General features: G+C 41.6%; 1 protein-coding gene across 3 annotated transcripts; it reads right to left on the bottom strand.

The window, feature by feature from the left end:
* Positions 1-28,771: 28,771 nt before the first annotated feature.
* LOC112624660 (zinc finger protein 595) lies at positions 28,772-64,927 on the bottom strand. Of its 3 annotated transcripts, XM_025385495.1 has the most exons (4): positions 64,721-64,927; positions 59,038-59,164; positions 58,457-58,552; positions 28,772-31,259 (listed from the first exon to the last, which is right to left on the bottom strand). In XM_025385495.1, exons 1-4 carry the CDS (start codon positions 64,721-64,723, stop codon positions 29,539-29,541), a joined length of 1,947 nt encoding a protein of 648 aa, XP_025241280.1. In that variant the 5' UTR covers positions 64,724-64,927; the 3' UTR covers positions 28,772-29,538. The 3 variants fall into 3 exon arrangements, with proteins under 3 accessions (XP_025241280.1, XP_025241281.1, XP_025241282.1); XM_025385496.1 differs by lacking the exon at positions 58,457-58,552 and having other exon boundaries at positions 28,777-31,259; XM_025385497.1 differs by lacking the exons at positions 58,457-58,552; positions 59,038-59,164 and having other exon boundaries at positions 28,777-31,259.
* Positions 64,928-72,089: the final 7,162 nt, after the last annotated feature.

Raw genomic sequence — 72,089 nt, 5'->3', positions numbered from 1 at the left:
ATATGCACAGCTTTGGCCTGTGCAAATAAGGCAAGAAAGATTCAAGGTTTGGGAAGCAGAATCTGTCTCTTGATGGGAACCACTATAAAATAGTGGTTTTAAAGTAAAAAAGACAAATATTTTAAAATTTCTTCTTGTATAAGACACAGTTTTGCTCTTGTCACCCAGGTTGGAGAGCAATGGCATGACCTGAGCTCGCTGCAACCTCTGCTTTCCAGGTTCAAACTATTCTCCTCCTTCAGCCTCCGGAGTAGCTGGGATTATAGGCACATACCACCATGCCTGGCTAATTTTTTCTATTTTTAGTAGAGACGTGTTTCCCCATGTTGGCCAGGCTGGTCTCGAACTTCTGACCTCAGGTGATCCACCCACCTTCGCCTCCCAAAGTGCTGGGATTACAGGTGTGAGCCACTGTGCCTGGCCAAAAAAAAATGTGTCACTTATGCAGTCAATTTTATTATGCCTTTTCTAGCAGATGAGGCTTATATAACTGCCCCAAAGCCACTAAGAAGTTGGCTGGGACTCAAGATCAATTTTGCCTGAAAGCAAGAAACAATGGTACCAACCATGTGCCATAAAACTTATCATACTTCCACAAAAAATATATATAAAGCATCTTGGTTTAAAAATCTATAAACTTATACAGTTGGAAGCTAAAAAATAAACAGTTGGAAGACTTAATGCATATTCTATCTTTTATATAATATGGTAAATGTTAATTTCCACAAAGCAAATGGCTATAACAAAATCCAAGCACCCTTTTCCTCTGAGTCATGGCTTCTGGAAGATGAGGCTGTGCATAAAGATGGGGCTGCATACCTCTCCTGAGTCCCAAAACAGATCCATCAACACAGCCACTTTCAGCTCCCCAGGGGGTACCCCAAGAATCACATTCTGCTGCTATTACACTGCCACAACTGAGGAGCCCACTGCATAGCCAGCCCCAGGACTACGGCAGAGTCAGTGAGCCCTGAGGGACATGAAAAACACAACGTGTGTGATAAGATATTAACAAATTAGACTTTACCAAAAAATTTAAAAACTTTAAATTTTCAAAATACAAGCCATAGACTGGGAGGAAATACTCGCAAATCATGTATTTGATAAGAGACATGTTTCCAGAGTGTATAAGAAAAAAACTGATTTTAAAAACTGACAAAAGATTTGAACAGGCCTCACCAAGGTGTTACAGGAAAGGGGTCCTGATATGGACCCCAAAAGAAGGTTCTTGGTTGTCCAGCAAGAATATGGGGCGAGTCCATAGAGTAAAGTGAGAGCAAAAAAAAAAGAAAAGTAAAGGAATGAAGACTGGCTGTACCACAGGCGGAGATGTGACATGAGTTGTTCTACTGACTATACTTATTTCTTGATTGTATGCTCAACGGAAGGCGGATTATTTGTGAGTTTACCTGAATGAGGAAGGTTCCTCCCCCTTTTAGATTATATAGAGTAACTTGGCATTTGCAAACTGTCATGGTGCTGCTGGGAGTGTCTTTTAGCATGCTAATGTATTATAATTAGCATATAATGAGCAGTGAGGATGACCAGAGGCCACTTTCATCACCATCTTGTTTTTGGTGGGTTTTGGCCAACTTCTTTACTGCATGGTGTCTTATCAGAAAGGTCTTCATGACCTGTATCTTGTGCTGACCTCCTGTCTGATCCTGTGAGTAAGAATGCCTCACTTCCTGGAAATGCAGCTCAGTAGGTTTCAGCCTCAATCTACCTAGCCCCATTCAAGATGGAGTTGCTGTTGTTCAAATGTCTTTGACACAAGAAGATATACAAATGACAAATGCGCACATAAAAAGATGCCCAACATAAACAGTAGTCTGTATTTGGAAGTAACAAAAATAAGGAAAATGCAAACTAAAACAAAAATGAGAAATTACTATCCACTTATTAAAATGGCTAAAATGAAGACGGCTAACCATACCAAGTTTATATTATCATGTGGAAAAACTGGAACACTCACGCTGTTGGTGGGAATGTAAAATGGTAAAACTACTTTGAGAAAAAAATTGGGAACTTCCTCAACAGGTAACCTACCATATAATCTAGCCATTCCACTACCAAATATTTACCCAAGAGAAAGGGAGAAGAGAAAGCATATGTCCACACAAAGATTGCTTACAAACGTTTCATTTTCTTTGTAATAACCCCAAACTGGAACCAGTGAAAATGTCCACCATCAGCTGAATGAATAAGCAAACTGTGACATATCCACACAATGGAATATGACTCAGCAGTGAAACAGAATGTGCTATTGATACATGCTTCAACACGGATGAATCTCAAAATAATTATGCTGAGTGAAAGAAGCCAAAGAGAGAGTGTTATGATTCCATTTATATAAAACTCTAGAAACAAACTGACCTGACATGACAGAAAAAAGATCATTGCTTGCCTAACGATGTGAGGGGAAGAGGCAGGGAGGGTTGAGGAAGATATTACCAAGGAAGACAGGAAATTTGGGGGTGGGATGGGCATATTCATTGTTATTATTGCGGTAATGGCTTTAGGGGTGCACATGTATTTTGGAACTTATTAAACTTCATGCTTTATTTTTTTGATACAGGGTCTTGTTTTGTCACCCAGGCTGGAGTGGAGTGTCGGGATCATACCTCACCACAGCTTCGAACTCCAGGGCTTAAGCAATATCCTGCCTTAGCTGCCTGAAAATCAAGTGAAGTGCAGCACTGCTCTCCAGGCTGTATGACAGAATGATACCCTCTCTCAAAAACAGAAGAGAGAAAGAAAAAAAGAAAGAAAGAGAAAGATAAAAAGAAAGAAGAAAGAAAACAGTGATACAATCTTTTGCTTTGTTTTGTATCTTTAATTGTATTGAAGATGACATCTTTTTTTTTTTTTTTTTTTTTTTGCCAGGTTTCAAGTAGAATGGCTAGATGGACCAAGTAATATGCACATTTGTAAGGCTATTAAGTCAGTGGGTCTCCAGGAAGCTTGCAACAAGACCCACACCTTCCAGCCACCTTTGTTACCCATTTTCTTTTTTTTGAGGGGGGTGGAGATGGAGTCTCACTCTGCCACCCAGGCTGGAGTGCAGTGGCATGATCTCGGCTCACTGCAACCTCCGCCTCCTGGGTTCAAGTGATTCTCTTGCCTCAGCCTCCCAAGTAGCTGGGACTACAGGCTTGTGTCACTACACCCAGCTAATTTTTTGTATTTTAGTAGAGACAGGATTTCACATGTTGTCCATACTGGTCTCAAGCTCCTGAGCTCAGGCAATCCACCCGCCTTGGCCTCCCAAAGTGCTAGGATTACAGGCATGAGTCACCGTGTCCGGTCTTGTAACCCATTTTCTTACCAGCACACTTCTTTATCAGAAAAGGATAAGTAGGATTTCCATCTCTCATCTTTGCCTGTGATTTCCCCGTTCCTGAGTTTCTGTGGCAATGCAGACAATCAAAGGGTCCCCCCTAAGCTCTGTCAGGGAGGCTGTGAGGATTGGATATAATGGATATCAATGGCTCATGGCAGGTCCAGGGCAGCAGCTAGTGTAGCTGCCCCCCTACTTCCTGCCCACAGTGAACCCTACAGTTTAGTTGAGATTAGGAAGTCCTCACTAGGCTGCTTGGACCCAGGCCGTATGGCCCATGGGTGAGTCAGATAAGTCCCTGTCTTCCAGGAGCTGGCAGTCTGTTGGGGAAGAAAAGTAGGTAAATGGAGAATCTGAACTTGTAAAAAGAGCTGAGAAAGGGGGTGTAAGGGAGGAGACCACCCTTCATATTGTCTTTTGCCCAATTTCTGCCCCAAAGAAAGAAGCAAAAACTAAAAGGCAGAAATGGAATCCACAGGCAGACAGCCCAGCACTGCACCTGGGCCTGTAGTTAAAAATCCATCCCTGGCCTAACTGCTTGTGTTATCTATAGATTTCAGACATTGTATGGAAAAGCATTGTGAAAATCCTTGTCCTGTTCTGTTCTATTCTGATTACTGGTGCATGCAGCCCCCAGTCATGTACCCCCTGCTTGCTCAATCCATCGTGACCCTGAAACTAGGCCTCATAAAACTTAAAAAGTAACACCAGGTGGCCCTGGATAGGGTCCCACCCTGCCTCGATAAGGTCCCACCCTGCCTCGATAAAGTCCCACCCTGATAAGGTCCCACCCTGCCGATTCCAGGAAACAACCTCATGAGGTCCCACCCTGCCAATTCCGGGGGGTCCCACCCTGCCTCGAAGTTCCCGGAATCAACAACTCCAGGAAAGAACCTCATAAGGTCCTGCTCTAACCAATTAGAACAAGACACCTTGCTCAAGCCCCAATCATTTTGCGCCTTAAGCTTTGTTTGAATTTCGCGCCATAAGCTGTGTTTGAACTTGTGTTTGCCTATATAAACAGCCTGTAACAAGCAGTCGGGGTCCCAGGGCCAACTTAGAGCTTGGGACCCTAGCGCGCTAGTAATAAATAACTCTCTGCTGTGAATCTCGTGTCGGTGATCCTTCGCGGCGACCCCTGCCCAGGAAGGAATCGACAGTTCGGTTCCAACAACCCTCTCCTGTGGACCCCCTTAGAGTTGTGAGCCCTTAAAAGGGACAGGAATTGCTCACTTGGGAAGCTCGGGTTTTTGAGACGTGAGTCTTTCCAACACTCCTGGCCAAATAAAACCCTTCCTTCTTTAACTCGGTGTCTGAGGGGTTTTGTCTGCGGCTCATCCTGCTACAGGTGCAGGTGGGGAGGGGGGGTAGGCAGGACTCTGGAGTTGTGACCCTGACCAGCAGAATCCAGGGTACCAGTTCAAAGCACTTCCAGGTGCTGCATTCTTTTACCAGATCTGAATTCTCATCCCTCTTAAGGGTGGCTCTGAGCATCCATCCTCAGGCCCTTGCTACAGGACCCTGCGTGGTGCTCACAGAATACTGAGGCTGCCACACCTGTGGGAGGGTGGCAGCAGGAAACAGAAGCTTTCTGAAACCTGATGCCAGTAAGAGGAACAGGAGGGGCAGAGGGAGCCAAGAAACTGCCCAGGCCAGCCCTGGATGTGGAGGAGGCTCCACTGTGAGCCACAGCAGGATCCCAAACTTTCTGGGTACAGGGATAAGAGATAGTGTCAGAGGGACTGGGAGATGGAGCAATGGCCTCTGTTGAAGAGTGAGCCCTCCTCACCAGAGGCCGTGAGGCTCCTCCCTTGGGGTTCCAGGCTGGATTCTACCTTCTCTCTTTAGTCCTCTATTCTAAACCCATCAGAAGTGCTTTGCTGCTACAAAATAAACTCCAGACTGGAACGTGGCATCAAGGGCTCTCACCAGCCTAACTCCAAATTGGCTTTCCAACCATCTCCCCCTCCTGCCCTACACTTTTAACCTTCCTGTTCTTTGCTCACACAAGTCCATCCACCTGACACACCTTCCCCTAAATATTTTCCCCATTTCCCAATCTCCAGGCCCACCTCTGCCTCCCAGAAGCCTTTCATCCTGAGACCTCCTGGGACTGGAGATTTACCAAAGTGTTGTGCATTTTCCCAATCGTAGGATTGTTTACATCCCCCCAGGTACCCGCACATGCCCCACACACAGTGGCACTGCATGTCATGGGGCAATGTTTCACTCCCCCATTGCCTTTGTTCTGTTCCCTCCGAACCCCCCACATTTGAGACAGTTAATTTAAAAACTTTATTTTGCCAAGGTTGTGGATGCATGTCTGTAACACAGCCTTAGGAGGTCCTAACATGTGCCTAAGGTGGTCAGAGCACAGCTGGGTTTCATACATTTTGGGGGGCATAAGACATCAATCAACATATGTAAGATGAACATTAGATCGGTCCAGAAAAGTGGGACAAATCCAGGCAAAAATGAGACAGCTGGAAGTGGGAGGGGGTTTCCAGGTCATAGGTAGGTGAGAGACAATCCATTGCCTTCTTTTGAGTTTCTGATTAGCTTTTTTAAAGGAGGAAATAAGACATGCATTTATCTCAGTGAGCAGAGGGATGACTTTGAATTGAATGGAAGGCAGGTTTGCCCTAAGCAGTTGCCAGCTTGAATTTTCCCTTTAGCCTAGTGACTTTGGGGCCCAAGATATTTTCCTTGAATGGGCCAGGTCCTCTGCCACTGCGTCTTCCTCAAAGATGCTCTGCAACAGGTGGTGGTGTCCTCATTTGATGGGTGAGAAAACTGCCTTGGAGATGTGAAAATCCAGGGAACAAAGCCAACGTCACTGTGGGTCCTCCCACCTAGGCCTGCATCACTGTCACAGTAGCCCTGGCACACAGCGTGAGGGGCCAGAATCGGTCTCCCTGCTTCTGCCCAAGGGCCCTGGAGTCTATTCTCAGCTCAGATACTGGGCCAAATTGAGTTGTTGGAAACCAGTATCACAGCCCTCTGGGACTCTGAATAGTGACAACCTTCACACTGGTCTGTGGAGAAAGGGGCCTTGAGGTTTGATCTGGGCCTTCCCTTCCTTTCTAACTTTCTCACCTCTTCCACTCCCTCCCCTGTGCCCTCTGCTCTGGCCAGTGTCACTGGGGCCCCTGCACTGCCTTCCCTCTCTTAATCTCTTCCCTGGGCTAACTCTTCACCTCCAGGATCTTTTGTAACCCTCTCCCTCTCCCATCACCAAACTGCAGATCGATCCCCTTTTGTGCCTCCTCCCTTCCTCTCTTTCTCTCCTGTCATTGCTTCTCCCTCCTGTCCCAGTATTAACCCAGGGTGATCTAGGGGTCTGGAGGTGTAGGCTTGAAGGGATCCTGAAATGGCCACACACAGATTTATTAGACCCTCTGCAATTCCTAAAGGGTTAATAATGTAACCTCCTATCCCCAAGGTGAGGAATTTCCCCCTGGAAAGGTGACTTAATGAGTAGCAGGTGTGACCAAGAGGCACCACTGTATCAGGCAGGCACTGAAGGGGCAGGAAGCACAGAAACACCTCTCTCTCTGTCTGTCTCTCACTCATCCACTGATCTATGTCCTAACTGAAAGCCCACAGCAGGGACGATGACTTGCTCAAGGTCACCAGCACCTTAGAGAACACTGAGCCACAGAGGGAGACAGTCTCCTGACCAGTGTGAGCCACTGTCTGCTTCCAAGTGGCAGTGGCCTCACTGAATGGGGCTCCTTGTTCCCCAGGGTGCCTAACCAAGGCAGGGTGCCTAACCAAGGAGCCACATGAGTGCCAGCTCTGCCACTCTGTAGCCTCCAGTAGGCTCCATTTTGCTTCCTGGTCTTTTTCCTCTTGGGTCCAACTGTCCAGTTTCCTCACCCGCTGTTCAGACCCCATCTTGTACCGGCCACTAGAGGCTCGGCTGTCAGGGACCCTCACAACTCAGGCCTCTTCTGTGCTTTCCTTGGCCCCCCCTGGGCTTCTGTTAGCCTCTGAGTGGGCTGGTGAACCATTCCCATGGAGGTCTTTACATTAACCCAGCCCCTCTCAGTCAGCAGTCTCCCCTGCCACTCACCCAGATGCTAATTATTTCTCCGTTGAATCTTTCTCTACCTAACTGAAAATTAACATCTGATTCCTCTCTCCCTTGCGTAACCTCCGCGAAAAATGTCAGATGCCTTAACCCCAGGACGTTTTCTGCCTGTATTTCCTTTCCCACCTCCTTCTCCCAGGCACTTAGACTCCGTTTTTCCATTCACATATATGTCCAGAGCCTACCATGTTGTAGTCCCTGGGGTTATAGCAGTGAACCAAACAATGTCCCCACCCTGTGGAAGCTTGAGTTCTAGTTGGGGGAGACAGAAAACAGACAAAACGAATAAATAATGTTCATAGTGTGACAGATGGTGATGAGGACTATGGAGTAAAAGAGATTGGGAAAGGAAGACAGGGAACCCCTGGGGGAGGAGGTTCTGCAATTTTAGAGGCAGCTATGCCGCTCTCTGGAGGAAGGGCAGTCCAAGCAGAAAAAACAGCAGGTGCAAGGGGCCTGGGGAGCCCCTGTGTTCCAGGAACAGCACAGGGTCAGGGTGGCCAGAGGGAAGCAAGTGAGAGGAGGTGCGGTGGGAGGCAAACTCAGAGGGGTGATGCTCAGACAGCATGGGCCAATTATCCAGGACCTTGTGGGTCATCTTAAAGCCTTTGGCTTTTACTCTGATGAGACAGGAAGCCAGTCCATGGTTCTGTGCAGAGCACTGATATGATTTCACCTAATGTTGGGTTGCAAAGGGACTTCGGGGTCAACAATGGAAGTGGAGATCTGTTAGGGGGAGAGGGATGAAGGGGGTTGACACCAGGCAATGAGTAGTCATGGGGGATGAGAAGCAATTGGATTCTTATGTCTTGAAGGTGGGGCCCACAGGAGGTGGGGGTTCTGCATCTGCCAAACCGGTGTGCGCTTTCCCCTTCCCTCGCGAGGGTCCTGTGGGGATGGTCCCACTCCAAGGATCCTGAAAACACTGGTTAGCATGCCCTGTGCTGGGAGACGACAGGCTCTTCTCGTCTGTTCCCTGCTTTGCGCTGGAGGGAGACGAAAGAGCTGGGCAGAGGGAACCGGAGGGAACCTGCCGACGATCCATCATTTCCAATGCACTTTACACACGTTTCCCGAGTAATCCGCTGAACTCTCAAGTGCAGCCGGGACTGAGCTGAGGGCTGGCGATGGCGGCTGTGAGTGAAGGAGAGCCCGCCCTTGGAACGGGAGGGAGAACCCGGCCGCCCAGCCTGTGCGGCCCGTCCCGCCGCTGCCCGCACCCCGCGAGCCCGGAGCTCAGCGCAGCGCAGCGCAGAGGAACCGCCAGGGACCTGCACGCCGCGGACCGCCCCTGGACCTCAGGGTCCCGACCTCGCAGCCGGGCTCTCCTGTCCTCGCCCCGAACCCAGGGCCATGCGTTTCCTGAGCCGCAGCCGCAGCCCGGGCCGCCTGCACCTTGCGGCACAAGTTGGTCTCGCCCTCGGCGACTGCGCGGAGGAGGAGCAGGAGGAGGGAAGGGAGGACTCGGCCCTGCAGGGGACCGCTGGCCGCTGCCACCCGCGTGGAGCCCCGCGGAGCCCGGGAGCTGGAGGACAAGCGGCTGGAGCCCTGCCCAGGGCGGAGGGGCGGGCGGAGGGCCAGGGGCGACTCACGGGACAGGGCGGGTCGGCCCCTCGTCGCAAGTCGAAGCCCGGCGGCCGCCTGCTTCCTGGGCGGCTCTTCCCGGCCGGGGCGCTGAGGCCCTGGGAAAGCCTCGTGCGGGCCTGCGGGGCGCGCCGGGCACGGAGGGGGCGTCTGCTGGTCCCTGTGGGACCCCGGTGCCCCGCGCAGGCCTCTCGCAGCGCCACACACCCAGAGAGTCTGTTCACTTCTGCTTAGTTCCTTCTTGAGAGACACAGAAATATCAGGAAAAAGGGTTTGATCCACGACACATTCCTCCAGTGAATACTCACCTTTTCTCTCCGGATTCTGTGTCGCGTCATTGCTGGGACAGCGTCGTGGGAGAGCGAGCAGGTACTGGGATTGACTCCTGTGGTGAAGACATGGAACCCGGTGGTGATGAGTTTGAAGACGAAACACCTGCTTAGAGAATTGCAGTTACTGAAAGCAACGTGAACTCTCGGCCTACAACAGAATTTCATGAGCCAGAGAAAATGGGCTCTGCAGAATTTGATTCTGTTTTAACAGCGTGGAGAGGCTGGATTTATGCCATTAAGCGATCAGAAAAGTCACTAACCTGCTCTGTTGATGAGCAGAACCCTTTGAGAGAAGTGACAGAAGAGCTCACACAGTGCTCGGACCGCATTCGGGTAGTTTGACACTCGTCTGCTTGGGCAGATGCTCGTATGCTTCCACAGAATGGATATCGTGATGGTGGAAGCTTAGTTGATGCTATAAGTGAAAATTACCGAATCATGAGTTACTTTAAAGAAGGAGAGTTGAAGGATCTCCTTCTGCGTGTTGGCCGGGGCTCGAGGTATATTCATTCAATGTCTTTGATTCACATGGCTAAGGAACCTTGTAGTATTTCCATGTCTCAAACCTCAATCCCCAGTGCTGCCTCTGAAGGAGATCAAGGTGACTGGGCATAATTCGTGATTGTGGGCATGTAACAACGATCCCTAACCCACAAGTTGAAGAGACTGATGGTCTTTTTTTTTTTTTTTTTTTTTTAGATATCTTGCACTTGCCCTCATAGTTGTCTGTGCTGCTGGTCTGCGCTCTTCCCAGGAATGGAGACCAGTGCCATGGAATCAGAGAGAATAGATTACCTCGGATACTACAAGTGCTTTCCCAAGAATTTACAGAGTTGTTCAAAGTTATGATTCATCCAGATTCAGAGAGAAGACCTTCGGCAATGGCCGTCATAAAGCATTCACTGCTGCTGTCCGCTTCTAGGAAGAGTAGAGAACCGCTATGTATAGGATTGAATGTTGAAACGTTCAAAAATACACTTTTACAAAAAGAACTCATGAGAGCATAGATGGTAAAAGCTGCAGCTGAGGAAGGAGCACTCTTCACTGATCAGAGGCCACTAGGTCCACCACACAGAGGAACAGAACATCTTATTAGAAAGAAAACAAAGTGCTCTGAGAGCCTTCCAGTATACTAAACTACTCATTCCCCACCTACTCACCCCACAAAAAACACTATGAGAAAAGCAAGCTAGGTCGAAATCACTGCTAGAATCCAATTTGCAATTACTCTTTCTATTGGTGTCAGTGGTTTTACTGATTAGGACTTTTATTTGTGAATTACAGTTGAAAACCGTATTTTGACCATAACTTTTTCAGGTTTTTCTATAGTCTTACCAGTCTGTCTTCTGTAAAATGTCAGTCACTGGTGGATATTAACGCAGCCTTTCCAAAATTAATCGCTGTGGTGGTGTGTTGCTCTCAGTGTGCTGTCGCACTGTAATGAAGGTATCTTTTCCCTTGGTGACCTGAAAGGACTCAAGGGAATGATGACAAACATATTCTCTCAATAAGGCAAATGCTAAAACCACTCATTCCTACTCAGCCTTCAATGTATCTGTGTATGAAATTTCTCTCTCTTTCTCTCTCTATACACACACAAACACACACCCATATATATATATATTATATATATATTTAAGTGAATTATACTTGTATATCCAACTGGGAGCAGTTTGTAGGCATTGCATGAGACATGGGATAATTCTAAAGCCTTATGAATTTGCTATTTCAGTTTTGTCTTTGCTGTAAACTTGTAGCATTAAACAATCACTGTTGTTAATAGGCTTCTTTTTGAAACAAATATGTAAAGTGTACAGCTGGTCCTGATGAAAAGCAGCTATTGGCCTTTTTTTTTTCTTTGAACTTTAAAGCTTTGGAATTTTGTATTAATCCAGTACAATAATTATTGAGTTTTCTAATTTTGTTCTGGTGATATACTTCCCTGACTCGTAGAAAAATACCTCTTCCTTCCTTCCCAGTTTTGTATTTGATCATATTGTTAGTCTGTTGTTCAATGTTTTGCCTGGTTTCTCTCATGTGTATGTGTTTATAAACTCATCTTGGTGATCCTCTACACAGCTGTTTGTAATGCCAGATTATTTCTGACATTCCAAGTTTCTTACAAAATAGATTTTTTTTCTGTGATTAGCCATTTGACTACTAATACTGGCTAATGTATTTTGCAAAAAAAAAAAAAAAAGAATTTGTCCATTTTTTTCTCACTGATTTTGACGTAAAATGTTTGCATTTGTCTTTGACTTGTGTTTTATTAATATTGACTGGCATATTAAAAGTCACCAAGAGCTCAACTTAATTGTCTAGAAAAAAAATGAAAAAGGGTCTGTGGGTTGGACTACCAGGCAGAAGGCCTGGTGTGAGCACAGGTGTGGGGTTAGGGAACAAGCACAGCCATGCTGAGGAGGAGAGAGAAAGTGATGACCAAAAACAGGAAAATCCAAAAACCCAGAAAGTCAAGGAGCCAAATGAAAGTCTTTTATCCTGCATCAGACGTTTAACCTCATAAACACTGCAAGTGAACATTGTCTTTTAGAGATAGTGATAGTTCTTATTTTCTTGTAATCCTGTAAAGGAAATGGATTTTTTACATTAGACTGTCCCCAGGAAATTTTTTCACCAGCCTGTCCCCAGGAATTAATTATAATTAAAATTTATCCCAAATTAGAATATTATTTTTAGTAAGGCATCCTTCTGGATTAGGCTGCTAGGAAATTGAGTTAGTTACTGTCAGTCATTCACACCCTGCACAGACATTAATTTACCAGAGCCTTGGTGTGGAATGGGAGGAGCTTATTATAAGCAGGACTGGATGGTGGCCAGAGTGTGAAGGGGACAGAAAAACACAGAGAGGCTAAACCTGGGGACAGCTCCAAACCTAGAAGGCACTGTTATTATGCTCATTTTACAGAGGAGGAAAATGAAGCACAGCCAGGTCAAGACCACACTGCCCAGAGTCGAGGAGCCAGGATCTAAACCCAGTCAGCTTGCCTTGTCATCAGAGCTCACACATATAAGCTTGTTCTGTAGTTATGCAGGATTGCACTGTGGTTAAGCACACAGACTCTGGGTTCACATTCCAGCTGCTCTGCTATTTCCAGCTGTGTGACCATGGGGAAGTTACTATCCTGTGCTCAGTGTCCTCTGTAAAGTCAAGATAGTAGTACCTGCCTCATGGAGTCCTTTAAGTGAGTTAATGGTGTAACATGTTATGGTGGCATGCACACAGTCACCATCAGTAAATGTAGTCGATTATGCCTGAACCCCAGATGGGCACATGTCCTTGAAAAGTCTAAAATTCAGAACTCTGAAATCTAGCCTGTGAGATCCTGGAATCCTCCAGCAGCATTCTAACATCTCTTGGCTACAGAATTGTATGCTGCTTCCCAGGGCTGGAAGGTGTATTTGTATAAATATAGTGTAATAATACGGCCACGTGTCCACCTAGTTCATCCCTATAGTAGGCAAATAAGGTGATGTCAAAGCCTTGGCTGGGCCCAGCCCTGGTGACCTTCCCTTCTCTCTTTCCTGCATACTCTCTCACTCATATTCATACATGCCCTACAGGACTGGTTAGCCTGCAGAAAAGGCAGGAGGGTGAGGAGAGAAGGTGAGTGGGTGGGTGGGTGCACTTGTCCACTCAATTGTTCTGCCTCTTGCTGTGCTGAACTTGTGGGTCCAAGGACTGTGTCTGGCTGGACCTGAAGGGGTCTTCCTCTCCCTTTAATTTTAAGCCTCAATTTGCTTATTCCGGAGCTTTGTCCCCCACCTGTGAGCCTGTCTCGGTGTGTATCCTGGATGACATGCACCCCCTCGGCCAGCATTGAATAGACTAGGGCCTGATCAAGAAGCCATAGCAGATGAGAAGAGCTTCAAAATGCACTTTATCATGCTGGGTTTTTTTCTGCTGGCTGACTGCACCTTTCTTATGAGCTATGATTGGCTCCAGATCCATGGCACCTTCTGAAGCTGTCATGGTGACTGAGGGCATCATTTGAAGCATGTCACTGCTACCCCAAGGTAGGTTGTGCTGGGGCTGGGTGGAGTTATGAGGTCTGGAGACTATGCCTCTATTTCATGCATGGACTCTCCATCCGTCAATCATCACCTCATTCTTTGACTTCCTGTTTACTTCTTTCTGCTTCCCCTGAGGATCTACACATCCATCCGTCTTTCTATATCTATCTTTTCATCTACTCACCCATTCATCTATCTATCCATCAGTTAGCAAAGGGTTGGTTAGAAACCCCCAGGATCTGGATCCATGAACCAGACACAATGGAGGTGACACAAAGAAACACAACATATTATCCATGTGTTTAAACCAAAAGTCAAGGAGTGCTATCCACCTTACAGTCACTCCTGCATTCAGAGTAGAGTTCTGCCCTTATCCTTAGGTTTTTGATGCCTTCTGTAGTTCCATTTTACAGCAGAAAAGGCTGAGGCTGAGAAAGTGAGGTTCTGTAGCTGAGTGGCAGTTTGGATTGGAGATCAGATGTGCAAATGTAGGCATCATTCTCTTTGAGTTCTCCACCTCAGGGTCCCAGAGCTGCTTAGTTTTCTGGGGTGGGTAAGGTCTAATGTTGATGGGATGCATTGAATAGTGCTCTATCTTTTGGAGTCTTAATGGATTCCTAGCCCTAGGAATGATTTAATGATGGGAAAAGCATTGGTTTGAGAATCTTGTGTTCTAGTTCCAGCTCTGCCTCAAACTTTGTGTATTATCTTTTTCTTTCCGAGCCTCAGCTTTTTCATCTGCAAAATGGGACTCAAGCCCCTATTCTGCACAGCCTCAGGGTATAAAGATCAGAGAGGAGATGGGATATAGGAACATTCTGTGAACTCTAGAGTGTTGTGAGTGAAAGCCTGCCAGGGACTGACAACCCTGAGGAAAGGACATGTCAGCTCTCAAATCAAGTTTCTTCCTCTTTCATTTTTAACTTCAGACACAAAAATATTTTTTTCTTGAAGTACAGGCTTAAGAAATTCCTGTTGGTCTGGGCCGGGCGCGGTGGCTCAAGCCTGTAATCCCAGCACTTTGGGAGGCCGAGACGGGCGGATCACAAGGTCAGGAGATCGAGACCATCCTGGCTAACCCGGTGAAACCCCGTCTCTACTAAAAAATACAAAAAACTAGCCGGGCGAGGTGGCGGGCGCCTGTAGTCCCAGCTGCTTTGGAGGCTGAGGCAGGAGAATGGCGTGAACCCGGGAGGCGGAGCTTGCAGTGAGCTGAGATCCGGCCACTGCACTCCAGCCCGGGCGACAGAGCGAGACTCCGTCTCAAAAAAAAAAAAAAAAAAAAAAAAAAAAAAAGAAATTCCTGTTGGTCTCACTTCCATGGCACCTCATAAGATAAAACCCACTGGCTCAGAATTCCAGACAGCCACTGGCAACAGAGTAGCACCTGCTTGAGATGGGTGAGACTCCCTGACAGGAGAGGTGAGCCACCCTTTTTGCTCTTTGGATAATGCAGCCATTGCAGCCTGTGGGCTTTGAAGAGTCCTAATGATGCAAATGAGGAAGAAACCCCATAGCACAGCACAGCTGCTTTACGAACATGTGGCCAACTTCTTTAAATGGGACTCCAATTCATTCCGCTCACTGGGTGACTCCTCCCAGCAGGGGCCTCCAGGCACCCCCACCCATATTCCATGTCAGAATTCTGATTTTTGTCTGGGATGGCGTGCCCAGGGAGAGGGGCCAGGCTGCCATCTTTGTCCTTTGGGTGACTCAGTCATTCCAGCCAGCAGGCTTTGGAGAGTCCAAGCTGACCAGGGTAGAGGTAGTGCCTCACCATTGGCATTGCTGTTTTGTTGAGGCATGGGTTGACTTTTTCTTTAAATGGGACCCCAATTCATTCCTCCTTACTGGGAGTGTCCTCCCAACCAGAGATTCCTACCACCCCTGTTTATGTTCTAAGTCCATCAGAGTTCTAGTTTCTTTGAGATGGAATGCCCAGGAGGGCATGGTGGGCTATCACTTTTGCTGTTTGTGCATCTCAGCCAATGAAGCCTGTGGGACTTGGAGTGCCCAAACCAATCAGGGGATGAAGGAATCCCCAACACAGTGTTTCAGAATTTTCTCCTTAGCTAAAACTGGGTTCTTGTCACATGGCCAGGAAAGATTAGGCTCACCGACACACTGATGGATAAGCAGCAGAATTTATTGGGTGAAAAGGAAAAAGGAAAAACGACTCTCAGCAAACCAAGAGGGAATCTTGAACATCAGGCAACCACACAGGAACTGAAGCTGCCAGGCTCCTCCCTTCTGCAAAAGGTGTAAACGTTCCGTGGCTCCACCCCCCTCTTCCAGCTGCAGGTGGGTAACTAGTCCATTGCAGGCATACACATACAACGCCCTGGGCAGGTTCCCTCAGCTGCCTCCTGCATCTATCATCTTCCACCCTAAAGAAGTACATCTAACTGCCGTTAGAACAAAGATAAGGATGAAGACCAATCTTAACTGCTTCCTGCTGACAGGGGGTACTGTTTTCAGAAAACAGCAGTCTGATCTCCCTCAGGGGCCTATCTAAGGGTTCCTGGCAAGAAAAGGTTATTGTTTGAGGCTCCAGTCTGTTTGCATAATGTTTTGGACTTTGATGGCCTGAAGCTGAAGAGACAAACCAGGTTATTAGAAAACATGTATTAAAACAAAGCAGTGGTGGGGGTAAGGACAGCTTAAAAATCCCAAAGCCTTTTACCAGTTTGCACAGGGAGAGGGAGGCCAAAAGCCCAGCTGGCAAAACAACTTGCATGCTTTTGCCAGCATGTCAGTCTTCTGGCAAACCCTTTTGTCAGCCAGTCCTAAGCCAACCAGTTTAAGGTTTTGGAAATTAACTTTTCCTAGTTTGGAGGATGCATCTGAAGTGAGTGTCCCATATTACAGAGACACAATTACCTGTCAGTGAAGAGGACAGAGGAGGAGAAAGGAAAAAAGGCATTTTTTTCTCAAAGGAGTCCCAGGGATTCAGAATGCAATCAAAATAGGTTCAGACTGAAGATGAATGGCTACTCACCTAGAAAGAGGGGAGCAGGCATCCCTGGTTCTCTTCTCTTCCTAGAAAATACTCAGAGTATGTGAGGGAGGAAAGGAAGAGCATCTTTGTTACCTCTTCCATCCTTGTATCCCTAAGTCCTGGTGACTGCAACAGGGTGCTGCCCATGGGTGTCAATGTGGCTTTTACCCACTTTAACAGGGAGGCCTAGGGGGTGGAATATCCGCTCTTACCCCCATACACCCTATATGCTCTGCTGTCAGGAGTTTGGAATTCCCTAAACCTCATTTATGCCATGGGTACGAGAGATTACCTTTATCTATGAAACTGGAAGTTTGTCTTAATCAGCAGGAATTAGTCGTGCTCACCTACACTGTGCCTTCTAATCTCCATTATCATCTGCCTCCTAATCCCGCAGATCCAGTTTTCTTTCCTAGGGCGTTGACCTGAAGATTGGAATTGAGATTGGGACAAAAATGTGTCTCTGAGTGGTTGCATAGACTGTCATAAGCTAAATGCTAAGGTGAAACTGTGGAACTGAGTCCTCCTTTAACAAGGGAGAGAAAAGGATGTCTTATGACATACCCAGATAACTAGTGGCTATAGTTATGCTTGCTAAGATTTGGGTGGGCACCCTATTTATTCCTACCAACTGACAGGATTTGCATAATAATTGCCCAGAACTAGAATGTTGATCCAGGTTTTCACATTACCCATCCCTTTTGTTCCTTCTGAGCTGTAGCCAGAGATTGATGGTTGGTTTATAGGAATAAGCAGGTTTAATCTAAAAGGTAGGCAAAAACTTAAAGACAACCAATGAGTCTAGAATTTAATGATGATAAGTATTGAAACTGAATTTCTCTCTCTTGGGAGGCCAAGGCGGGCAGATCACGAGGTCAGGAGATCCAGACCATCCTGGCTAAAACTGTGAAGCCCCGTCTCTGCTAAAAATACAAAAAATTGGCTGGGTGTGGTGGCGGGCACCTGTAGTCCCAGCTACTTGGGAGGCTAGGGCAGGAGAATGGCGTGAACCTGGGAGGTGAAGCATGCAGTGAGCCAAGATCATGCCACTGTTCTCCAGCCTGGGTGAAAGAGCGAGACTCTGTCTCAAAAAAAAAAAAAAAAAGAATTTTTCTCTCATTTGTATTAAAAAACCATGGGCTGGGTGTGGTGGCTCACAACTGTAATCCCAGCACTTTGGGAGGCTGAGGCAGGTGAATCATGAGGTCAGGAGCTTGAGACCAGCCTGACCAACATAGTGAAACGCCATCTCTATTAAAAAAAAAAGAAAAACTAGCTGGGCATGGTGATGTGTGCCTGTAATCCCAACTACTCGGGAGGCTGAGTCAGGAGAATCACTTGAACCTGGGAGGCGGAGGTTGTAGTGAGCCGAGATCGTGCCACTGCCATCCAGCCTGGGTGACAGAATGAGACTCCATCTAAAACAAAAAGCAAACAAAAAAAAAAACCATGATAGGACAGTGTTGTTTGCAAAATAGTCTTCAGTCATATACTTGGCCTGATTATTTGCATAAAATACAGCAATAATTATTTCTATATAGGCCTTTTAGATTGGCTTTGATGGAACTCTACCACAAAGAATCTCAGATAGGACTTTCCAAAGCTAAGTCCAACCATGGGTTTATATTCTCTCTTCTTGAGGTCCCAAGAGCATGTGGTTCCTGGGCCTGTTGGAAAGTGACATTCTTTACTCACTGCAGGTTAGGAACCTTGTATGGGGACTGTGTAACAAAGTATAAGGCCCGTTTTTCCAAGAGGCTTTTATCGTCTCTACAAGTCAAGCTTAACTCCTTAAAGGGAAATGGACCCTTCCAGTCAAAGCTTTGGTGAAACAACCAGTTTCTCCAGTTGTATCCTGTTGAAAAAGAAAAATGAATTCTTATTGCACTGATGCAAACAACTATATTGTCATAAGTTAAGAATACTCACAACTAGTTTTGAAGTTCTAGAGTAGCCAGGCAGAGAGAAAAAGATAAATGTGCTCCAAATTTTCTTCATAGGAGCATACCTTACTCAATTATTAAAGGTTATAAATAGCTCAAAATAAGTTTCCTTGACTCTGAAAAACAAAATAAGAATTAGCAATGGTCCAAGCATAAGTAAAAAAAAATAATAATAATAATTTCAGTTTTCTATTAGTTCAGTCCATTTAGCTAACTCTTGTTCTGCTTGATATTTGTGAACTTTATTTCAATGTCATGATCTCCAAAGTTACTTGGAAACCTGCATTTGAGAGCACCTGTAACAGTTCTGTAGCTTCTTATAAACCATCTCTTGAAAAGGATCTAAACAAGACAACGATCATCTTTGAATAACAAAATGTCCAGGGTAGTTGTAGTCAGAAACACAATTGACAAAGAAGTTTGATAATCTCTCTGGTTTATAATAACTTAACATAAAAACCTTAATTTTGATAGCATATACTCAAGACATTAGAATATTAGAAATCCCATACAATCTTGGAACATATATTAGATTAGTATCATTTACCAAAATATAACCTAAAGAAAACTGAACACCATTTTGGCAATCCCACGTAACTAAATATGTCAAATAACCTGGTTTATCTCTTTTGGATACTCCAGTGGCGCTCTGTAGCATTCAAAAGTCAGGCATGAGGAAAGACAATTTTGAAACTGAAGCTTGATTTTGGGAAGAAATGTTAGAGGTTTAAAACACTTGATGTTATGAAATAATTCCAGATTACCATGTTATTTGTCACAATTGTTTTAAAAAATTTACAAAAGTAAAGCCCTTTTATAACACTTCACAAATTTTTCTAAAGAGCAGATTAGTGCCTTAAGAGTACCTTGTTGTGCTATTATTTAAATGCTTAATTTACCAAAAAACATATAATACCCTTTGTAATTTAATGTTCATAGACAAAATCTTTGGCAAGATGAATTTTATAGAAACTTTTTATAACTCATTTAAACTTTTAGCTTTGTCTTATCTAATTCAGAACAATCCTTTAACCCTAAACAAAAATGTGTATTTTGACGACTTCTGCTTTTTACCAATAATTGCTAAGTCTGTTTTTAGTTCTCAATGATTAAAGTCTTGTGAACTTCAATGTACCACAGCTTTTACCTTCCCTTCAAAAAATATCTGACCCAAGAACTCGTTTTTCTCTAGGTCAATTACAGCTTTATAGAAATAGACATTACATAGATATAGCACATATGTAACTACACAGATAGGCAAAAAAGAATCCAGTAGCTATACGATGTTTTGTTTCCCAATCTCCTAATTAGATTATTGGCCTCTCATGCATGTATTAAGAGTGGAAAAACAAAATGGAGAAAATGGAGAAAACTGAGAATTCAGCAAAACAAGGTCCAATAAAAAAAAAATGCCTTTAAATATACCTATAACTTGGGCCAGGCACGGTGGCTCATGCCTGTAATCCCAGCACTTTGGGAGGCTAAGGCAGGCGGAACACAAGGTCAAGAGATTGAGATCATCCTGGCCAACATGGTGAAACCCTGTCTCTACTAAAAATACAAAAATTAGCTGGGTGTGGTGGTGTGCGTCTGTAGTACCAGCTACTCGGGAGGCTGAGACTGGAGAATCACTTGGACCCAGGAAGCGGAGGTTGCAGTGAGCCGAGATCACACCCCTGCACTCCAGCTTGGCTACAGAGTGAGATCAGTCTCAAAAAAAATAAAATAAACAAACAAACAAAAAATATATATGTGTGTGTGTGCATATATATATACACAAGTGTGTGTGTATATATATATATGAAATTTGGATATGCACTTTTAATTAAGCTGAATGTACTTTAAGAAAATTCTTTTAAATTCCCCATTACCTGCTTTAGCTGTGCCAAGCAGCCAATATTTCTGGCTTTCAGACTTTCCTAAAAGTAACTGTACAGGTGAAACCAACAAGCACCAATTAAGGTTATGATTTAACTGTGAGTTTCAAAGGGGTTAGCAGTTCTCACAAAATCTATTTTATTATTATTTTTCTGAGATGGAGTCTTGCTCTGTTGCCCAGGCTAGAGTGCAGCAATCCTGGCTCACTGTAACCTCTGCCTCCTGAGTTCAAGCAATTCTCCTGTCTCAGCCTCTGAGTAACTGGGATTACAGGTGCCCACCACCACACCCAGCTAATTTTTGTATTTTTAGTAGAGATGAGGTTTCACCATCTTGGCCAGGCTGGTCTCGAACTCCTGACTTCGTGATCCAGCTGCCTCTGCCTCCCAAAGTGCTGGAATTACAGACGTGAACCATCGCGCCTGGCCACAAAATCTAAAACCTTTAAAGGCAACCCAGAAAAAGGAAGGTTTAAGATAAAACTCAAGAGTTGTTCATGAACAGAAGATAATCACCAAATGGCAACAGTCACACAGATACCAACTCACAAGTACTCATTCCTTTACCCAGGACTGAACCCAGACTGCAGAGGTTAAAGCAAAATATTGCCATGTGGTTACAGGTCATGCTCCCAAGGACATAAAACAAAATGGAGGCCTGCAGCAAAGATCCCTACTGACCAAACAGGAAGACATGCAAAGGGCACCAGATTGTATACAGCTTAAGACCAACTTCACAATTTTTTAAAAAAATAATTAAAACTTTACAGAGAATATACACAGTGATACTTGGTGTACTGGCCTAGTAACATGTTCTCTAAAAGAGGGGGAAAACCCTCTCACTTAAAAGTTAACTGCTGGCCGGGCGCGGTGGCTCAAGCCTGTAATCCCAGCACTTTGGGAGGCCGAGGCGGGTGGATCATGAGGTCAGGAGATTGAGACCATCCTGGCTAACACGATGAAACCCCGTCTCTACTAAAAAATACAAAAAACTAGCCGGGCGAGGTGGCGGGCGCCTGTAGTCCCAGCTACTCCGGAGGCTGAGGCAGGAGAATGGCGTAAACCCGGGAGACGGAGCTTGCAGTGAGCTGAGATCCGGCCACTGCACTCCAGCCTGGGTGACAGAGCGAGACTCCGTCTCAAAAAAAAAAAAAAAAAAAAAAAAGTTAACTGCTAATGGTGTGGAGAAAATGAATAAAAAAGGTTTAAGGGTAGGACAGGGAAGCTTCTTATGCAAATGGATTATTTTCTCCAGGGCTCGAACAGAGCTGGAATCCTTGGTCAGAGGAGGGGGAGAAACTGCGGATAAGTGGCAGAGAACTCACTGCCCAAGCCATGCACTCTGGTTCCAACCCAGAGGGTGCAGGGGAGTGACCATTCACTGGTCCATCTCATGTGCACCTGCGACTGTTGGGGTGGGTTGGTGTGCTGTTTCCTCTATTCTCAGAAGTACAAGGATGAAAAGGCTTAGAAGCAAAAGGGGAAAAGATTCTGGGTTTGCATCTTGCCCTTCCTCAAGGCCCATGTCTGGGCACCAACATTTTTTAGAATTTTCTCCTTAGCTCAACTAAAACTGAGTTCTTATCATACTAAGGAAAGATTAGGCTCCCAGTCACCCTAAAGGGTGAGGAGCAGAATTTATTGGGTAAAAAGGAAAAGAAAACAAACAAACAAAAAAACCAACCTCTCAGCAAAGAGCAAAGTGAGAGGGAATCTTGAACACCAGGCCACCACATAGGAACTAAAGAGGCCAGGTTCCTCTCCCCCTGCACAAAGCGTGCTTTCCATTGGCTCCATCCCATTCTCCCAGTGCACTGGTGGGTCTCCAGTTTATTGTGGGCTTGTGCAGACAAGACCTGGGCAGGTTCCCTCATCTGCCTCCTGCATCTATCAACAGCACAGATGCTCTACCAAAACACAGCCAGACTTTTTCTTCCAAACCATGGCCTCCAGCCACCTCCTACAGATGCATTCAGGCAGGGAACAGGTCAGTATCCCCCTAGGATGGAGATCCCAGAGGAAGGGGCAGGCTGCTATCTTTGCTGGTTTTCAGCCTTCCCTGATGATACTTCCAGGTACTGGAAAATCCAAGGTGACTAGGGCCTGGAGTGGAGCCCCAGCAAACCACAGTCACCCTACAAAATAGTGGCCAGATTGTAAAACAACAACAACAACAACAACAAAAAAAAAACCCACAACCCCATCCAAAGGTCAGCAAAAGATTGAAGGTAGATAGGTCCTGGATTGAATTCCCCAAAGTTGGGCTTTTTGTCCACAGAGCCAGCCAGAATTCTGTCTCATGAGAGCTTGTGATTTTCACTGAACCTGGCCAAGAATTTTTCTTATATATGTACCCCTTGGCTCTTTTCTAGAGAATTTCTCTTCTTGGCCAGGATCCCGGTTCAGAATGCTAATAAATGATTTCTGTCCCAACTTCATATAACAATTGATCAATCTGCCCAGGCTACTTTAAACAAAACAACCATGACTAGAAAACATTTTTATTTTTATTATTTGGACCTGGATTATAGTAACAAAGTAAAATATTGTTAGAGATCTGATGATATGGTCTGGCTCTGTGTCCCCAGCCAAATCTCATTTTCAATTTTAATTCAAATTGCAATCCCCACATTTTCAGGGAGAGATATCATAGGTGATTAGATCATGGATTCCCTTATGCTGTTCTCATGATAGTGAGTTCCCATGAGATCTGATGGTTTTGTAAGAAGCTTTTCTTCCCTTTGCACAACACTTCTCTCTCCTGCCACCATGTAAAGTAGGATGTGTGTGGTTCCCTTTCCACCATGACTATAAGATTCCTGAGGTCTTAGCAGCTATGCAAAACGCTAAGTCACTGCAACCTCTTTTCTTCCAAATTAGTCTCAAGTATTTCTTCACAGCAGCATGAAAATAAATTTATCAGTACATTGGTACTGACGCAGTGGGGCACTGCTATAAGGATACCCAAAAATGTGGAAGTGACTTTGGAACTGAGTAACAGGCAGAGGCTGGAATTTTGGAGGACTTATAAGAAGGAAAGATGTAGCAAAGTTTGGACTTCCTAGAGACTTGTTGAATCGCTTTGACCAAAAAGCTGGTAGTGATGGACAATGAAGTCCAGGCTGAGATGGTCTCAGGTGGAGGTGAGGAACTTGTTGGGAACTGGAATAAAGGTGACCCATGCTATGCTTTAGCAAAGAGACTGGTGGCATTTTGCTCCTGTCCTCGAGATCTGTGGAAGGTTGAACTTGAGAGATAATTTATGGTATATGGCAAAAGAAATTAAGCAGCAAAAACATCCAAAAGTTGACAGAGCATAAAAGTTTAGACAATTCACAACTTAATGATGTGGTAGAAAAGACCCATTTTCTCAGAAGAAAGTGAAGCTGGCTGTAGAAGTGAGGAGCAAATGTTCATCACCAAGGCAATGGGGAAAATGCCTTCAGGGCATGTTAGAGACCTTTGTGGCATCCCCTCCTGTCACAGGCCTGGAGGCCTAGGAGACAAAAAAAATTTCATTGGCTGGGCCCAGGAAACCCTGCCGTGTGGTCTCAGGACTTGGTTCCCTGGATTCCAGTCACTCCAGCCAAGGCTAAAAGGGGCCAAGGTACAGCTTGAGCCATTGCTTCAAAGATGTAAGCTCCAAGCCTTGGCATCTTCCTCATGGTGTTGGTCCTGTAGGCACACAGAATTGAAGTTTAGACGCCTCAGTTTAGATTTCAGAGAATGTGTGGAAATGCCTGGATGTCCAGGCAGAAGTTTGCTGCAGGGGCTGAACCCTCATGGAGAATCTCTGCTAGGGCAGTGCAGAAAAAAATGTCGAGTTGAGGCCTACACACAGAGTCCCCACTGGGGCACTGCCTACTGAAGCTGTGAGAAGAAGGCAAAGTTCTCCAGAACCAAGAATGGTAGATCCACCCTCAGCTTGCATTGTGTGCCAGAAAGTCACAGACACCCAACACCAGACTGTGAAGCAGCAGGGAGGGAGACTACCCTGCAAAGCCACAGAGGTGAAGCTGCCCAAGGCTGTGAAAGCTCACCTCTTGCATCGGTGTGAATTAAATGTGAGACATGGAGTCAAACAAGATCACTTTAAGGTTTAATGACTGCCCTACTGAATTTTGGACTTGGGTGGGGCCTGCAGCCCCTTTATTTTGGCCAATTTCTCCATTTGAAATGGGTATATTTACCCAATGCCTGTACCCCCATTATATCTTGGAAGTAGCTAACTTGCTTTTGATTTCACAGGCTCATAGGAAGGGACTTGCCTTGTCTCAGATGAGACTATGGACTTAGACTTTTTGGGTTAATGCTGAAATAAGACTTTGGGGATATGTTGGGAAGGCATAATTGGGTTTTGGAATGTGAGAAACATGTGATTTGGGAGTGACCAAAGGTGGAATAATAAGGTCTGGCTTTGTGTATCTACCCAAATTTGATCTTGAATTGTAATCTGAACTGTAATCCCTACATTTGGGGAGGGAATTCACGGGTGCTTATTAGATTGTGGGCGTGGTTCCCCTATGCTGTTCTGGCATGATCTTGGCTCACTGCAACCTCCGCCTCCCGGATCCAAGTGATTTTCCTGCCTCAGCCTCCTGAGTAGCTGGGATTACAGCACCAGCCACCATACCTGGCTAATTTTTGTATTTTTAGTAGAGATGGGGTTTCACCATGTTGGCCAAGCTGGTCTCAAACTCCTGACCTTGTGACCCACCTAACTCAGCCTCTGAAAATGTTGGGATTACAGGCGTGAGACACCACACCCAGCCATCTCTTTCCTTTATAAATTACCCATTCTCAGGTATTTCTTCGTAGCAGTGTAAATACAAATGAATATATCTGGGTTTAGTTTCAGCTGACAAAACAAAGTGAAGTAACTTAGGGAAAGAATAAAATACCGTAAAAATAGAAAATGTTCAGGAGTTATTTGCAGTCTGATATCTCTGTTTCAGGAGGACCTGTTGGTTTGGGCCTTGTACAACAAAATGGTGATTACACAGCACAGATGCTTTCTTAGTTCTAATTTCTAGCACTTTTAAACTTGCATTTTCCTCTTTTTGCTTCCTTTATTCGCTCTTCTCATTTTACATTATTTCCTTTGTTTTTTATGTCTCTTTCTTTTGTTCTCTTTCCATTTTATATGGACATGAAAATATAGGCAAGGATAAAACATACATGGTGTCTTGTTCTGATTAAATGACACAATGCCAAAAAATTAGAAAATAAAAACACAATTCAATAAAACAAATTAACCTACAAATCTACCACAGAGAATTTATCTTCCCTAACTTCCAACTTTCTGGGTCTCTGGGTGTGAGATTGGGCCAAAAATAGACAAATGTCTTCAACTTGGGAAAGGAATTTTTATTGTCCTACCAACTTGACAATGATATATCTAAGAAGATAAACCAGTTGAAGGTAGGCTAACCAGTGGATACGAGTTGTGCAGGAGACCAGAGAAAGGCCAAGGAAACACTTTGAACTCTTTCTCTTGCATCTCAGCACTATCTCTGATGCCAATCCACACACTCACAAACACACCACAGACACAAATGCATGTTTCTCCGTCAGGAGATGTAATATTGTTAAGCTGTCAATACTTCTGAGTATTGCACAAATTCAATGTCATCCTTATTAAAATTCCAATGTTACTTATTTGGCAGAGATATTTTATATAATTCTAAAATTCATGTGTAGTCTCAAGGGAACATGAATAGCCAACAGCTTTAGAAAAAAACAAAGAAATACCACATCTCATGATGTCAAAACAGATTCCAAAGCTACAAAAATAAAACCAATGTGGTAATGGCATAAAGAAAAAAACAAACACATGACAGAACAAAGAACCCCGAAATAAGCCTGTGCAAATATTATCAAATAATCTTTTACTAGGTTACTATGACCAAACAGTGAAGAAAAGGTCAGACTCGCCAACCAATGGTGTGAGAAAACTCAACGTCTAAATGAATGAAAAAAAAAAAAGAAAGATAATGAACTTGGACCTTTCTCTTCAATGCAAATAAAACATTTTACATACACTAAACATAAAACTTAAAAAGACATAACTCTTGAACACTTAGAAGAAAATATAGGGAGAAGCTTAGTAACATTGGTTTTGGATGGCTTTTGGAGTATCACATTAAAAGCAGAAGCAATAAGATAATTAGAAAAGGTACTATATCAAACTTTCAAAACCTTCTGCACATCCACACATCAAGGGAAACACTAAGTGGAGTACAAATGCCATTCACCATTTGACTTCTGAAACATAACCACCACCAAGGGTGAATAACTTTTTTTAAATGGACCAGTGTCTTCAAAGACATTTCCTAAAAGTAGTTATGCAAATGACCAAGAGGAATTTGAAAAGACAATCAAAATCACTTATGAGAAGAATGCAAAGTAAAATCTTGAAGTCTCACCCATTAGCAATGGCCACTATTCAACAAATAAAAAGTAATCAATGTTGTCAAGTATGTAGGATTTGGAACCTCTATGCACTGCTGGTGGAAAAGAATAATGCAGCCCTCAATAAAAGTAGGATGCAGGTTTTCCAAAATATTAAAAACGAACTGTGGCTCATGCCTGTAATTTCAACACTTTAGGAGGCTAAAGTGGGAGAATTACTTAGGCTCAGAATTTTGAGTTCAGCCTGGGCAACACAGTGAGACCCTATCTCTCGAAAAAATACAAAAATTAGCCAGGTATGCTGGCATGTGCCTGTAGTCCCAGCTACTTGGGTGACTGAGGTGGAAGGATCATTTGAGCCTGGGATGTCAAGGCTGCAGTGAGCCATTATTGCACCACTGCACTCTAGCCTGGGTGACAAAGTGAAACCCAATCTCAAAAAAAAAAAAAAAAAAAAAAAGAGACAGAAAGAAAAAGAAGAGAAAGAAAAGAGAAATTATACCATCCAGGTATACTTCTGGGAATCTATGTATGCAAAGCAGGACCTGGAATAGACATTTGCATACACATTTTTAAGAGCATTTTCCAACCCTCCCCCCACAAGGTGATAGCTACTTAAGTTTCTTGATAAATGGATAAAATATGGCATAAGTAGGCAATGGAATATGGCTGTACCTTCAAACAGCAAATTATGCCCATGCTACAATAAGCATAAAACTTTAAGACATCATATTCAGTGAAATATACCACAAACATAGTGACAAAGAGTATACATCCCATTTATATGAGCTATCTTAAGTAAAATGATGTTTAGAAGACATTCAGAATTATAAAGTACTCCTGTACAGATGGAATAAAAAGATGTGAATGCTTGGAGCAAAGTCATCTGCTACCTGGAGAACAGAACTTCCAGGCACCAGAGGACTGCAAGCACAGATGACAACAGTGACAGCAGCAAGGGCCCTGATCAGAGTAGCGGTGGTCTGAGAAGTACATTTGGCATGCATCAGTGTGCCAGAGGCTGGGGCCCACACTGGGGACTGGAGTTGGCCTCCATAATTCCAGAACCAGGTCCTGGTGTTTCACTTCATGTTCCACCAATGCCCCTGTGGACAGTAAATGACTTATCTCAATTAAGTGATCTAAACATTGCATTGATAAGCTATAAATAACCTCAAACACTTCAGTTAAAAACAATTTACCACATTAAAAATTTCAAACTTCTAATCAGAATGTAGAAAGTCTATGAAATTACATGGCAAAAAAAGAACAGTGAGAAGACTGTAGCCATAACACAAAGAAGAAGGGCTGTGAGGCATACATAGCTGGGAATAAACACAGCTATCCCCAAACTGAAGATAATTAGAAAATAAAATCAGAGATACTCTTTAAAATTCAGAATGAGTCAGTTTTGCAGCCTGGGAACAGATGTTCTCTCCAAATGCAGACTGCCATTTCTTCACTATATACATTTTCATTCTCTTACTTGGAGCTACAAACTCACTCCAGAAAGATTATTATTTATGGCTAATTATGGAGCATTTATTACACACCCAGTACTTTCTTATGTTTACTATATTTATCAAAACATCCCATGAATTATAAAGTTTTCCCAGTACTTACCTGAACAAATTGGCACAATAAACTCATTTATGTCAATTATAAATAGTGAAAGGCATAATTAAACAGCTCATATAGGGTTATCCAATTAAAGCAACAAAATGAAATGTTCTAACTAAAATATAACTTAATACATAAATTGTGAACTTGCATCTAAAAATTTTGTGTGCACTACTAAATTTTATAAAACTGTAATTTCTGACCAGCTCACATAATACTTCATAAAAATAAAAAAAAATAAGAAAGAAGTCAATTATAGCTTCTAGCATGAGTAACAGACAAATAACAGAATTTGCATGGGGACAGTCTCAACAATGGTCCATTAAATTTTACTGTAATACAATATAGATCTGATTTCAGAATGTTTTAGGTTTCTAGATTCCTAGTAAATTATCCACCTTATTAAAATAATCGTTGTTCCAATATTGCAATTTTCTTTGGAAAATAGATACAAACTCTCACATAAACACAACTGCTTGTCCCATAATTTTCTTACACCTAAATTTTATCTTTAGAGCAATACATTTACATATTTAACTCCATGTCAATCAAAACTAAAGTCTGTATTTATTTGCAGAAAGAGATACTGCATGTTCAAAGATAAATATGGAACTTTTTAAAAAGCATTAATGACTTATAAATGTGTGAATTATAATTATACTTATATAGTTATTATAATCATAAAACGACCTGTAGTAAAAAAAAAAATTGTACATTTAAAAATAATTAAAGTGGCCGGGTGCGATGGCTCACGCCTGTAATCCCAGCACTTTGGGAGGCCAAGGTGGGCAGATCATGAGGTCAGGAGTTTGAGAACATCCTGGCCAGCATTGTGAAACCTCATCTCTACTAAAAATACAAAAATTAGCTAGGCATGGTGGCACGTGCCTGTAGTCACGGCTACTCATGAGGCTGAGGCAGGAGAATTGTTTGAACCTGGCAGATGGAGGTTGCAGTGAGCCAAGATTGCACCATTGCACTCTAGCCTGGGTGACAGAGCAGGACTCTGTCTCAAAATAAAATAAAATAAAATAAAATAAAATCTAAATAAAGTATATTTACTGGACTGTGTGTAATACAAAGAATAAATGCTTGTGATGAACAACTCATTTACTGATATGATAATTACATGTCATATGCCTGTTATCAAAATAACCCAAATAAGCCATAAATATATACACATACTATGCACCTACAGAAATTTTTAAAAATTTTAAATAAGAAAAATAATAAAAGTTTATATGGGAACAATATTCTTCAATTTATTTGCTGTTTAAAGACACTAGAAGAGAGAACTAGAAATGTCATTCAACTATGTTCCTCGCCAGTATGAATTCGCTTGTGTACAGTAAGGGTTGAGGGCCGATGAAAAGCTTTGCCACATTGTTCACATTTGTAGAATTTCTCTCCAGTATGAATTATCTTATGTTTAGTAAGGGATGAAGACCAATTGAAGGCTTTGCCACATTCTTCACATGTGAAGGGTTTCTCTCCGGTATGAATTCTCCTATGTTTAGTAAGGGTTGAGGATAAGTTATAGGCTTTGCCACATTCTTTACATTTGTAGGGTTTCTCTCCAGAATGAATTTTCTTGTGTTCATTCAGGGCTGTGGACCGAGTAAAGGCTTTGCCGCATTCTTCGCATTTGTAAAGCTTTTGTTCAGAATGAATGCTCCTGTGTATAATAAGGCCTGAGGACTGGTTAAAAGCTTTGCCACATTCTTTACATTTGTAGGGTTTCTCTCCAGTATGAATATTCTTATGTTCATTCAGGCTTGCGGACCATATGAAAGCTCTGCCACATTCTTCACATTTGTAGGGTTTCTCACCAGTATGAATTTTCTTATGTTCATTCAGTGTTGTGGACCGTGTAAAGGCTTTGCCACATTCTTCACATTTGTAAGGTTTTTGTCCAGAATGAATTCTCTTGTGTAATATAAGGGTCGAGGATTGGTTGAAAGCTTTGCCACATTCTTCACATGGGTAGGGTTTCTCTCCAGTATGAATTCTCTTATGTTTAGCAAGGTGTGAGGACCGATAAAAGGCTTTGCCACATTCTTCACATGTGTAGGGTTTCTCTCCAGTATGAATTCTCTTATGTTTATTAAGGGATGAGGACCAAGTAAAAGCTTTGCCACATTCTTCACATTTGTAAAGTTTTTGTTCAGAATGAATGCTCCTGTGTATAATAAGACTTGAGGATTGGTTAAAGGCTTTGCCACATTTTTCACATGTGTAGGGTTTTTCTCCGGTATGAATATTTTTATGTTCATTCAGACTCCTGGACTGTCTAAAGGCTTTGCCACATTCTTCACATTTGTAGGGTTTCTCTCCAGTATGAATATTCTTATGTTCGTTCAGGCTTGTGGACCATCTAAAGGTTTTGCCGCATTCTTTACATTTGTAGGGCTTCTCTCCAGTATGAATTTTCTTGTGTTCATTCAGCGTTGTGGACCTTGTAAAGGCTTTGCCACATTCTTCACATTTGTAGGGTTTCTCTCCAGTATGAATTTTCTTATGTTCATTCAGAACTGTGGACCGTCTAAAGGCTTTCCCACATTCTTCACATGTGTAGGGTTTCTCTCCAGTATGAATTCTCTTATGTTTAGTAAGTGATGTCGACCTATTCAAGGCTTTGCTGCATTTTTCACATTTGTAGGGTTTCTCTCCAGCATGAATTCCTGTATGTTCAATTAGGTGTGACATGTAAAATGATCTGCCACATTCTGTACATTTAAAGGGTTTCTCTCCAGTATGTCTTGTCTTATGTTTGTTTGAATTTGAAAGTTTACTAAAAACTTTAACACATGTATTACATTGAAATATTTTGCTTTGGGTAGTTGACAAGCATTGATAAACTCCACTATTAACTCCTTTCTGCACCTTACACTCATTCACATGTTTACAGCCCTTTCTTAATTGTAAATTCTCATATCCACATTTCTCGTATCTTCTCAGTACAAGTTTTTGGAATGAATCTTCTATCCCCTGCACTGGTGAAAGGTCTTGGCTGAAAGGAGAACACATAGCTGAAAGAAATAAAAATAACAAATTATCCTACTAGATTCATATGAATATACTTTACAATATAGAAAATGTATACAAACTACATTAGTAAGATAGCATAACAAAATATCACAGGCCATAATTTCTTCACAGACATGTAACAAAAATATACTGACCAAAATGCCTTTGTGCAAAATCTGTAAACGAGTTAATTGTATGCAATGCCACAGGTAACCACAATACTAAGAACCACATGGAACAGAAAGGAAAGTTTGTTACATTTACTCACCACAGCTTTCCTCCTCCCCAATATAGCATTGTGCCTATAGGAGTAAAGTGTTAACTCCTGGCTTCTTACTTAGAAGAAAAATAATGATGGCCGGTCGCGGTGGCTCAAGCCTGTAATCCCAGCACTTTGGGAGCCCGAGATGGGCGGATCACGAGGTCAGGAGATCGAGACCATCCTGGCTAACACAGTGAAACCCCGTCTCTACTAAAAAAAATACAAAAAAAATAGCCGGGCGAGGTGGCGGGCGCCTGTAGTCCCAGCTATAGGGAGGCTGAGGCAGGAGAATGGCGTAAACCTGGGAGGCGGAGCTTGCAGTGAGCTGAGATCCGGCCACTGCACTCCAGCCTGGGCGACAGTGCGAGACTCCCTCTCAAAAAAAAAAAAAAAAAAAAAAAAAAAAAAAAAAAAAGAAGAAAAATAATGATACACATATCCTTACTTCTGGCTTTTTGGGGTCTTTACAAAATCTGGTTTCTGTCTCCAACAACACAGAGAGCTGAGAGAAATGGTGCTATGGGTCAGCTAAGACCAAATGCAAATGTTTCAGGAGCAGGCTGCAGTGTTAAATACAGGGAATAGGTAGAAGAGTGATTAGAGACCATAAGAAGAAACATGAACAATCCCTTTTAACTGAAAAACAAACACAAAATTCCAGACAAGACACATCCTTAGAACATGTATGAGAGGCTCCCATTATCTCTGTCAAAGACAATTGGTTTCAGACCATGTCAGGACAAAGCAACACTGAAATGATTGTGACAAATACCTTTTTGTTAATGTTCAAATAACAAACAAATGTTACAATATATACAAAATATCAGGGCAACATGGCCCAATTAAAAGATTTAAAACTTTTCAGAAAACGACCATAAAACAATGAAGATGCAGAAATTTTAAAAATTTAACCTGAATAATCCTCAATGAGCTAAAGGGGAACACATACAACTAAAATACAAGAAGACAAATGAGAATATCGATGAAAATGTTAAAATATAAAAAAAAAAAATTACGGAGGTGAAAAATACAAAAGTAATGAGAAATTTCCAAAAGTAAAAGAAGGATGTAAAAAATGAAGAAGCTCAATGAACTTCAACTAGGATACATACACACAGATTTATAAAAAGGCACATATATAAGCAAAGTTTTCAGAAGTCAAAGACAGAGAATCTTAGGAGCTGCAAGATAAAAGTGCAAGATAAAAGAAATGCTGAAGAAAGCATCTTCCACTGAAAATAGCATGATGCAAGAAAACAAAACATATGAAAATAAATAACTTTTTGGGAAAGACATGAACATATACAAATGTAAGGTTCTGTACCATTATCATGATAGTGCAGAAAACATTTTAATTATTCTCTAAAATTTTAAAGACCATAAAAATGATCATAAACTTTTCATCATAATCTGTTAATAAAAATACAACATAAAAATATAATTAGTGACATTAATAACAGAGTCGAGGGCAGATGTAATGAGGAAAAATTTTCAAAAGCAACTGAAATTACCAGTTTAAAATATATTATTTTAACTTTAAGAAATTTTATGTAATTTCCAAGATACCACAAAGTACCTGTACAGATACATAAAAAAATAAGAAGTAAAAATCTATCAATACAAAAGTCAAAAGGATGCAAAAAGACAGAAAAAGAAAATAAGAGACAAAAATACAATAATCAAAACAATAAAATAACATGAATAAGCCTTTCCATTTCAGTAAATTATTTAAATATTTATGAGTAAGCTTTGCATTGGAAATACATGCACCAAATAAATTTATTTAAGAAATCAAAAAACAAGATACAACTTTCTTTCTTTCTTTCTTTTTTTTTGTTTTGAGACAGAGTCTCACTCTGTCAACCAGGCTGGAGTGCAGTGGCATGACCTTGGCTCACTGCAAGCTCCCCCTGCCGGGTTTATGCCATTCTCCCGCCTCCGCCTCCTGAGTAGCTGGGACTACAGGCACCTGCCACCACACCCAGCTAATTTTGTTTTTGTATTTTTAGTAGAGACGGGGTTTCACCGTGTTAGCCAGGATGGTCTCGATCTCCTGACTTCGTGATCCGCCTGCCTCGGCCTCCCAATGTGCTGGGATTACAGGTGTGAGCCACCGCGCCTGGCCACAACTTGCTTTTCTACAAGAGTCACTTGAGATCTAATGAAAAAGGCAAGAGGAAAGAAAAAACTTTATGCAAAGAACCAAATTGAAGAGGTCAAAATTATATTACCCAAAGTATATCTAAAGTAAAAAACTATCCTATTTCATAAAACTTATTTTAACTAAAAGCTCATAAGAGACAAAGAAGAACATTATATTAGAAATGTTCATTTACTAGGAACCCCTGAAAAATGTGTGTATATACATATATTTGTGTCTTACATTAGGGTTCCAAATACATAAAGCAAATACTGACAGAAGTAACGCAAGACATAGAGAGCAATATAGTAATACCTCAACTTCTGTAATGAGTAATCAGAAAAGAATACTCATAAGGAAATAGAAGACTTCAAAGCAGTATAAAACAATTATGTCTAATAGAATTGTAGAGAACACTCTTAAACAAAAGCAGAATACATACCCTTCTGAATAGCTCATAAAATATTATCCTTGATAGACCACCTGTTAGGCTACCAAAAAGTCTTAACAAATTTTTTAAAATAGAAACTTTATAGCTTACTTTTAATGACCAAACTGGAATGAGAGTAGAAACTAATTAAAAAAAGAAAACTGGCTGGGCGTGGTAACTCATGCCTATAATCCAAGCACTTTGGGAGGCCAAGGCAAGCGGACCACTTGAGGTCAGGAGTTTGAGACTAGCCAGACCAACATGGAGAAACCCCATCTCTACTAAGAATACAAAATTAGCCAGGTGTGGTGGTGCATGCCTGTAATCCCAGCTACTCAGGAGGCTGAGGCAGGAGAATTACTTGAACCTGGGAGGCAGAGGTTGTGGTGAGCTGAAGATCACACCGTTGCACTCCAGCCTGGGCAACAAGAATGAAACTCCATCACACACACATACACACACACAAAAGGACATTTATAGAAATTAAACAACATAAACTTTAGCACGCTCTTGTTCAAAGTTTCAAATAATATGAGATATCTAGACTGTTCGATGTAATCTACAGATTAAATGCAACCTGTCAAATTTTTAATTAAATTTTTGCAGAAACAGATACAGCAACCCCCAAATTATAGGGAATTTCAAGGGACAATGAAGCACCCCACAATCTTCAAAAAGAGAAACAAATGCACCACAGTTCATGATATCAAAACATATACAAAGTTAAAGAACTAAAAAAATCTGGTATGGGTATACAGGTGAACAGCTAGATCAATAAAATAAAAAATCCAGCAAAAATACACACTCACACACATACGGTCACATGAAGAGTAATTTCTACCCTCATAATTATTGTAGCATTGTTACTGAAAGCAAATAAATGAAAGCAATGCAAATTTCTCTCACCAAATAAATAAATAAAAAATATTACAATATCACTCCAGCTTGTAAAAAGCAAAAAGTATCATAATGAGGAAAGAGAGAGACCCTTCTCATATTGTTTTATACTCAGTATATGTTTTAAGAAAAAACAAGGAAGTAAAACCAAAGACAGGCAGCCTGGCGCCAGACCCAAAATCAGGCCTGGGCCTGCCTGGCCTAAACCCAGTAGTTAAAAAATCAACTCATAACTTAGAAACGGATGTTATTCATAGATTTCAGACGTTGTATAGAAGAACATTGTGAAACTCCCTGCCCTGCTGTTTCTCTCTGACCACTGGTGCATGCAGCCCCTGCCACGTATACCCTGCTTACTCAAATCAATCACGACCCTTTTAAGTAAAATCTTTAGTGTTGTGAGCCCTTAAAAGGGGCAGAAATTGTGCACTCGGGGAGCTCGGATTTTAAGGCAGTAGCTTGCCGATGCTCCCAGCTGAATAAAGCCCTTCCTTTTACAACTCCGAATCTGAGAGGTTTTGTCTGTGGCTCGTCCTGCTACAATAACAAGTATAAGAAAGATAAATCTTGATGACATTGTGCAACATGAAGTCAACCATGAAGAGAAACTGTATGAATCAACTCACATGAGATACCTAAAGCAGTTTGACTCTAAAAGAGAAAACAGAAAACAGAATTATTTTTGTAAAGGGCCAGAAAACAGAAAAGGTAGTTAGTTGTTTAATGAGTACTAAGTGTTAGCTTTGCAAGATAAACATGTGCTAAAGATATAGTGAGTAACAATATCAATATAATTAATATGACTAAGCTGAATATTAAAAAAATATTTAAGACTGTAAAGTTTATGTGTTGACAATCAAAAATAATATCTAAAACAGATACAGTGGTAAGACGGTTTTTGAAATTATCTTCAAATCACAAAAGCGTTTCTCTGACACACAGAAAAACATAGATTTATAAATAAATGGAGGGTAAAAGTAGAAGAATTTCAATGACTACTCACCTAGGCAGGGTAAAATCACCATTGTATACAAACAGAACAAGTATACAACTCATAATAAGGAACAATATGCATACAGATAAACAGAGACTCTTATAGTGGAAACAGGCACATCACTGACCTATATTTGATTTGTGCTCCACACTTAGTGTACACAGTGAAATATTGTCATATGCAATTATAATATAAAATGAAAACACCCTAAGTTTTCTGCTCTTGCAGCCATAAAAAAGAATGAGTTCACGTCCTTTGCAGGGACATGCATGAAGCTGGAAACCATCATTCTCAGCAAACAAACACAGGAACAGAAAATCAACCACCACATGTTCTCATTCATAAGTGGGAGCTGAACAATGAGAACATATGGACACAGGGAGGGAACATCACACACAGCGGCCTGTTGAGGGGTGGGGGGCAACAGGAGGGAGAGCATTAGGACAAATACCTAATAAGTGCAGGGCTTAAAACCTAGATGATGGGTTGATAGGTGCAGCAAACCACCATGGCAAATGTATACTTACATAACAAACCTGCACGTTCTGCACATGTATCCCAGAACTTAAAAGTAAAATTGTCAGGCCTCTGAGCCCAAGCCTGCACATATACATCCAGATGGCCTGAGGCAACTGAAGAAATCACAAAAGAAGTAAAAATGGCTAGTTCCTGCCTTAAGTGATGACACTACCTGGAGAAATTCCTTCTCCTGGCTCAGAAACTCCCCCACAGAGCACCTTGTGACCCCGTCCCTACCCACCAGAAAACAACCCCTTTGACTGTAATTTTCCATTACTACCCAAACCTATAAAATTGCCCCACCCCTATCTCCCTTTGCTGACTCTCTTTTCGGACTCAGCCCGCCTGCACCCAGGTGATTAAAAAGCTTTATTGCTCACACAAAGCCCTTTGGGGGTCTCTTTACACAGATGCGCACGACAAAAATAACAAAATGAAAAATAAAGTTTTCCCTTTCCTGTCCAGTATGATATGAGCCATTGACTTGTCACATATGGCCTTTATTGTGTTGAGGTATATACCATCTATATCTAATTCGTTGAGTTTTTTAAGTCACAAAGACATGTCCAGGCTGGGTGCGGTGGCTCACGCCTGTAATCCCAGCACTATGGGGGGCTGAGGCGGGCGGATCACCTGGGGTCAGGAGTTCGAGACCAGCCTAAACATGGAGAAACCCCATCTTTACTAAAAATACAAAATTAGCTGGGTGGTGTACGCCTGTAATCCCAGCTACTCCGGAGGCTGAGGCAGGAGAACTGCTTGAACCTGGGACGTGGTGGTTGCAGTGAGCTGAGATCACGCCATTGCACTCCAGCCTGGGCAACAAGAGTTAAACTCTGTCTCAAAAAAAAAAAGACACATTCAATTTTGCCCAATGCTGCTTCTGTATCCACACCATCCACGCTAAAAAATAAAGATGTTTAGCAGCAAACTTAATTAAAAAGGTGAACACTCTAAACTGAAAATTATAAAACACTGGTAAGAAACTGAAAAAGACATGAAAATTTGAAAAAATATTTTTTTGCTCATGAATTGAAATAATATTAAAAATGTGGCTATACTACCCAAGGTGACCTACAGGATCAATAAAATCTCTATCAAAATACCAATGGCTTTTTTCAAAGAAATGAAAAAAAAAAAACTAGCTTAAAATTTATAGGGAACAACCAAAGACCCCCAAATAGCCAAAGTAATCCTGAGCAAAACAAACAACAACAACAAAACCAAAGCTGGAGATACTGCATTACCTGACTCCAAAATATACTATAAAGCTATAATAAGCAAGACAGCAAAATATTGGCATAAAAACAGAGAGATCAAAGTATCCAGTGAGCCTAGTAACAAATTCATGAACCTACAGCCCAGTGATTTTTAACAAAGATGTCCAGAACACACAGCTGGAAAAAGACAGTCTTTTCAATAAATGGTACTAGAAATATTAGTTATCCACATGATAAAGCAGGACTTTAAATAGATATTTACACATGCACGTTCATTCATTGTTATTTACAAAAGACAATTCCTGGAAACAACACAAATGTCCCTTTAGAGATCAGTATCAGATTTTTAAAATGTGACATATACACACAATTAAATATCATTTCATTTTAAAACAGAAAGATATTCTGACACATCTTACGAAAGCTTAGAACATTACCTTAAATAAAATGAGAGTCAAACAGAAACAGACATTATGTAAATTACACTGAGAATTATAAAATCATAGAGAGTAAGTAAAATGGTGTTCTTCAGGAGCTGAAGAGAGAAAAAAAGGGCAGCTTATTGTTTATAGGGTATTAAATTTTACTTCTGTAAGGTAAAATTCATAGAGATCCATTGCAAAATAAAGTAAATGTACTTAACACCACTAGACCATATACTTGAAAGTGTTGGCCGGGGGTGGTGGCTCATGCCTGTAATCCCAGCACTTTGGGAGGCCGAGGCAAGTGGATCATCTGAGGTCACCTGTAGTCCCAGCTACTCAGGGGGCTGAGGCAGGAGAATGACGCGAACTTGGGAGGCAGATAGTGCAGTGAGATGGTGCCACTGCACTCCAGCCTGGGTAAACAGAGGGAGACTCCGCCTCAAAAAATAAATAAATAAATAAATGAATAAATAAATAAATAAATAATTGAGGAGAACCTACATGAAAAAAATTCCCCAGTAAAATGGAGTTGAAAAAAATAGAAAATTTTTACCTATAAAATATTGAATGTAATATAGATGTGTCATAAAAACAGAAGAACCCAAGACTGAGGAAGGTTGTATTGAGAGGGCATGCCCTTGAGTGGCATGGGTATGCTTGCCCATCATAGTCCAAGCTACAGAATAAAAAATACGTCCAATTCTCATTGTAGAATTAGCTGTAGAACATTTGGTTTTGTTTCTGCCACTAGTACCATTTGCCAAGACACCTAGAAGAATTCATAATGTCCTGTGTCTCAGGTGAAAAGTCTGTTGGTGCTATCTGTGATCTCTGAATTAGCCTAAAATCCTCCCCTTGCACAAGTCAGTCATGGTGTGGAAGAAATCCCAAACACACAGGGACCCACAGAGAGAAACTTCCATTTGGGCCCTTGGATGTAGGTTTGCCAGTATTTATTTGATGATGGATCCTGATGTGGCACTATAACCTGGCTCCAAGTCCATGCAACCAAAGTCCAGGAGCAGTTTTTCCTAACCTGGGACCTGCCAAAAAAGACACCTGTATGTGCCACTGTGAATCGGGAAACAGCCCTATAACCCAGCTCCAGTCTCTGTCACCTAGAGTCTGGGAGAAGTACTGCCCACCCAGGAATCTAGAGGGAGAAATGCCATGAGCCCAGAAACAAACCCCAAGACTTTGGTTTCAGCTATGTATCCTGAAGCAGCCCTAAGAATGAGTTTCACACCCTCTCAGCTGTGTTCAAGGGTCAGTACTACTCATCTAGGAACCTGTCCAATGACCAGGTTAGAGCATTTTGAAACATCCAGCAAGAACCACACATCAGGAGCCACACCTGCTCACATTTATTGTATCAGCACCCTCATCTGCATATATAACTGGAGATTTTTTTTTCTCAGTGCCGGTCATATTGATAAAGTTCCTGAAGAAAGTCTAGTCTTCCCAGAAAATAGAATCTGATGGCCTGATAACAGGTCTGCCAAACATGAACTTCACTGCAGACACAGTAGTAGTTATGTGCCCGGCTCCAAAGGATTTAATTGCAATCTCAGTGGAAATATCATCAGCCCAGAGATCAAACAGAAGTATTTACCTCCCAACAAGTCTATAATGACTGAAAAAGGTATTTGCTCCTTCAGATGCAAGGACTTCAAAACAAGGCTTCATGGATAATAAAGGATCAGGTAAACATACCACCACCAAAAGAAACTGAAAATTTTCCAGTAACCACTTACAACAAAACACAGATCTAAAAAATGGCTAAGAATTCAAAATAATTATCTTAAAGAATCTCAATGAGATGAAAAAAACACTAATTTTTTTTTTTGAAAGAATGCATGAACAAAATTACAATTATAGCAAAGAAAGAAAACCAAATGGATATGCTGGAGCTGAAGAACGCAAAACATAACAAAAAGTTTTTAACGGCAGACAGATAGCTATACAGAAAAAAAAATCAGCAAAGTTAAAATTAAGTCATTTGAAAGTTCCTAATTAAAAAAAAAGAATGAAAGAGTGAATAAAGCATTTGGGCCACATACTGCATAATAAACTGTAAAAATGTACATATTTTAGCATGTTCAGGGTAAAGAGAGAAAAATCTTAAAAATTTGTTTAAATATATGTCTTAAATTTTTCCAATCTTAGAAGGAATACATTCAGTTTTATGAAGCTTAAAATGTCTATAGCAAAAGGAACTAATAAAAATTGCCCAGAACACATAATTAAACTGCCAAAATTCAAAGACAAAGAGAAATTCTTAAAAGAAAAGAAATTTTTCTCATACAAGGGAACCCTATAAGGTTATCAGCAGATTGCTCAGCAGAAACCATGCAAGCCAGACAGGTGTGAGATCATATATTTAAAGTGAAGATGGAGAGAGAAAAAGAAAAAACTTTGACAATGAAGAAGACTATACCTGACAAAACTGTTCTTTAGAAATGAAATAGCAATCAAGATATTCTCAGATTAAACAAATAAGTTGAGGAAATGTGTAATCATTTGACCTTACAGGAAACCCTAATAAGAATTTTTCAGGCCGGGCGCGGTGGCTCAAGCCTGTAATCCCAGCACTTTGGGAGGCCGAGACGGGCGGATCACGAGGTCAAGAGATCGAGACCATCCTGGCTAACACGGTGAAACCCCGTCTCTACTAAAAAATACAAAAACTAGCCGGGCGAGGTGGCGGGCGCCTGTAGTCCCAGCTGCTCGGGAGGCTGAGGCAGGAGAATGGCGTGAACCTGGGAGGCGGAGCTTGCAGTGAGCTGAGATCCGGCCACTGCACTCCAACCCGGGCGACAGAGCGAGACTCCGTCTCAAAAAAAAAAAAAAAAAAAAAAGAATTTTTCAGGTTGTAATGGACTCCTAATTTACAACAAGAAAACATATAAAAGTATAAATCTTACCGGAAAATATATATACATATAGTCAAATGTAGACAGCTATAGAACTGTAATTATGGTACATAAGTCACTTTTAACTCTGGTACTAAGTTACAAAAAAAGTATTAAAATACATAACCTTGATAATTTGTTAATGGGTATACAATATAAAAAATTGTATGACATAAATAATGTGTTGTAGGGAGTACAACTGTTTGGTTTTTCTACATACAGAAGTTAACTCTTGCTTGTGGCCAGGAGGTCAAAACCAGCCTGGCTCTATATAGCAGGACCCTGTCTCTAAAATAAATACATAAAATAAAATACAGATTTCAGAAAGCTATTTACTTAAAACAAGTGGCTGGGTCTGATGGCTCATGCTGGTAATCCCAGCACTTTGGGAAGCCAAAGTAGGTGAATCGTTTGAGCCTAGAAGTTTAAGACCAGCCTAAGCAACATGGCAAAACCCTGTCTCTACAAAAAATACTGACAAAATTAGCCGGACATGGGGGCATGTACTTGTAATCCTAGCTACTCAGGAGGCTGTGATGGGAGAATTGCTTGAGCCTGGGGAGGTGAAGGCTGCACTGAGCTGTGAATGCACCATTGCACTACAGCCCGGGATAAAGCAAGACCCTATCTGTATAAAACAGAAAGTTAAATTGTTATCTTAAACTAGACTTTATAACTATGAGATATTTTATGTAAGTCTCTTGGAAATTAAAAAACAAAAAACAAAAAACAACACTGTAGTAGATACATACAAAAGAAAAAGAATGAAAGCATCCAACAACGAAAACAAAACAAAACTCAAGAAAATACAGGGGAAGACAGCATGTAACAATTACAAAACAGAAACTACTAAATGGTCAGAAAACAACGAACAAAATGGCAGTAATAAGTTCTTACCAATCAGTAATTCTTTTAAATATATAAAGATTTAATTATCCAATGAAAACACATTGCTATGGTTTGAGAGTCCTCTCCAAACTTCATGTTAAAATTTAACTGCCATTGTGAGAATGAGGCCCTTAAGAAGTTATTAGGTCACGAGCGCTCTACTCTCATGAAAGGATTGGTATCAGTATTTCCACAGTGGGTTAGTCATCATGAGAGTGGGTCTATTATCAAAGTGAGCTCTGGTGCACACACATTCTGTCATCCTCAAGCCTTTAGTCATGTTGTGATGTGGAAGTCTGATTCTCATCAGATGGGAATGGCATGCTCTTGGACTTCTTGGCATCCAGGATTGTGTGCTAAGCAAACTTTTATTCTTTATAAACTACCAACTCTAGGATATTGTTATTGAAGCAAAAAATAAAGCATTCACAAAATGTCTGAATAGATAAATAAAATCAACAATATGCTGCACACAAGAGACTTAGAGTTAAGGACACACATACATTAATGGTTCAAGGATGAAAAAGAATATTCCATGTCAATAATAACTAAAAGAGTGTATCTTTCAGACTCTCAGACAAAAGAGATTTTTAGGAAAAAAAAAATCTGTCACTACAAAAAGAACTTTACTATATGGTAATAAAAGGCTAATTTGTCAAAATAATATAACAATTAAAAATATATACATACCCAATATAGGAGCACATAAATATATTGTAAAAGGAAAATAAATTTTGGGGCCTCCAAATCACTAAGCTAAAGGGAAAAGTCAAGCTGGGAACCGCTTAGTGCCAACCTACCTCCCATTCTATTCACTCACCTCTCTGCCACTGACACAGATGTGTATCTGACTGCCTCCTTTGGAGAGGCTAATCAGAAACTCAAAAGAATATAATCATTTGTCTCTTATCTACCTACGACCTGGAAGCCCCCTCCTCACTTCGAGTCTTCCCACCTTTGCTTCAAGTTGTCCCACCTTTCCAGACTGAATCAATGTACTTCTTACGTGTATTGTCTGCTGTCTTATGTCTCCTTAAAATGTATAAAATTAAGTTGTTCCCCGACCACCTGGGGCACATGTCTCCAGGACTTCCTGTCACAGGTGTGCGTGTCCTTGACCTTGGCAAAATAAACTTTCTAAATTAACTGAGACCTGTTTCAAAAATATGAAAATATATTAACAGATGCAGAAAAACAGACAAATATGATAATACTAGGGGACTTTATTGCCCTACTTAATACAACACATCATTCAGACAGAAAGAAAATAATGTACTTGCATAGCACTAAAGAACTACACCTAAAAGACATATATAGATAACCTTTCACCCAACAGTATACTTATATTCTTCTCAAACACACATGGAACATTCTCCAGGATACATCATAAATCTGGCGAGCCTCAACATTCCAGTCTTCAAGTGATCCTCCTGCCTCAGCCCCAGCTGGGACTACAGGTGTGCACCACCTTGCCAAGCTAATTTTTAAAAAAATTTTTGGTAGACATAAGATTCCACCATATTGCCCAGGCTGGTGTTGAACCCCTGAGCTCAAGCGATCTGCCCTCTGTGGCCTCCCAAAGTGTTAGGACTACAGGCGTGAATCACCGCACCCGATCTGATATCTTTATTCTAACACCAAATATATGGAGTTTGCTGAACACCAACCAATCTTCCATCACCAAATGGGTGTCCAACAACTCAATTCTGACAACACCAGGGTCAGTATAGACCCCACCGGCTCACGGCTCAGTCCCACAATACTGCTTCCACTCCACATGCCAGTCACAAGCCCCAGGGACCCATCTATACTTCAGAGCAACTGCCTATAAATCCTGGGCTTCCATAACTCCCTCCCTCAATTAAAGGATTTGATAAAACCACTCACAGAGCTTAACAAAAACACTTTACCTATTTTTACCAGATTATTAATGTTGGGTACAATTCAGTAAAAGAAAGGGAAAAAATATATAGGACAAAACAAAGTGAGGGAAAAGAGGAGGTGGGTTAGTGAATCTTGGTAGTTTTAACTATGGTCTCTCCAATCCTTTGTGCCCTATAAAAAAAGCTTACAGCGGCCGGGCGCGGTGGCTCAAGCCTGTAATCCCAGCACTTTGGGAGGCCGAGGCGGGTGGATCACGAGGTCAGGAGATCGAGACTATCCTGGCTAACATGGTGAAACCCCGTCTCTACTAAAAATACAAAAAAACTAGCCAGGCGTGGTGGCGGGTGCCTGTAGTCCCAGCTACTTGGAGGCTGAGGCGGGAGAATGGCGTGAACCCGGGAGGTCGAGCTTGCAGTGAGCCGAGATCGCGCCACTGCACTCCAGCCTGGGCGACAGAGCGAGACTCCGTCTCAAAAAAAAAAAAAAAAAAAAAAAAAAAAAAAAAAAAAGCTTACAGCCTTTTCATTGACTTTGATGATGCTCCCTCTTTAGGTATCTCAAATTCACAGACTCTAAATTCTCATTTTTCCCTCATAAACAAATAATTTTGTCTCCAGTGTTCGCAACAGAATACTGGTTAACCAAACTTTACTTAAGTTTCTCTCCTTTACCCAGGCCCCTGGACTCTGCTCCACCTTCAGTCTGAGATAGCATACAACCCCTCTTCATGTCCTTCCCAAGAACAGGTTGACATCAGGGTGAAACATTCTCCGATCCTGAATCTGATTTTGCCATTCTCCATTCTGCCCTCTCCCTCACACCTTCTTTCTAATCTTGTCTGCTCCTCCACATGACAAATAGCCCTTTTCTGCCTCATTTTGGAGATGCTTGCACGTCTTATGCTTGGTGCTTTCCCCAATGCAATATTCCTTAGAATAAAGTCACTTCTTATCTCACTGAAATTTATTTGACAATATCTAGGAAGAGCCCCATGACAATAACAATTACCCCCTCTCAGAGGACATCAGAAACAACCTCCTATCCCAACTCTCACTGAATCTACCTATGGATCCTCAGCTTTCCAGGGTTCTGCAGCTTCTCAGTATAAAGGCTCCTTCCATGTCTAATTTGAGCCACGCTGGGACACCTGCAGGAAAGGTTCCCCAGTAAGTAACAACTGGGCTATTGATTACCTCCTTTGACAGTGTCAAGATTGGCCTTACCCTGCAGTTAAAGGGCTTAGGTCTGATTCCCAGTCAAGGTTATCCCCTTCGTTTTCTACAAAAGGAACTCAGTGTTTGAAGAATCCAGCAGAATTCCTCAAACTCAGTGCTGATGTTTACAGGAGAAATGGAAATTGGAAGGCATTTATATTTCATACTTCAACGAGAAAAGGCAAAATATCAATTTCAGACAGCAAACATGTCATTTAGGTATTATTTCCATAGTAACAAATAATTAAGCAATCATTTATGAGCACTTCCAGGAATGTCAAGTCCTAGTCCATAGAATTTAACATTAAACTCAAACATGCAGGTAACAGGATACAGAGTAGACTTATCCACTGTCACAAATTCTCCACCATGCAGAAAAAAGAAACTGATGTTTTGGCAAATCTCTATAAATCACCAATTTATCTACCACAATTTCTTGTGGAAATGTATTCACTTTTCTGCAGCCATAAAAGAAGAGAAATTTTTTCTACTTCTTTTCACCCAGTAATATCTTTATAACTAAGCCCTGAGATTCTGTGTAAAATAACTCCCAAAATGTACAGATTTCAGAAACTTACTATCCATGGTCAGGGAAAAAAAATGAAAGTAAGAATTTTTGACAAATAAAATACATCACTATATTTTTTTAAAATTTGTATTTTTATGCCTCTTTGACAATATTTTCCTATTTTTCAAGCTCTACCAATAGAATGCAGTGTGCAGTTAATAAAAATGAAAGCTGAAATAAGTAAATAATCTTTTCAAGATGACAAACCCAGGGAGTGGCAGTACTGGCTGGAATGGTATGTCTGACTCAAGTGGCAAGTTAGGCCATCCTATGATATAGATCCTCCCACCCCCATCCTGCTCATTGAAATCCTCAATGACCACCCTCCCAAGGGCCTCTGCACTGTGTGCCTGTGTGCCTGGAGTACATTTTTTGTTTTGCAGGTCCTTGTATCACCTTGCTAGAATGAACATTCAATGTTGTTGGGGATACTTTTTCTCCCTTCACTATTCTGAAAAAATCCAGATGGTAGGAATTATTTCTGCCTTTCCCATCAATATCAGCATTCCATTGGCTGACCAGCCATGTGTCTCTAAAACATGGAAACTGGATTTGGAGAAATAAAATCTCAATGCCACAAGGATTTGGTTTTTTGGATGAAAAGTAAACAAGATGAGTGCTCTCAGCATCAGGGCACTCAGCTGCTCCCCTGAGGCTCCATTCTAAACCTCAGGCTGTCCACCATGAGGAGATGATGTAGTAGCTGTTATTCCCTAGACATTCCAAGAGACATGACCACCATAGGCATCTGTGGTCTTTCCAGACAGTTCTGAAACCTAGGACCAGGAAAAGACAATAGGATGGATGAGGACGAATTACCTTCTAAAGTTGGGAACCTAAATCCAAGCACATTCTGATAAGGTGTCTGCACCTGAAAAAAGATGCATGTTTTCACCACTGTTATTCAACATAGTACTGGAAGTGCCAGCCAGAGCAATCTGACAAGAGAACAAAAAATTAAAGGGCATCCAAATTGGAAAGAAAGAAGTCAAATTATATCTTTGTTTGCAGATGATGTAGTTTTATATTTGAAAAAAAACTAACTAGAACACTATTAGAACTAATAAATTTAGTCAAAATACAGGATTTAAAAATTAGTAGTGTTTCCACATGCCAACAGTGAACGATGTGAAAAAGAAATCAAGAGAGTAATCCCATTTACAATAGCTACAAATTAAAATCAAATACCTAGGAAATTAACTTAAGCAAAGAAGTGAAAGGTCTCTACAATGAATACTATGAAATACTAATGCAAGAAATTTAAAAAGACAAAAAAAGGAAAGATATTTTATGTTCATGAATAAAAAGAATCAATACTTTCTAAATGTCAATACTACCTGAAGCAAACTACAGATTTAATGCAACCCCTATCAAATGATCAATGACATTCTTCACAGAAATAGGAAAAACAATTCTACAACGTAGACAGAACCACAAAAGACTCAGAATAGCCAAAGTCACTGTAAGAAAAAAGAAACTGGAGGAATCATACTATTTAACTATAAATGATATTACAGAGCTACAGTAATTAGAACAGCATGGGGCTGATCAGTAAAACAGTAGACAAAACACAAATAGAAATCCATACATCTACAGCAAACTTATTTTTGATAAAGGTGGCAAGAATATTTATTGGGGGCTTAGCATGCTGACTCATGCCTAATCCCAGAACTCTAAAAGGCTGAGACAGGTGGATCACCAGGAGTTTGAGACCAGAGTGGCCAACATGATGAAACCCTGTCTCTAATAAAAATACAAAAATTAGTCGGATGTGGGGGTGCAAGCCTGTAGTCCCAGCTACTCCAGAGGCTGAGGTGGGAGAATTGCTTGAACCTGGAAGGCAGAGGTTGCAGTGAGCCAAGACTGTGCCACTGAACTCCTGAACTCCAGCCTGGGTGACAAAGCAAGTCTCTGTCTTGAAAAAAAAAAAAAAGAAAAGAAAAAAAGGTGTTTATCAGGGAAACTGCTATAAAAACTCAATATTCATATTCAGAAGAACGAAACTAGACCCCTATCTCTGGCCATATAAAAAATTAAATCAAAATGGATTAGAGACTTAAATCTAACACCTCGAACTGTAGGGATTCAATCAAGCTGGTGGGAAAAATATTAAAGATAGTTTTCTATCTATGCTTAATTGCTTTCTACTTGGGAAGTCCACAATGTCAATTACTCTCTAGTAGTGTTGCCTCAAGCCTTTGTCAATTTATCTTTACTAAACAAACGTGCGTCTCACTAGCTGGTCAGGGCCACAGTCAAAACTGTTTACAGAACTCTCTGGGGAGTCTGTAAGTGGCCCAGACATCAGCTAGACTGGCAAAACAGAGTATCTGTGTATCAGTGTACTTTATTCATCCGTCGTTTGGGTCAGGGTCTGTGGGCAGACCCCCGCATCAAACTATGAAACTACTACAAGAAAACATTGGTGAAACTCTCCAGGAAATTAAGCTGGGCAAAAATGTCTTGAATAATACCCCCACAAGCACAGGGAGCCAATGCAAAACTGAACAAACAGAATCACATCAAGTTAAAGAGCTTCTAAACAGCAAACAAAACAATCACCATAAAGAGCTTCTAAACAGCAAATGAAACAATAAACAAAGAGAGGACACACAAAATGAGAGAAAATATTTGCAAACTGCCCATCAATAACCAGAACAGCTTTTTAGGATAAGATCAAATAATCTGATTATGAATGTGCAAAGAATGTTTATAGACATTTCTCAAAAGAGGGCATACAAATAACAAAAAGGTATATGATGAGGTGCTCAACATCATTATCATCAGAGAAATGCAAATCAAAATGACAATGAGATATTATCTCGCCCCCGATTACAATGGCTCTTATCCAAAAGTCAGGCAATAACAAATGCCGGTGAGGATGTGGAGAAAAAAACTCTACTATTCTCTTGATGTGAATGTAAATTAGTTCAACCACTATGCAGGACAGCTTAGAGGTTCCTCAAAAAATGAAAAATAGAGCTACTATATTATCCAATAATCCCATTCCTAGGTATGTACATAAATCAGGACATCAAAGAGATATTTGCACCTCCATTTCACTGCAGCAGTGTTCACATTAGCCAAGATTTATCCATTATCTGTCTATCAACAGATGAATGGATAAAGCAAATGTGGTACAAATACACAACGGAGTACTTTTCAATCATAAAAAAGAATAAGATACTGTCATTTGCAACAACATGGATAGAACTAGAAGTCATTATGTTAAGAGAAATAAGCCAGGCCCATGATGGCAAACTTTGCATGTTCTCACACATTTGCTGGAGCTAAAAACTAAATTGATTTAATTCACGGAGATAGAGAGCAGAAGGATTGTTACCAGACGCTGGAAGGTATAGTGAGGGGTTGGGGGAAGTGGGGAAGATTAATGGATACAAAAATAATTAGAAAGGGTAAGATTTAATAGTTGCTAGTACAACAGAGGGACTATAGTCAAAAGCAATTAAATTGTACATTTTTAAGTAACTAAAAAAATGTTATTATATTGTTCGTAAAACAAAGAATACTTGAGGCAATGAATAACCATTTATGCTGATATGATTTTTATGCATTTCATGCCTTCATCAAAATAACTCACATAACCCATAGATACATATAGGTATTATGTACTCACAAAAATTATAATAATAAATAAAATATAAATTTAAAATGAAAAGTGTAAAAACAAACACCACTGGTCCTCATTTCTTCACAGATATATGAACTTAACACCATGCTGATCACATTGCCTTTGTGAGAATTCCTGAACATAGTTAAGAATTTGTACTACTTCAGTTGAGCACAATGCCAAAAACATGTAGAAGAGAAGAAAAATTTTATTACATATGCCCAGCACAGCCTGACCTCCTCCCAATACAGCATAGTGCAACCCAGGAGAAACTCCCAACTCTATGCTTCTTCCTCAGGAGAGAAAGAGAAACGTGGAATGTATGTCTACATTCCTGTCTTTTGAGGGACTGTCCAAAGAGGAATTTTGTTTCCCCTGATGTAGAGTGCTGAAGGAGATGGTGGTATACTTCAGATGACAGCTATGCATATTTTGCATTAACATAAGAAGCAATCCTGGTTGGGCGCAGTGGCTCACGCCTGTAATCTCAGCACTCTGGGGGGCCGAGTCGGGCAGATCACGAGGTCAGGAGATTGAGACCATCCTGGCTAACACTGTGAAACCCCGTCTCTACTAAAAATACAAAAAACTAGCAGGGTGCGGTGGTGGGTACCTGTAGTCCCAGCTACTCAGGAGGCTGAGGCAGGAGAATGGCGTGAACCCGGGAGGCGGAGCTTGTAATGAGCTGGAGCTTGTAATGAGCTGAGATTGCGCCACTGCACTCCAGCCTGGGCAACAGAGTGAGACTCCATCTCAAAAAAAAAAAAAAAGCAATCCTAAAAGCATATCAGAACTAAAGAGACCAGAAGTGCCGAACAACTGTCAAAAAGAGAAACAACATCAGAAGCACCATACATCCTGATTTCAAAAACCTATTATAAAGTTATAGTAATTGAAATACTTTATAAAATACCAGTGAAACAGAACAGAGCACACAAATAATCCCTTGCACATATTATCAAAGGAAGAGTAATTTACACATCCATATTCACGGTAGCATTATCTACAAAAGCAAGTATGTGAAAAGAACCAACTTTTCTTAAATAAATGAATAAAGACAATTTCAAATATATAAATAATTAAATATTATTCAGCTTCTTTAAAGTAGAAAATTTTGCTAAATCCACAATAAGGATACATTTTTAAGGCTTTATTTATGTGGAAGAAGCCCAGGCACAAAAGGAGAGTAACAATATAATTCCACTTATGTAAGATACCTAAAGTAGTTAAACTCATAGAAACAGAAAGAAGACTAAAGTGTGTCGGGGTTAAGTGGAGAAGAAAATGAGTAGCTGTTGTTTCATGGACAACCTGTTAGAATGCAAAACAACTTTTTTTTTTTTTTTTAAACTTTATTTTAAGATCAGAGTATATGATGTGCAGGTTTCTTTTTTTTTTTATTTTTTTTTTTATTTTTTTTTTTTGAGACGGAGTCTGGCTCTGTCACCCAGGCTGGAGTGCAGTGGCCGGACCTCAGCTCACAGCAAGCTCTGCCTCCCGGGTTTACGCCATTCTCCTGCCTCAGCCTCCCGAGTAGCTGGGACTACAGGCGCCCGCCACCTCGCCCGGCTAGTTTTTTTTTTTGTATTTTTTAGTAGAGACGGGGTTTCACCGTGTTAGCCAGGATGGTCTCGATCTCCTGACCTCGTGATCCGCCCGTCTCGGCCTCCCAAAGTGCTGGGATTACAGGCTTGAGCCACCGCGCCCGGCCGATGTGCAGGTTTCTTATACAGGTAAACTTCTGTCATGGAGGTTTGTTGTACAGATAGATTGTTTGGTCATCAAAGTATTGAGCCTAGTTCTCATTATACAACACTGAATTATACAACACATCCTTTCATACCACCTGTAATAAAACTAGAAATCAAAAGCAGAAGCAAAATTGCCAAATTCAAAAATATGTGAAACTCAACACACTCTTGAACATATTTTTATTTGTGTCAGTTGATTTAATATTGTTAAATGACCATACTACACAGTGATATTAAAATTCAATGTAATTCTAATGAAAATAAAAATGATACTTTGTGAAAAAGTATTTTTTACAATTCTTACTTTTACATGGAATTTCAAAGGACCACTGATAGCCCAAACATTCTTAGAAAACAAGAACAAAGTTACAGGCATGATGTTTCCTGTTTTTAGAACAGATAACAAAACTAAATAAATAAAAATAGTGTGGTACTTGCAAGAAGACAAATAGATGACGGAACAGAGCCCAGAACTCAAAAACAAATCATTGTGTACATGTTCAAATGATCTTCAACAAGGTTGCAATAACCACACAATAAGAAAAAGACAGTCTCTTCAATAAATCGTGTTGGAAAACTCTATATCCATATGAAAATACTGAGGTTGGATCCTTCCCCTGAACCATATACAAAAACTGTCTTGAGTGAGTTAAATATAGGAAGAAAGATTATGACATTGATCTCAGCAATGTTTTCTTGCATGTAACATCAAATACATGAGCAAAAAATTTAAAAGCACAGAAAAGTGGGACTACATTAAATTTATCTCTCCACATTAAATATGTAGTAAGAGTCGCACCTAAGCAGCAGAAAAGCCAAAATATATGCATCTATTTGACAGAAGATAACATCCAGAACAACTCCAAAAAACAAAAAACAAAAAGTTACATGACTAATAGACAGGAGATGAAAATGTTTCTCCAAAGAGGAAATACACAAACAATTATTGAAAAAAAGTTCTAATCTTTAGAAAAATGTAAAGAAAAACCACAATGAGGTATTACTGTGCATTAATTAGGATGGCCAATATCAAGCAAACAAAAAATAATATATATTGTCAACAATGTAGAGAAATTGAAACCCTCGTACACTGTTGGTGGAAAAAACATGATGCAGCCACACGAAAAATGTGTAGAGGTTCCCCCAAAAATTAAAAATCAAGTTATTGTATGACCCAGTAATTCCACTTCTGAGCATCTACTTGAAGTGTGCAATGTATACCTGAAAGAAGTATTTGCACATCCATGTCTACTGCAGTAATATTCACTGTTTTATTCTTGCACTGCTATAAAAACATTCCTGAGACTTAGTAATTTACTTTTAAAAAGAGGTTTAATTGGCTTATGGTTCTGCAGGCTGTACAGCAAGCATGGCAGCTTCTGCTTTAGGGGAGGCCTTGAAAAGCTTCCAGTCATGGCAGAAAGGGACAGTGAGTCATCTCACATGGTGGGAGCAGGAGCAAGAGAGCACAAGAGGGAAGGTGCCACATGCTTCTGAAAAATGAGATCTCAGGAGAAGTCACTCACTATGGCAAAGACAGTACCAAAGGGGCTGGTGCTAAACTATTCATGAGAAGCCAACCCTATGATCCAATCACCTCCCACCAGGCCCACCTCCAACACTAGGGAATGCAATTTGACATGAGATTTGAATGGGGACACAGATCCAAACCATATAATTTACAAAAGCCAAAAAGTGAAAAAACTCAAACACCTTCAATAGAAGAATGATTTAAAAAGATGTGGCTTATACATACAATGAAATATTCTTTAGCCTCAAATGAAAATATCTCGTCAGTTGCTACAATAAGGATAAATCTTAAAGCCACTAAGTGAAATAAGACACCAACAAAGTGACAGTGTATGATTCCACATATACAAGATATTTTAAATAGTAAACTCCTGGAAAACGGAAGTAGAAAGGTGCTTGCCTATGGTTAGGGTTGTGAAACCTCAGTGGTGCCAAAGATCAAAAAGGGTTATTTGGGTAAAGCAGGCCCTCACCCAGGTGGCCAACTCAAGGGTCCACAGACATGGCTACAGATAAGGAAATGGGGCACCAAGCTTGGTTTTACTGAAGATTATGAAGCAGTTCTGCAACCTCTTTCAAACTCCTTCAGTTATAATCCAAAAGTGGTCCTTCCTGTCAAGAGATCTGCAGGGAAACATACCCAGTCATGGCCCTGGAGGCAGGCCTGCAGATCTTGCCTCAGCTGTGGTCCCTGAAGCAGCCCTGTGACTCAGTTCTAGCGCTCACAGCCACAGTCCATGGCCAGTTGTACACACCCAGACCCACACAGAGACTTGTGAAAACTTTTCCCAGATAGTTAGTAGAAGCCAATCCCATTCATACACATGGCATTTTGCCCATCATATGCAGACAAACTTCAAAACCCTACCCTACTGCCTGCCATATAGATTAATGTCCTCAAGGATATTTAATCTTTCCATGGCCCAGAAAGAATCCATGACTGTCCAAATCTCTGGTAATACAACCATCAAAGGCAGACCCCATATCACTCAAAATGGATGTATGGTAGGTCTTCACTTAATGTTCAAAATAGGTTCTTGAAAACTGCATCTTTAAATGAAACAATGCTGCTATATGCCATTCAAACAACAGACTCAGCAGCACCCTCGTGACCCAGCTACGACCTTTCTTCTTAGCAACCCCAGAGATAATCTCATCAGCCTGGGGACCCAATAAAAGGAGATCTTTACTTGCCAAAGACAGTTTATAGAAACTGTAAGAGTTGTTGGATCCTTCAAATGTACAGACATGGGGCTGTTTCAGGGACCAAAGCTGAGACCAAGATCTGCAAGCATGCCTCCAGGGCCACAGCTTGTACCTTAACATATTACCGAAAGTTTTGTATCAGAACAATTAGACAAGGAAAATAATAAAGCTTTCCAGCTTGGAATAAAAGTAAAAACGTTACTGTTTGTAGATAATATGATCATGCATATATAAAAAACCCTAGAGTAAAACAACAAAAACTGAATAAATGATAAGGTATCAGGATACATAATCAACAAAAAAATACTTGTGGGGTTTTGTTTGTTTGTTTGAGATAGGGTCTCACTCTGTTGCCCGGGCTTATCTCAAACTCCTGTGCTCAAGTGATCCACCTTCCTTGGCCTCTAACCTCTGAAAGTGTGCAGGGATTACAGAAATGAAGCACTGCACCTGACCCTACAAACAAATGTCTGTTGCATTTCCATATAGTAACAACAAACTTTCCAAAAAAAAAGAAAAAGTTTCCAATTGCAATAGTATAAAAATAAGGAACTTAATCAAAATAAATGTAAAGGGGCCGAGCACAGTGGCTCACACCTGTAATCCCAGCACATTGGGATGCCGAGGTGGGGAGAACACTTGAGACCAGGAGTTCCAGACCAGCCTGGCCAGCACGGCAAAACCCCATCTCCACTAAAAATACAAAAAAATTAGCCAGGCGTGATGGCGCGTGCCTGTAATCCCAGCTACTCGGGAGGCTGAGGCAGGAGAATCCCTTGAACCTGAGAGGCAGGGGTTGCAGTGAGCTAACGCCACTGCACTCCAGCCTGGGTGACACAGCGAGAATCTGTCTCAAAAAATAAGTAAATACATAAAATAAAATAGTAAAGGATGAGATAAAAATGTATACACTAATACAGTTAAGTTATTGATGACAGAAATTGAAGTAGGTACAAATAAATGAAAATATATTCCATTAGGATAACTAATATTGTCAAGGAAGTGACCTGTAGATTCAATGTGATCCCTATCAGAATTTTAGTGGCATTTTTCACAGTAATAGAAAACACAATTGTAAAATGTAAGTGTAATCTTAAATAACTTAAAATACCCTGAGCAATCTTGAGAAAGAACAAAGCTGGGGGCATGATACTTTCTAATTTCAAACTTTACTTAAAGGTCACAGTAATCAAAAGAGTATGGTATGTGCATAAAAACAGATACAAACACCAATGCAACACAACAGGGAGCCCAGAAACACATCCATGCATACAAGGTCAACTATGACAACTTTGACAAGGCCACCAAAAATATACAATGCAGAAAGTATAGTCTTGTCAATACATGGTACCAAAAAAATTGGATATCCACAAGCAAAAGAATAAAATTAGATTATACCATAAATAAAATTTTCTTATGCCACACCCCAAAATTAACTCAAAATAAAAGACTTAAATGCAAGACATAAAAGCGTAAAACTGGCCGGGCGCAGTGGCTCACGCCTGTAATCCCAGCACTTTGGGAGGCCGAGGCGGGCGGATCATAAGGTCAGGAGATCGAGACCATCCTGGCTAACACGGTGAAACCCCCGTCTCTACTAAAAATACAAAAAAATTAGCCGGGCATGATGGCAGGCGCCTGTAGTCCCAGCTACTCGGGAGGCTGAGGCAGGAGAACGGCGTGAACCCAGGGAGGCGGAGCTTGCAGTGAGCTGAGATCCGGCCACTGCACTCCAGCCTGGGCGACAGAGCCAGACTCTGCCTCATTAAAAAAAAAAAAAAAAACCAACGTAAAACTCCTGAATAAAACATATGGAAAAACCTTGTTGATACTGGTCTTGGCAATTTGGTATGTCATCAAAAGCACAGCAACAGAAGAAAAGAACAAAAGAGTGGGACTGCATCAAAGTGAACAGCTTCTGTACAGTAAAGGAAAAAAATGACATTTAAAAAAATCCTACAAAATAGAAAAACATTTGCAAGCCATATATCTGATAGTTAATACCCAAAATGTGTAAGAAACTTCTGCAATTCAAAGCAAAACAATAGTGATGATAACCTATTCAAAAATAGGCAAAAGGTTAGTTGTTTTGTTTTTCCCACAAAGAAGACATACATACAAGGGAAATCCTGTATGCCATTAGTGAGATATAAATTGATAAAGTCATCATAAATATCAGTAAAAAATAAAAATGGAAGTATGAATACCACCTCTGGGTATACTACCAAAGGAAATAAAATTAGTACCTCAAAGAAATATCTTCAGCCCCATGTTCATTTTAGTTTTGTTTAAAATAGTCAAAAACATTTATATATACACACACAGTAGAATACTATTCAGCCATAAAAGAGAACGAAATCTAGCCATTTACAACATTGATAGACCTTGAAGATATTATGCTAAGAGAAATAAGCCAAACACAAAGAAACTGCACGTTCTCAGTTAGATGGGGGGAATCTAAACATGTAAACTCATAGGAACAGAGAATAGAATGGTGGTTGTTAGTGCCTGAGGGTGGGAATATGAGGAGATGCTGTTTAAAGAGTACAAATTTTTAGTTATAAGTTGAGTAAGTCTGAGAAAGCTAATGTACATTAGCATTAGATTAGCAAAACACCATTGTCTTTACAGTAATACTGTAATGTATGCTTATAATTTGCTACAACAGTAGACCTTAAGTATTCTTATGACCAAAAAAATGGTTATCTATGTGAGGTAACAGATGTGTTCATCAACTTGACAATATTTTGTTTCAAAATGTATATGCATATCAAATCATTATATTGTACAAATTAAATATATAGTTATACAATTTTATCAGAAAAATCCATATCACACAAACCCAGATATATCTAAGTCCTCATTTAGTGTTCAAAATATGTTCTTGAAAACTGCATCTTTAAATGAAACAATGTTGCTATATGCCATTTAAACATAACTTGTTTTTATCAATTAAACTCTGGTAAAATTAGTTTTCTTAAACAATATGTTGCTTTACTTAGTTTCCAAGAACCTATCAACAATGTTAAGTGAGAATTTCCTATACACATATATGACTTATATAGGTATGTGTATGTGTGTGACACATAGTTCTTTTTTTTTTTTTTTTTTGAGACGGAGTCTCACTGTGTCACCCAGGCTGGAGTGCAGTGGCGCGATCTCGGCTCACTGCAAGCTCCGCCTCCCCGGGTTTACGCCATTCTCCTGCCTCAGCCTCCGAGTAGCTGGGACTACAGGCGCCCGCCACCGCGCCCGGCTAGTTTTTTGTATTTTTAGTAGAGACGGGGTTTCACGGTGTTAGCCAGGATGGTCTCGATCTCCTGACCTCGTGATCCACCCGCCTCGGCCTCCCAAAGTGCTGGGATTACAGGCTTGAGCCACCGCGCCCGGCCATAGTTCTATACATAGATGGATTATAGTTCAATGACAGAATCCCAGTAGGCTTCCTACTAAATAACACAAAATTATAAGATAATAGTTTATTAAGAAATAAGGTTAACAAATGAGAGCTTAACATACACTTAGGAATGTTCTAAGCTGGTTAATGACATAGTGCATTTAAGAAATCTAGAAGTTAGGCTGGGCGTGGTGGCTCACGCCTGTAATTCTAGCACTTTGGAAGGCGGAGGTGGGCAGATCACTTGAGGTCAGGAGTTCAAAACCAGCCTGGCCAACATGGTGAAACCCCGTGGCAGGCACCCGTAATCCCAGTTACTCGGGAGACTGAGGCAGAAGAATCGTTTGAACCCAGGAGGTGGAGGTTGCAGGGTGGCGGAGGTTGCACTGAGCCGAGGTCATGTCACTGCACTCCAGCCTTGGTGACAGAGCAAGACTCCGTCTCAAAAAAAAAAAAAAAAAGAAAAATCTAGAAGGTGAGTAGATACTTTAAACCAATGGTATCCAATCCTTTGAGTGTGAAGACTTTTTGCGGTATCACAAAAATTATTCACAAACCTATTTCTTGTTTCTTAGCTCATCAGCTATCATTATTGTTTATGTATTTTATAATTTTAAGTGTGGCCCAAGACAAATCTTCTTCCAAAGTGGCCCAGGGAAGCCAAGAGTTTGAAAACCTGTGCTTTAAACTATATTATAATTTGAAAATTTGAATATATAGAGTTTAAATCACAAATTTCAGTTTATACTAAATAACATTTTGAAGTAAAATAACATTTTTTTCATGTTTGGAAAAATACTTATTGTTCTGATAAACTTCTGAGTAAGAGTTTTTGTAGAATTACATTTGCAACTTCTACAGGATTAAAAATCACTAAGCGGAAAAGATGCAACATCTGTCCTTCGTGTTCCTGGGATTTCTAAACCAAATCCCATTATGTCCACTACTCACCTTACATATTTTAGGCCTGATGCAAAAATAATATTTGAAAAAATACTTTAACATAGAGGTCTTCAATAATACAAATACTCCTATGTCTCTAAAAGCAATGCAACAGCAGTCAGATCATGCAGCCCCTTACAAGCGATAAAGTGGACACTGGCTCTCCCTGTAAACTTGAATGGAGATCACTGAAGAAAAAAAGGAAATTCTTAGAAGATTTAAGAGCATGGAACAGAAGATGACTCTATTTGTGAATAAGAGAAAAAATGCAGCCTTCTCAGAAATTATTTTCATTGGCACAGTTTCCCAAACTACATTTGAAGGCCTGGCTTCCTTCCTGACCTTTTGCCTCCTTGCCTGTGTCCTCTCCTTCATTCACTCTCACCTACCTGGGGGTTTGGCTGCTGTCTCATGTATCTTCAAGTTGTAGGGCTCTTTTATTTGCTCCAGACAGGTGACCAGGTCTGGGTTGGAGATCGCAAAACCTGTTTTATTAAAAAAAAAAATTAACATGACTATTGCTGGGGATACTCCAATGACCAATCTATTACTATGCTAAGTAGAATAAAGAAATTTAATCCAAAAATTGTTTCCTGACAGAATCTTTAGAATACTTAAATATTTTAAATCTGCGGGTTCTAAGTTCCACTACCCAGTACTACTGAATCAAAAATAAGTGGTGCAAATTGGATTTTAAGATGTGGAAAACAGTATTTTACATCACTGGATTTCTAGAATTACTACTATCCTAGAGTGAAGAACACAAATTAGTTCAAGAAGAGAAGGTTTATGCAATGATGAAACATCCTAAAGATTTTTTTTTACACGAGCAAATTCCCAATTTTTTTCTTGTAGAAAGGAACTGAAAATTAATTAATGCAAAGCAGAAGCTCCCAAGAGACATTCTACAAAGAAAGAAAATGAAACTCTGATAAAGTACTAGGAAGTACGTATTAAAAGTTATCCTTACCCAGGGAAACCAGGTTTCTGTAGTTCTCCAACATCACGTCTTTATATAAATTCTGCTGGGAAGGATCCAGGCATTTCCACTCTTCAGGGGAGAATTCTATGGCCACATCCCTGAATGTTAAGAGTTCCTGAAAACACATATTTATCATGTGACAGAGTTCTTAATTTGACCATAAGTGAAATAAGAGAACTAGTTGTGACTTATGGGACTGACTGGAATTATCTGATAAAATGACTTTTAACACAGTAATGTTATCTAAAGTATTCTATAACTCTGAGGAAAAAGGAGGGCATGCCAGCAATTTTTGTTGCTGCAGTAGAAATATAGGCTACACTCACCTGTCCCTACCAAAACGGAGCAAAGCAGGTCCTATGACCTCCTGGAACAAAAGGTGAACTCACGTCTCATTAAAGTATGGAAGCCCTCACGCTTGACCCTGGCCTTGCTGTTAATGTCACACAAGAAACTTAACAGGATCTGTAGGGAGGGAACAGGTGACTGTTTCTCTTCAAACTGCCATGTGATTCTACTGGAAGACTGGGCTGAGGGTCACTTAGTTAAACATTGCCTCTCAAGCTTCAATGTGCATATAAATTTGGTATTCTAGGCCTCACTGTAAGTTACACAATTCTGCAGGTTTGAAAAGGGTCCACGAATTAGCTTTTTACAGCAAGTCTCCCGTTAATGCTGATGCTTCTCCCCCTAGATCCATTACAGTACCACTCAGCTAGAGAAAGCAGACACAGCAGAGTCCCTTACCCCAACACCCCTATCACAATACAAATACTTTTCATCTGAAGACAAGACCAGCAATCATCATCCTGAAAGATGGCATTCTCTGCAAGCCCTTTAAAGGTTACAGAGGCTGGAGATGGTTGCAATGTCTGAGTAAGTCTGCATTTGAAAAACAGCACATCCACATGCATTAATGCGATATTTATGGAGCATGTACTATGTGCTCAGGAGTATGTAACAGAGCACTGTGCTGGGAAGCTCATATGATGTGTGCTAATTCTCATAGCATCCTGGGAGGTGGGTACAAAGTGTGTCATACTTTCCAGGATTTAAATGCAGGGTCCCAGCATTTTCTGTTTTAACTTGTTTTCCTATCGGTGATTTAAAAAAAAATACATAGAATAATAGCTCAATGTAGATAAATGGGACAGACATAGAAGAAAATGTTAAGTACAATTCAGGAATTTTTTATTTTTGTGTTTGTAGTTACTATGAGACTTGTGAAAAATCCACTGAAACTGCAAAGATGGAGAACAGGTTGCTGGATGGGATGTCTCTAGAAATACTGGTTTTAATTTTTTGTAAAATAATTTAAGGCCCCAAAGTACATTGCTTTTCCCCATTTATCTGCTTTTGGGTTTCAGGAAATTGGGAGCACCAGCTCTGGAGAGAGTACGAATAGCTACCCCAAACTCTCATCTTCTCTAAGCAGTTCTGTGAGGCATTGCAGTGTGGGGTCAGACCTGGACAAGGTTCAGTAGATGGTGGATCTGGGCAGAGTTGGGACAGAAAATGGGCCCTAGGCTTCTGCTTTCTAGGCCACTAAGTAGTTTCAGTTTTGTCTTTTCTAAGCTCGTCCAAGAGAAATTTGATTCCCAGAGTTTGTGTAATTTTTATCTATTTTGCCACTTCCCCATCTGTAACATACAATAACAAGGAATTTAACCAAAACCCTTTTGTTTTTCCCGACCAATTATATTTGAAGCTAAATATTTATTCTTAGCAAGGCAAACACAATACAAATAATGACTTCTCTTTTGTCCATAAACAGCCCTGCAGGTGGTGGCATCAAAACTCACCAAACAATAAAAGGGAAGTAACCCAAATGAAGCTTAAGTCTCCTGTACAGTTTTCATCTTTGTACTGAATACATGACAGTGAATTTAATCATTTATTCATGTGCTCTAGAATGCAAGTTCCTTGATGGTAGGGACCATGACTATGTCATCTCTTTTCCTAATGACCATATGAAACACTGACCCCAGTCTGCACAGGACATCCTCAAATGTCTCAAATACTCACTGACGCTGCTGAGAGTGTCCCCAGTGACCCTGGGCTGATGCCCCCATAGTGATCCAGGCAGGAGAGACTCAGGCTGACTTTGCGAGGTGCAAACAGAAAATGGAACTGCCCTGATGGAGCTGCAGATCCTGGATACGGATGTGATATCCCCTGTCCCTGATCAGCTAACTCAGGCAGGGGAAGGACAAAAGTACTCTAGTAACACAGGGAGGCATAGTTGGGATTATGGCTCTGGATATTTAGTGGCCTTGACTTCCCACTGCTAAGGTGCTTGTTTACATTTACAGATTCTGTCACAGCATTGTGTTCACACCAGAAGCCTCTTACACAGCTGTAGCAGGTCACTGGACAAGATCCAGAAAACTCAAAGGGCTCCACCCTGAAAGTGGGGCTTAAGATGTCTATGTTGACCTCTCATGATGCAGAAAACACCTTCTGTGACTTTTCTGTATCTCTTCAACCCACAGTCTGGCCCTGTCTTGTGACTCTTAGGCAGAGGCCAGCTTTTACGTGCAGATTCTAGGTGAGATCAATGTGTGCTGCATTCTTGAGTTACAGGAAGCAGAGTAAAATCAGAGGAAAGACCTCATGAAGCCTCCTTCAACACATTCTAAAGAATATTTTGAGCTAAAAGGAAAAAATTGGGGTAAACATAAGTACAGAGTTTGAGCCAAAGCTTGAAGACTGCAATCCTGGAGTATAAAGTTGCCCTGAATATACACTCCAATTAGAAGCAGTTACAAGCATATTTTTAAAGGCAAAAAGGAAGCCAGAGAGCAGACTGATAGAAAGGTGTCAGATATTCTTATTGGTTTATAGAAGTAACATTGGTTAGTGATTGGTCATATACATAGTTAAGCTATAGGATATGGGTTATAGTGTCCAGCGTGGCATTATTAGGTTAATTTACAGACACCTGTGGCAATAGCAAGCAATTTCAAAAGACAAATAGTTCAAGGAGGGGAACAGTATGTGAGTGTGGTCTCTTTTTAACACATCTCTGGGTCTGATACATTTAAAAACTTATATTTCTCAGATAAAAATTCTTTTATCAAATTCCAGGACATAAATTCAGAATCTAGAACTGCACATTTAGGTCTTGGAGGGCTGGTGAGCTATGCACATTTGTGGGCATTTGGGGAAGGGGAGGTGGGAGGGAGCAGAATTTCTCAGGTTTAATCGATGCGTATGTGTGATTCTGGTTAGGTTTATGGGCCCCAAATCTCTGAAATCAGTGTCAGAATGGAAGATGCCAGGAGCACTGAAGGAGGTGAAATAACTGATTACTGTCCTGAAAAGTTATTTTTGTAGAAATTTAGTCTAACTGCTCTAGAAAGGACTGTAGATCCCAAGAGAGAGACCATTCTGTTTGCAGATTTGGGAAACACTTTGCCGCACAATTTTAGGTTGTGACTGGAATCTTAAGAAAGAATGTTTTCTGAAGTGAAGACTGCTGGACATTTTGTGTACAACATCTGGTAATTCTGGACAGTGTGTGGAAAATATAACTAAAAGCTAAAACATCTGCAATCCTAAAAAAGTCTCCACAATAACAGAACCGCAAGAAAATGTTTTGTTGTATAATTAAATCAAAATGTGATGTGCATCACAAGCAATCTAAGAGAATGCAAACACAGAAAGTCACCATAATTAAATCTCAAGTAGAAGCCTTGAAAGCACCATTTGCTATACACGATTTATTATAATTTCACCTTGTAATCTGAGAGGTCATCTGGGTTTTCTAATTTTTTCTAATAATTAAAGAAAAAAACATCCACATCTTCATGACAGGATGTAGATTTGCAATGTGGCTAGGTACCTGCTGAAGGCAGCCTCCTAGTCTCCTACAGAAACTGTGAAATAGGGTGTATGTTCTCGCTATTTACATTTCAAAGCAATAGTTCCCAGGTCCCAGATGAAGGCAATTTGGAGCCAAAAAAGACAAATGACCTATTTAACTGATAAAAAATGACTTACATATATTTCAAAGAAGCAGAGAAAATATTTAAATATAAAAGTTCTCAAACTAAATGCTTTAAGAAAAGGGAGAAGAGCAAAAATTCTTCCCTCATTCTAAAGAGAAAGCATTAAGCCTCTTCTAATTTGTGTTTGCTCCTACAACATCCAGGCCTAAAGACCTTGTCTTGAACTCACTAACGTCTGAATTCTCATAGGCACCTGAGGGATGGACACCGTAGAGAATTTGTGGGGAAGGAAAAAGCAGAAGAGAGAAAGAAGCTATCAAGAGCCATGGGTGGCAGCAGGGCAGGACTGACTAAAGCACTGGTTTGTACTGCAGGTACAGGCTGAGGCAGGGCTATGCTCTGATTCCTGTATCTATAAAGACAGAAGAGATTAGGATCAGGCGGTCCAGAAGGCTGGGTAGGTGAAGGAAGCAAGTTCCTGCTACAGATCCAGTGTCTGCGGTTGAGATGAGCCAGGAGACTTCTGGGCACTGTGTGTGTTTTTGGCAGAAAACGCTAGGAGCAAAGCAGCCATGGGCACAATTCCTGAGGGTGGAACCCTGTACTGGGAGGAGTGGGGCAATGCGAATACCCGGTGGGCGCGCTCAGGAGTGGGTTAGCATTGGGTGGGGGCTGGCAGCAGGGTGAAGGGAAGGGATGTTTGTCAGAACTCCTTTCCTCTAAGTTCCCAGTTCCCTCTCACCGGGAGGAGACCTGGAGGAACAGGACAGTGCCCAGCGGGACCGCGCATGTGCAGAACCCAGGCGCGCCTCCCGCAGACACCAGGCTCCCTCCAGCCCAGGCTCAGCCATGTCTTTCTTCTGACAGAAAACCTGAGGAGTTTCCTCAACACCCGTCAATGCTCCAACCCCAACGGGCTGTCCAGCCACTCACTAACGACCCCACCCAGAGTCAGCGCAGACCCACAAGCTCAGCGCTCTTCCCGCAACTGCCCCTCTGCAGACGCCAGTCCCTGCCTCTGGACACCCGTCTTCATTTCTGAACGTCTCCAACAAACCAGGGGCGCCCACACCCTCCTCAAGTTCCATAATGTGGCAGAACCACTCACAGAACCCAGCGAAGCGCTGTGCACACGACACCAGCGTATTCTAAAAGATGCCGCCCAGGAACAGCCACGCGGAGGAGGCGCTCAGGGCAAGGGGACCGGTGGGAAAGTTGGGGCGGGCGGGTGAATGGCTTCCCTTCCTCACACACCTCACAAAAGCCTTTCCTTCAAGACCCGCTGGCAGCCCCCAAACCGCCAGCCCGGCCGGCGCTGTCCCATTAATGAGTCCTGTTTGCTCACATGAACTCTATGTTTTGACGGGGCCTCGATCTCATTCCGAAAAGGGTAAAGAAGAAACGGGACCCCGGACTACAGCTCCTTCCACGCGGTGCCCGCGCACGCCGCGCCGGCGTCTTCCCGGTGAGCTCCTCACCCCACAGCCCGGGGAAGGTGCGGGGCTGCGGGCGCAGAGCTGAACGAGGAGGGCTGCAGGCTGGGCAGAGCCGCCGTGCGGGGACCGACAGGAGCGCGGGTCCCTCACCGGAGGGGACTGAGGACAGAGGGCTGAGCGGCGGCAGCGGGGACTCCGTTCACAGACTCGGTCCCGCCGCCGCCATTTCCCGCCGCTGCCGACGAGGCCCCCACAGCCTCGGGACACCCTGCCCCGCACACTCACCATTTCCCCACTTCAGGGGATCCGGGAGTCTTAGCTACAAATCATCCAATACCCGCTGGTCACTGAGCGACGGGAGGCTGAGGCTGCTGCCCAATCCCCGAGGCCTCCCGGAGCCGAGGACGCAAACAACTGAAGCCCTAACCCAAGCCCTGGCAGGAGCCAGAGGAAAAGGCCGCGCCAGATCCCGGAAGCCGCCGCCTCCTCTCTGGCTGCGCGCCTGATTGGGCAGTTCTCAGTCCGACACTCTGATTGGATAATACTCCAATCCCCGCCCTCGGGCCTTGAGTAACAGAATTCGCGACCACACAATCCACTGATGAGGCAAGAGTGACAAGCTGGGCTTTCAGGCAGGGCTTTCTCTCCGGGCTTGACCTGAAGCAGCCCAGGGGTCTCTTTTCTACCTTGTGTGTAGGGTTATGTCCACTTATAAAATACACGCACGCACGGACACACAGACGTACACACACGCGCGCACACGTAGATATGGACGCACACACACACATGCATGCACAGGCACACACTTTTTCACAAGTGGAAGCAATATGACAATTATTTTAATATTTTAGATTTCATAACCCTTCTGGCCGCTAGTCTTTTGAGTAGGACACCTGATTTAAGAGGGAAGCAATCCTCTAAAATATAAAATGTTAGCTATTTGTGAATTTTCCGTTTTTTATTAGCCACGTCAAAAATAATTTTTAGAGTGAAATTGTTGGTAATAATTTTTAATCCATTGTATCCAAAATATTGTATTAATATGTGATCAATATACAATTAGAAATAAAGTATATTTCTGATCTAATTCTTCTACACTCACGGTGTATTTTATGTTTGCAGCACATTTTACTTCAAACCAGTCACATTCCAGGTGCCCAGTAGCTACATATGGCAGGTGGCTGCCACATTGAGTGCAGCCATGAGGGCCTCTCTTCCCTCAGGGAAGTGAGGGCCTGAACACTTCTTTTCTGCTGGAAGTAAGGGACCAGCCTCTCTACCAACTTTTCTCAGGCTCAAGGGTGGGTGGGACAGTGCCCCCAGAGAGACCAGGGGCTGCAAGCTGAGAGTATCCACGTGAAGACCACGGTTTCCCAGTTACTGTTTGGTGGAGATGTGGTGGTCTCCTTGATTGAGCCAGGTCGGAACTCTTGTGCCACGACCAAAAAAAATGAAGCACACGGGTGCCAGAGAGTGAGTAAGGCAAAGTAAGATTTATTAAGCAAAAGGAAAGTTCTCAGAAGCAAGAGGGGACCTGAAAGCAGGTTGCCAGAAATGAGGCTGAGGTCTAGGTCTTTTATGTGGCAAGAACAAGTATGTCTTCTGTGGGTTCTGCCCAACTGGGATGGGTAAAGTTCCCCACTAAGGGTGTTGCATCTGCGGATGCTTGGGATTGGCCACAGTGACTCCATTTTGGTTGTTACCCATGAGTGCCTAAGTGAAACTTGGGGGGGGGAGCTAAAACCACAATGCTAATGTCATGTTAATGACCTTATAATGAGCTGGGTCAAGTTAAAGACACTTAGGTGATTTATTGCGCCTGTGCCTAAGTTGGGACAGTCCCTTTGGAGCAACATCCTGGCCTTAGAGGAAGTTCTTAACCACATTTCTTCCCGCTAGCTACAGGGGTGGTGCAGGTGCGGTCCTACAGGTGTTTTCCTTCTCCCCAGACCCTCTGTCTCTACCTGCCTAACCAGCCTCCGACCACCTCCTCTATCAAAGGCTCCTCTTCCTTTCAAATACCAGACAATAAACAAAGAATGTTGGGGCCACAGGAGGAGAGAGCACCATGTCTTCAGATCTCTTCACCGCCTTGTCCTCCAGAGTTTAGAAGTGGAGGGAAAAGATTAAAGGCAATCTTCTTATTTTGCTATTTGTCTTTGGACCTAATCTGGACCTAATTTGGACACACAGGCTGTAACTGTGTGTTTTTCTCCTGTGGTGTGGGGCACTGTGTGAGTTTAAGCACCAATCACATGCATCCACATCTACCTGTACTTCTGTTCCCGGAAGGAAGACCGCGAGTGAGTTGTCCAGGTCCTTGGCAACTTGAACAAATAATTGAACAAAATGCACAAAGTAACAAAGGAACACAGGAAGGAAGCATCAAAAGCAGAAATTTATTAAGGTAAGGAATAAAGTGGGTGTGGGCTTTAGCAAATGACTCAAGGTCGTGGTTACGAAGTTTTCTGGGTTTTAACTACTCCTTTTGAGGTCCCTATCAGCTACCACTGATCTGGATGAAGGATTTGGTCCGTGGCTAACTAAAGGCTTAGGTAAATTGGCACCCTATGCAGATGAAGGGATGGCCGGTGCTTGGCCTGCAGCCACTCCAAGGCACCTTCCCTTTCCATCTGAGAAGTGGTAGAAGGGGAAGGGTTGTAGGGAGAGTAGCCTTTGAGCCTTTGCTACTCAGGTGTGGGGAGATGGGATTTTTTTCTTTTGGTTTAGCTGTTGGAAGTTTGCCTTAATTGGCCTTAGGGTCCCTGCCTCCAGACCTTGGTTTTTTTTTCTTTTAGGAAGTCAGCACAAATTGGCCTTAAGTTCTCTGCCTCCAGACCCCATTCTCCTGCCTCCCTTCTGTACAAACCATTAGTCATACATAGTTCATCCTAAACTCACCTGGTAATTGGGGAGGTCTTCTGTGTATACTGGTTGGTTATATGCAAAGAAACAATAAACTTCCAACATCATGATAGGAGGCAGTTTTGCAACTTAGAGCCAGGTGCCTGTTGCAGGTAAGCCTACCTTACTTTCAGCTCTAAGTCACTCTCAATCTCTTACAGAAACAGTGAGATAGGGTACTATCATCTTGGCTATATATATATATATTTTTTTTTTGAGACGGAGTCTTGCTCTGTTGCCCAGGCTGGAGTGCAGTGGTGCGATCTCGGCTCACTGCAAGCTCTACCTCCTGGGTTCACGCCATTCTCCTGCCTCAGCATCCCGAGTAGCTGGGACTACAGGTGCTCGCCATCACACCTGGCTAATTTTTTGTATTTTTAGTAGAGACGGGGTTTCTCCATGTTAGCCAGGATGGTCTTGATCTCCTGACCTTGTGATCCGCCCACCTCAGCCTCCCAAAGTGCTGGGATTACAGGCGTGGGCCACCGTGCCGGGCTGGCTATTTATATTTCAAACAATGGAGACCTACTCCCTAAGCCCTGGGCTGCAGCAATTCTGCTTGCCCTCTCCTGGTGGCCTGTGTCCTCTCCCAAACCCTGCCATCGACCACTGAGGCACAGCCCACAGCTGGCAGCTCACATTTTACATGGGACACAACTGCCACAGATGCACTGCAGTGCTGCGTTACAGAGCGGGGTCCCTGAGCTGCGGGAGGACAGCCTGCAGGGCTCCTGGGTAGAATTGCCCTTTTGCGATAGGGGGAACAGGAGCAATGTTTCAGCCTCGGTTTCTGTTTATAATAGTGACACAAAAAGAATATTGCTGGATACACAGCATGGATCTAGATAGAGGAGCTCCAGGAGTTCTCACAGTGACAGCCCCCTCACTCACAGACACCATGTGATAGTAATAGGGCTTAGACACAGATACCCAGAGCATTGAAGAGAAAGACAGCTCTCAGTCTGAGTAAAACTGTACTGAGAGAAGAAAAGAGGTTGAAAGAATCTTAAAGACAAATTCGGATTACATATAACATTGGTCAAATTGACCAGAAAATATTCCCCCAAGGAAGTTCTTCTCTAAACACCTGAAAGTGCAGTACTACTCTCAGCATGAGACACGCAAGTATTATGAAGAAAGAGAGCTTATTCTGAGCAGAATTTCCACCTCTGCTGCTCTCCCATCTGCTGGCCATTGGATTGGGAATCTATACTGTAACACACCTGACAACCTCCACCGGCACTTTTTGATGAAGAATTGGAATTTGCTCTATTCACATAGTAGAGTTATATCAGAGACTGCAAGATAGCTAACTAAAGAGCTACTATGATTCTTGGGTGGCCACATCACCTGCATTTATTTGTCCTGGAATAGTGGCATTCCTAATTTAGTAAAATAAAAGAATAGGCTGGCCGGGCGCGGTGGCTCAAGCCTGTAATCCCAGCACTTTGGGAGGCCGAGACGGGCGGATCACAAGGTCAGGAGATCGAGACCACCCTGGCTAACCCGGTGAAACCCCGTCTCAACTAAAAAATACAAAAAACTAGCCGGGCGAGGTGGCGGGCGCCTGTAGTCCCAGCTACTCGGGAGACTGAGGCAGGAGAATGGTGTTAACCCGGGAGGCGGAGCTTGCAGTGAGCTGAGATCCGGCCACTGCACTCCAGCCTGGGCGGCAGAGCGAGACTCCGTCTCAAAAAAAAAAAAAAAAAAAAAAGAATAGGCTGTAAAATTATGTTGACCTATAATTATACCTATAGGATCAATTAATAAGCATGTCAGGTTAATATCTACTATAGCAATGTGGTAGTAAATTTTCTTTGGGTATTAAATATAAATGTCTACATATAAATAATTTTAATATACTAGTCATAATGTATATATTTTTAAAATTATCTGTAAGCTTAATTACAATATTTTATAATATTTTATATTTCAAACAAATTAATACTTATATTAAAGTTATATAAACTTAATTCAAACAAATTAATACTTATAATAAAGTTATATAAACTTAAAGCTATAATGCTTTATATTTCAAGCAAATTAATAATATTAATATTAAAATTACTATTTAAGAGGTTTATTCAAAATAAATATTGTGGCCTTATAGTCACACAATTGTAGAAAATACTGTTTAATTTACATGGATGCATGTTGTCTACTAAAGACTACACAAAACTATGCTAATCTTTCTTAAGTAATAAGTAGAAACCAAGGCACAGCTAAAAATTCCACTGCTCAGTTTATACCCTAAACTGTTCTTGCTTTTGCAGCGTTAAATACTTTAGGCTCCAGATATTATCACCTTTAATATAATCGCCTTGGATGATTAGTTTTCTGTTGGAGAAACTTAGTGTCTTTTACTCTTCATTACTCTGTATTGCTGAATTGAATCCTATTCTTTGTGCTCAACTTTTGTGTGACCTTAAAATGAGCTTTATTATTCTAAACAAATCTGTGTCTTCTTTAAAAGGCTGAAAATGGGGGGGGGGGGCGGGGAAACCAAAACCTTTGCCAAATCAAAAGCAAAAACAAAGTAATGGTTCTCAGGTCCTAGGTAAAGAGAATCCTGAGTCAAAAAAAAAAAAAAAAAAGTTAAGGTTTATTTAGCTGTTAAAATAATTTGTATATATGTATATTTCAAAAGAAGCAAAGAAAAATGTACATGTAGGCTAAATGCTTTTTAAAGAAAAGCAACAGCCGGATTATGGACATGATCTTGAACTTCCAGACATCTGAATTTCAGTATACACTGGATTTAGGTATCTAATGGGTGATCCTGGACACACTGTGTACACGTAAAAGAGAGGCTGTGGGGAAAAATGTAGAAAAGAGAAAGGAGCCACCAAAAATCCATGAGTAGGGGAGAGTAAAAGGTAGGTGGAAGGACTGATTTGTGTTAAAGATAATGGTCTAGGAGGGGCTATACTCAGAATTACTCCTGTGTCCATGCAGGCAGTTGAGATTATTAACAGGTGGTGGAGAGAACAGATTGCTGCTGCAGATTCAGGGTCTGAGGGTAGAACTAAACTAGGATACCCATGGGCACTTGTGTAGGTTTTTGGCAAGAAACTAGAAGAGAAGGCACTGTGATGGGATTGCTGAGGGCGGTACTTAGTTCTGGGAGGGGCATGGCCACATTAATATCTCCTAAGAGTATGTTTATAAGTGAGTGAAATGTATGTGATGGTAGCTGTAGGCGAAGGGGGTCTGTTCTGAAGTTTTTAGTCCCCTCTCACCCGGGGAGAAGATCTGGAATCACAGGAGAATGTGCAGTGTGACAGCCTATATACATGAGAAGAGAGCCTTTCTTCCCCAGACACCCAGTCTTTCTCCAGCTCCAGCCCCTGTGATATCTTCTTCTTTGTTCTTTCTTTTTCTTTTTCTTCTTCTTCTTCTTTTTTTTTTTTTTTTGAGACGGACTCTCACTCTGTCGCTTAGGCTGGAGTGCAGTGGCGCGATCTCAGCTCACTGCAACCTCCGCCTCCTGGGTTCAAGTGATTCTCCTGCCTCAGCCTCCTGAGTAGCTGGGACTACAGGCGCCAACCACCATGCCCGGCTAATTTTTGTATTTTTAGTAGAGATGGGGTTTCACCATATTGGTCAGGCTGATCTCAAACTCCTGACCTTGTGATCTGCCCACCTCAGCCTCCCAAAGTGTTGGGATTACAGATGTGAGCCACCACACCTGGCCGATGTCTTTCTTCTAACACTACATCTGTAGAGTTTGAGGAATACAAAGCAGTTCTCCAACACCAACTAGTTGTTTAACATTTTACATCTCACACCACCCAAAGTCCGCACAGGCCCTAGAGTCCAGTGCTTAGTCCCACAACACTGCTCTTACAGCAAATGCCAGTCACAAACTACAAGTACCCATACATACTTCTGAGCTACTAAGAAATGGGGACTCCCATAACCCCCTTCTCAAGTTTAAGAATTTGATTAAAATACAGAACTCAGCCAAACACTGTACTTGTGTTTAACCATTTATTATAAAATATACAACACAGGAGCGGTTGGAAATGGAAGAAGTGTATGGAAGCTACAGAGCCTGGGCAGGCTGGGAACCCATAGAGCAGGTGCAGTTGGGGATAGGATGAAAGGGGATTGGTACGAACTTTCTAAGGATAAAATTTTTATTGTCCTGGGGTTGTTTATAGACTTTGTCAAATAAAGCAAATTCAGATTTAGGTAAAATTTAGATACACATATAGCCTTAATATTATATATGTATTTTTGTAATACTTTGCAGTTTATAATGTATTTTAGTGGCAATCTAAGTTGAAATCTAGTTTATTTTTAGCTACAAATACCCTCCAGGAAGGCAAGTTTTTTCTTTTTTTATTATACTTTAAGATCTAGGGTACATGTGCACAATGTGCAGGTTTGTTACATATGTATACATGTGCCATGTTGGTGTGCTGCACCCATTAACTCGTCATTTACATTAGGTGTATCTCCTAATGCTATCCCTCGTCCCTCCTCCCTCCCCACAATAGGACCCGGTGTGTGATGTTCCTCTTCCTGTGTCCAAGTGATCTCATTGTTCAATTCCCACCTATGAGTGAGAACATGCGGTATTTGGTTTTCTGTTCTTGCGATAGTTTGCTGAGAATGATGGTTTCCAGCTGCGTCCATGTCCCTACAAAGGACACGAACTCATTCTTTTTTATGGCTGCATAGTATTCCATGGTGTATATGTGCCACATTTTCTTAATCCAGTCTGTCACTGATGGACATTTGGGTT

Source organism: Theropithecus gelada, chromosome 5, assembly GCF_003255815.1.
Source record: "Theropithecus gelada isolate Dixy chromosome 5, Tgel_1.0, whole genome shotgun sequence".
NCBI lineage: Eukaryota > Metazoa > Chordata > Mammalia > Primates > Cercopithecidae > Theropithecus > Theropithecus gelada.
This window is presented reverse-complemented; position numbering and strand designations above follow the sequence as displayed.

Bases quoted from the DNA above. Each gene is read 5' to 3' on its own strand.
- LOC112624660 (XM_025385495.1), bottom strand. The intron at 58,553-59,037 runs GTAAGGATAACT...TTAATAAAACAG, and splicing joins CAGAAACCTGGTTTCCCTGG to GTTTTGCGATCTCCAACCCA. The intron at 31,260-58,456 runs GTAGGTGAGAGT...TATTTCTTTCAG, and splicing joins GACAGCAGCCAAACCCCCAG to CTATGTGTTCTCCTTTCAGC.